General features: G+C 33.4%; 1 protein-coding gene across 1 annotated transcript; it reads left to right on the top strand.

Moving 5' to 3' along the window:
- Window positions 1-17,324: 17,324 nt before the first annotated feature.
- Window positions 17,325-40,541, top strand: Pmi (Transmembrane protein Pmi). The gene is made up of 2 exons (XM_035378322.2): window positions 17,325-17,481; window positions 37,093-40,541. The coding sequence occupies exons 1-2, from the start codon at window positions 17,456-17,458 to the stop codon at window positions 37,604-37,606; spliced, it is 540 nt and encodes a 179-aa protein (XP_035234213.1). The 5' UTR covers window positions 17,325-17,455; the 3' UTR covers window positions 37,607-40,541.
- Window positions 40,542-72,089: the final 31,548 nt, after the last annotated feature.

Genomic DNA, 72,089 nt, shown 5'->3' with positions numbered 1-72,089 from the left:
ACTGCGTGGACTTTTTCCTTTCTTTCTCGTAGAAAAGAAATTCTTTTGTTTCTCTGCTTTTTACTTCCTTGTACGAAGTAAAAAGGAAGTATTGTAATCGCGAAAAGTTTCAGGCAACATATTTCAACTAAAATATCCATTTTGACCGTTATCGAATGCAATTTAACGATGTTTTTTCGTGATATCTGTGCGTAAGGACAGAATAAAAGACACCTTTCCTCCAAAAAAATTATAAAACTGCTTTAAAATTAATTCTGAAGAGAATTTTTCATGGCGTCTGTACGAACGTATGTACGTACGTACGTATCTCGCATAACTCAAAAACGAGTAGCCTCAGAACGTTGAAATGTTGTATAGAGGACTGCTATAACATGTAGATAGATGTGCACCTCGTATTTTGGTTGCAATCGGCCGCACCAAACGTACATAAATATATTTATATATATATCCACTCTGTTACCCGGCTCAGTGATTTCAGTATCTTTACTCTTATATGTTTGTAAATTGTACATTTTTTGCTTTAAAAATAATTGAATTATGTTGTTTTTATCTTCCGGTTAAGGTTTTTATGCCTTTCGTATTTCTGGAAACAATATTTGTACAGTTATCAACAATTTAAAAGCTGTTTAAGTGCGGTTAAGTTTTAAATAACATGGCGGACATATTTGTTTACATTTGAAACAGCAGAATTGAAGATTTGTTGCCAAACTAGAGAGACTAAGCTTCGCAACACAAAAATAACGCCTTCATTTATTATTGCGAATTAAATCATGCTTAATGCTTTCTGGAATTTTTTCGAGGAAATAAGTGTGTAAGATTTACTTCGTACAAAGTCAGAAGTCAAACTGATTTTTGTTGTTTGACTTCTGAATTAGTATTTATTCGGCGTGTTATTGTGTCTTAATTAATAAATTATCTATTATTTCATAGTTTTCTGCTCTATTTCTTATCGCATCGATATCTGTGTGCTCAAAGCTTTCGAGGTCTTTCAAATATGCATAGATACTTCCTAATCCAGGATCAGCTTTCAATTCAGCAATAATTGTATCTCTAGAATCTAAAATTTTTGAAGTCAACACAGCTCATTTAAGTTCATTGCCTTCATCGTCCAGTTTTATACGAGAAAGTGCGTCAGCTACATTGTTTTCCTTACCCGGTTTATATTTGATTATGAGATTATATTCTTGGAGTTTTAAAGCCCATCTTATTAATCTGGGCGTTAGGTTTTTCCTCGAGTAAAGTCTACCAACAGCCGCATGATCCGAAAAGACTGTTACTGGCGATTTGCCGAAATAAACTCGAAATTTGTGTACAGCCATTAATACGGCTAATGTTTCTCTCTCTGTAGCTGTATAATTCCTTTGTGTAGGGTTCAACGTTTCACTAAAAAATGCCAAAGGATGTCCATTTTGCATGAGAACCGCACCCACAGCATAGTCCGACGCATCTGCTGCAATTTCCAGGTTTTCGTCCCCCTCCGGGAATTTCAAAACAGGGTCATTGATGAGCGCTTCTTTTAACCTTTCAAATGCGGTATTTGCTTCCGCTGTCCACGTGAATTTACTTTTCTTTCTTTTAATTACTAACAAGGGTTCAACAATATTAGCAAAATCTTTTATGAATGACCGATAATAAGAACATAACCCAAGGAAAGAAGAAAGTTTCTTGGCGGTGTTGGGAGGTCGGAAATTCTTGATGGCTTTTATTTTTGAATCTTGAGTTTCTATACCCTTTTGCGAAATTTTATAACCCAGATATTTAAGTTCTTTAGTTGCGAACTTGCATTTTGAGGCGTTAATTGTAAGACTGGCCTCTTTTAATAATTTAAAAACTTCTTCTAGATCTTTAATATGTTGTTTCAACGTACTACTCGTTATAATTATATCATCTAGATAGATTAAAGTCGATTTTCCTAGGACAGGCTTTAGAACAATGTCCATAGCTCTCTGGAATGTTGATGGGGCCCCACACAACCCAAAGGGCATGCGTAAAAATGCATAAGTGCCCGATTTTGTTATAAACGCGGTTTTATGTATGTCTTCGGGTCTCATAGCTATTTGATAGTAGCCAGACGTTAAGTCCAAAGTAGTCATGTATCTTGTAGATTTAATCTTTCTAGTAATTTCCTCTATAACCGGCAAAGGGTAAACTGGGAATTTAGTAATACTATTAAGTTTTTTGTAATCGATAGCAAACCTCCAAGCCCTTTTATCCGAAGGAGGAAACTCGTTCTTTTTCCTACATAGTTCGACTGGACTCTCGTACTCACTATTTATGGGCGTTATTATTTTGTTCTTTAACATTTCCTGAATATGCTCTTCTATGATTTGCTCTTTTTGTTTATCATAGCGATAAGGTTCAATCCTACAGGGTTTGTCGGCAGTTAACTGTATCTCATGCGTAACTATTTGATAACTACCAAGCCGTTCTGAAAACAAGTTTGAAAAAGTACTCCCCACTTGCTGGATGGCTTGACTTTCATGGTCATTCAAATGGCTAAGGTCGACTTGCGGTTGTTCCACAGGTTCCACCACCCTCCGATCCATCTCCAGCACGTTAGAACTTTCCTGGAAATTCAGTTTGGCCTTCGCGGCTTTTAAAAACTCCATACCAAAAATAAGTGGACTTTGCAAATTTTTTACTACAAAAATTAATACTTTCATTTTGAACCTGTATCTTTAAAGATAGTTTTCCGACACATTGACAAGTTTGTCCTTGTGCTGCTATGATTTCTGTGTTTTTATTTTTAAATAATCGTAACCTATCAAAGTACTTCTTAAAAAAATATCACTCATAAAATTACCTTCTGCTCCTGTATCGATGAGGGCTTCTACTGGTACATCGCCAACCAGGACTTGTATAATTGTTAACTGTGAGTTCTTTACGATGACCGTATTTAAGTGTCTTCTTGAGGGTTTTTTAAAAACTTCCGGGGTCTGGACCCTCGCTTTCACAGGCCCCTCTACCCATTTAAAGCTTTCCTTTCAACTTCTGCCTTCTGGGTACGCGGACGGTTGTTTTCAAATTTCCTTTTTGGGCCTTGACCTTCGAGCTTCGATGAGTTAGCTTGATAGCTCTTTCCCCCATAAGAGCGGCTTGCATTTCTGGTCTGCTCATTTGAAGATTGCCTTCGGATACTTTGAGAATACGACGCCGCTCTAGCTTTTCCCGCTATTTTGCGATTTTGGAACTTGACCGCCAATTCGAAGAGCTCCTGCAATGTGCTTGGGATTCTAATTTCAAAGTAATCTTGAACAGCAGGTAACAATCTTGGTAAGATTATTTCAATAATCTCCGCGTCGGGTTTCTTCCCATACAGCATATCCGTCAGCTTAATTTTTCGCAGAATAAAGTCCGTCAACTCTTCTATATTCCGTTGATAAAAACTATACAGTTCGGCTTCTAGCCTTGCTCGATCTTTCACTATGGAGAAGGCCTTTAATAACGATTTTTTGAGATTTTCAAATGTATATGTCTGGCCTCCGAATTCCCCTAATAAAAATTTGCCTATATAATCTTCCACCATAGCGCGGCCTGTCCTCTTAGTGCAGATGTGGCGATGGCAACCTTTTGTCTTTCAGGCACAGGGTAGAGCTGGAAGTGATTTTCTAGGCCTTCTAGAAATACCACCACCGAATTTTTTCCGTCGAAATTGACGTTTGGCTTAATTGACGCTCTCATCGTCTGGACCAGGTATCCCAATCCTTCCAATTGGCTTGCCATTTCTTGTTGATGTCCAGCAGCTTCCCTCCAATTTTCGGCCATTTCAGTTCGACAAGTGTTCGGGCGACAATGTAATGTTGCGCGCTTCCAACCTGCACGCAACAATAGTGGTGACTGCTGAGAACTGGAAAGTAGACAAAGTCTTGAGAAGGATTTAAATCCCTTTTTATTCAACTTTAGAAATTACAAATGCGTACTCCTGACGCTCACAAACTACGTCGACCCGGCGGTAAAATAAAAATAAGAAACTAAAAAAAGAATAGTAACAAGTGACTAACTGCGAGGCTCTCTAAACGTAACTAACCTCACCGCGTTCTAAGATACCGCTGATAATTCAGCAAACTTCTGAATATTACGTTGAAAGATTAACAATCTGCCGAGGCAAGCACACAAGCCGAAACGCATGGTTCTTCAATTTCTAACTAGCCACCTTCACGCTCGTGAAGCAACAAAGCACACTTTCGAACTCGTTTCCCTTCTATTTAACTCAGATTACTTCCGCTCACAATTTGAATCCTTGCGCGTTCTACTAAAATTTACATACTCTGGCATTGGCAATTCCAGGGGAAAGTAAGGCTTGACAGGAAAGATAGTTTAAACTTAAAATAAATGTTAGTTAAAATAAATATAAACCCTACAAACCAACCTGTCGAATATGTGCACTCTCCGTTTAAGTTCATTTCTTCATGAAATATTTTGGCTTGAGCGATTACCATTGGACCTGTCAATGGTACGCCCTCGCTGCGACGCTGTCTGACCCATTCAATCATCACTCTGTCATGATCGTCACTTTTACCATAACGAACCCTTTTTCTGTTATTCATTGCAAGTGGGGTGTCGGAATCCACAAAAAAATCAAAAAGTTCATTTTTCTTTTTGCTTATGTCATATACAGTTGACTTTCCAATGTTATATTCCTTGCATAATTTTGAGACGGATATGCCTTTATCCATTTTTTGCAGCAATTCCACTTTTTGTTTGATGGACATCGAAACATACTTTCGTTTTGTAGATTCTTTGGGAGCTCCAGCATCGGAAATTCTATTTGACATAATCGAAAGTTCAAGTTTACTTTTATAAAATTGCTCTTACAGTCTGCAAAAAATAATAAGCGGGATCCAATTCTAAGATTAAGGAACAACGCAATCATCAACATTAACTGAAATAGATAATTAGATAATTTTAGCTTACACCGTCCGTTATACATTAAACGCAGAGGCGAAACCGTATTCTGCGCTTGCGCACACGCATATGCGCAGTCGTCAAGGTCTTACGCACACGCGTAAAACGCCTGTGCGCATGTGCCAACGCGGCGCATGCGCAGAAAGTTGCATGCGCAGAGGTCCGGATTATAGATCGTTCCGGATTATGGTTGCCCGAATTAACGACTTTTGATTGTATACTGTTTTTAATTCATCATATTTTAATTTATAAACTATTTAGAGATTATTTTATATACAATATATTTACATGATGAGATATCAATATACATGATCAAAAGAATCATGAATTATAAGAGTTTCATTATTTCCAATGGCATCTATAGCAGCTTTCTTATATGAAGTTGTTGCAATATTTTCAGTACTGCGTGGACTTTTTCCTTTCTTTCTCGTAGAAAAGAAATTCTTTTGTTTCTCTGCTTTTTACTTCCTTGTACGAAGTAAAAAGGAAGTATTGTAATCGCGAAAAGTTTCAGGCAACATATTTCAACTAAAATATCCATTTTGACCGTTATCGAATGCAATTTAACGATGTTTTTTCGTGATATCTGTGCGTAAGGACAGAATAAAAGACACCTTTCCTCCAAAAAAATTATAAAACTGCTTTAAAATTAATTCTGAAGAGAATTTTTCATGGCGTCTGTACGAACGTATGTACGTACGTACGTATCTCGCATAACTCAAAAACGAGTAGCCTCAGAACGTTGAAATGTTGTATAGAGGACTGCTATAACATGTAGATAGATGTGCACCTCGTATTTTGGTTGCAATCGGCCGCACCAAACGTACATAAATATATTTATATATATATCCACTCTGTTACCCGGCTCAGTGATTTCAGTATCTTTACTCTTATATGTTTGTAAATTGTACATTTTTTGCTTTAAAAATAATTGAATTATGTTGTTTTTATCTTCCGGTTAAGGTTTTTATGCCTTTCGTATTTCTGGAAACAATATTTGTACAGTTATCAACAATTTAAAAGCTGTTTAAGTGCGGTTAAGTTTTAAATAACATGGCGGACATATTTGTTTACATTTGAAACAGCAGAATTGAAGATTTGTTGCCAAACTAGAGAGACTAAGCTTCGCAACACAAAAATAACGCCTTCATTTATTATTGCGAATTAAATCATGCTTAATGCTTTCTGGAATTTTTTCGAGGAAATAAGTGTGTAAGATTTACTTCGTACAAAGTCAGAAGTCAAACTGATTTTTGTTGTTTGATTTCTGAATTAGTATTTATTCGGCGTGTTATTGTATCTTAATTTACTTCGTAATTTTTAATGCAGATATTTTGAGTTTTTATGTATTTTTGCCTTGTCGCGAAGTGAGAGCTGAATTAATTGAATGAGAAATGCTAAATCGTCTGTGAAAAACTTTTCTTTTCTGTTTTGTTTGCTTAATTTTTTTCATACATCGTTTTAGCTTTATTATAGTATTTGAATAGAACATGTGGCAACGATAATTCTTCAAATGATATAAATTTTGTGCATTCAGAGTGCCGTTATAGTAAACAAATATAGTGAATTTTAAAGAGTGCATTTATTCTATTGTGGTTTATGCGCTGTCGACGAAGTTGATTTAATTTAATCCAATCAATTTAAATGAGATTCAAGAAAAAAATGCGTATAATTTAATATTCCGTACAAGGAAGTCATGTGGTGTACACATCAGATTTTTTATTTGTAGGTTCATGGTTCCTAATTTTCAATTTCGGCTTTTCGTTCTTTAATTTTGTAATCACTTTATTCAGTGTGTTTTCAATATCTCCCAAAGTTATATTATTTACTGTTGTTGATGTTACAAGTTTTGATATGATACTCAGTTGATCTATAATATGGTGCTTGGTTTCTGATTTTTTTAAATTTTTGTGCTGATAGATCAAGAAAGGATTTTACATCATTTGATTCTTTAGTTTTAGCTGGCTGTTCTCTATTAGGTTGTCTTGTCTTTAAAATTATTGCATGTATATGTTTACAGACACTTCCTTTAATCGTGGCATCTGTGCATGTGCATACAAATGCATTGTTACAAATTTTGCCCCATTTACAAACAATGTTACAATTAATGCACTGTGTATGTATTTGAGTAACAGTATATTCAAGAGTAGGGTCACTTTCTGAAATCACATGCCAAGAAAACTCATTCATTTCTGTAATATTATTAGCTGGAAAATTTATTGCTCTGTTGTGTCGTAAATTTGTTTGGTTGGTCTTTGATGTGTTTGTCCTTTTTGGTGTTTTGATAAATCTCTGGAACCATTTATCTTGCACCATATTAATAAGCTTCGCAATGCACCTATCAACCCTCTTGTTTTTCAATCCATCAAGATAAGAATATTTTAAAACTCGATGCAGTGCTTCAAGATGATTGTTTGTTGTGATGTTACATCTTTTTCTATAGCATTTAGCCCACAACTCACATCTGTTTGCCTAATTTGAAGCAAAATAATTAGCAAACTTGTCTGTATCTCTATCAGCAAAGAGTTTGCTGAGGAAATCAGATATCAGTGCTTCAAATTCTTTAATATCATGACATTCAGATACTACATTTAAAAATTTCAAAACTTCCTTTCGCTTTGAGCGGATAATTGAATTTGCTGCTTGCAGCCATGCCTTTCTAACGTGCCAGGTGCATAGAATTCTAAATTTGGCATCACACATTACTGATGTCCATGCAGTATAATATACTGGTGCATCATCACTCATAAAGCAGTTTACAGACAGCAGTCCAACTTTGTCCCTAATACACTGAAAAAATTTTTGCATTGAACCTAAATTTACTCTATTGCTTAGGCAAAAAGCAGCAGGAAATCCTGAATTAAACTCGTCTATGACTAAAACTGTCGATAAATGAAAATCGTAAGCATTAGTGCCATGTGTGCTATCGATGCATATGCTATCGGATCCAAACTTTAAAAGCATATGCTTTTGAACATTTGTCATTATGATGATGCAGAAGTCACTAATTTCCAAGTGCTGATCTGCTGCTTCTACTTGGAATTTTACAAAAAGAACTGGATTATCATCTAAACATTTCATTTTTTCTATCCAGATCCTTAAACTGACAGTATCAGTTGGTTGATACTGTTCATCATTACCAATACAGTAAGAATTAGAAACGTTATGTATGTCTTTTTTTGCCAATAAATGCTCCCTGTAAATGTCTTCTTTAACCCGCGGGAAAGCGCGTGCGGTGTATCATACCCCAATCCTACATAAAAGTGGAATATTCCTAACTTGTGAAACTGAAATTCTGTGCTGCTTTCAGTAGCTGAGTTTCTAGTTGTGGTTGACTTTCAGAACCGTTTTTCTTTGCCTTTGTGTTTCAAAAAAATATTTATTGGTATTTTGGCTGAACTGGGGTATGACACATCCCACGCGCCTGTCCGTGTAAGTGTTTTTCTGACTGAATATTTAGTTCAGAAATTTATTTCTAGAGTGTAACAGTAAATATTTCTACTCGCAAGCAATTTTAAAGTACTTGACATTAAATTCTTAAAAATTTCTAACTGCATTATGGTAAAAAGAATGACTTCCTATGAATTTGGATTGCAACGCCTGTGAGATTTATTAGAAATATTTGAAAGCGATGAAGATTGCATTTCGGAAACTGAAGATGAAACTAGGAATATTTTCTACACCGTTTTCGTTTCGAAAAAGATAAAAGATTAATTCCTGATGTTCCTAAAAAAGGAAAAACTGTTCTTATGCTTTCAACATTATATAACGATCATACTATTGGAGAACATAAAACGTCAGGAATTATATGTTTTTATAATATGACTAAAGGAGCAGTGGATATGGGGGATGAAATGTCAGCCAATTATTCAATTGCTAGAATAACAAGGAAGTGGCCAATGGTAATTTTCTTTCCTGCACTGAATGTTGCTGTAATAAATGCTTGAATTATATTACATTCAACTGCTAATCCACCAACCAGAAACAGAAGTCTGTTTTTGAAGGCATTACAATTAATGAAAAAAAGTATTGAACAAAGAATCATAGATTAATACTTTACCAAGAAACTGACGTATTGCATGCAAAACAAAAGCAGAAGTTTCGACGAAGAATTAAAACGCATACATGAAATTCGAAACAACTAAGTATGAAAGATGTGATAAATTTTTTGCTCTCGCGCTAAGGACAGAAGAACGTGAATGCAATGTTTAAAATGTGAAAACATTCTGTGCCAAGAACACATGAACGTATTTCCTTCAAAGTGTGAAGAAATAAAATAAGCATTGTGTATTAGAGATGCAATGAAACTTAGAGGCAGGATGTTTATTTTTTATTTTATTTTCATTTATCTTAATTTTAACTCTAAGATTATTTTGGAAATTAATTTTTGAAGCCCAATTATTATTCACGTATTTATAATACACGAGAACAAGAAAAACAGCTTTAAAACTAAATAAAACTATTTTTATCGTATTTTAAATATTGGGGTATGTGATACCCCACGCACCCACTCTAGTAACTTTTCTTGGTGCGACTTCCGCCGGGTTAATTCTATTCCTTGTGGAATCTAATATTTTCTGTGGTGGAATGCCTTCATTTAACTTACCTGAAAATATTGCATTCATATGATAATGTTGTATAATAATGTCTATTTTATATTGAATTTCACAATCAAATTCATAAAGAAACTTACCTGCAATCACCTCTCGTAAATCTTTTGTTAATGGCAAATGTTCTAGATCTACTGTGTGTCCCCCGTGTGTTTGGAAATAGAAAATCTTAATAATGCCATTATTGGTAACTTCAATAGTAGATGGACAGTGCCCCTCTATTTTGCAGGTACCTCGTGATTTTACAGCTCTTACACCTTATTTACTTTTATAATTATAAAATCCAGATCGATTACAAAGGAAGTAACTCTTTTTCCCACCTTGTTTAAGAGTTATTGTACTTCTCAAAAAGTAAGAAATTTTTTCCCTTCGTTCTTCCTCACTTTTCCATTGTAAGAAATCTCAATTTGAAGGGTAAACATTAGCCTACATACAATATAAAAGCCCATTATAATTGTGAACTAGTGAATATTTAAAACAAAATTACTAATTTAAAACTAGCCAAAACAACAACCTTATTTTGGCACTGATTGTAAATAGATACTGGTCACTTTATCAGAATATTTTTCTCTTCAAGAAGAGGGACCTGTGTCTAAATGCTCTCAAAACTGATGGTTTTATTTAAAATCTACACTGAAATAAAGTTGCCTAATTTTAAGTTGTACATTGGCATATTTTTGTTTCTATTTGACAGTTACTAGTACTCGTGTTCCAGCTAAATAAAAGACTTAAAACATATTCCCCAAAGTTGTATAACAATGCAAGAAATTTGTTCTTAAGAGACAAATTGTCATCAGACATTTTCCATAACATAAGTATCATATGGCCTATATCTCAATCATATGGCCTATATCCATAACATAAGTATCATATGGCCTATATCAAGTAAAAAAACATTGTAGCCTGTTTTTTGATAACTGATACAATGTGTATAGGTTATTAAAATATTAAGACGTCGAATAAATTTCTTTATTTTACTTAAGTAGTTTTAAAATAACATATAATAAATTTTAAGCCTCATTTACATATAATAAAATAAGTGTCTATCATTATGATACTAAACTTACGATTGAAGATTGCCACTTTAATAAAGATTTTAACAATTTTTTTATTAGGTCCACATTATTTTTGATATCTTCATCATACATATGCATTATGAGATCCGTTTGTGTAATAACAGGATAGTCTTTTTTTAATGAAGCACTGAATTACATGTATAAATAATTATGTAGCAGTACATCACTATATATGTTTTTATTATTTAGAAAATGTTTACTTCATATTTCAAATAGTTGAGGAAGAGAAATATTACTTTGAAATATTTTTACTGAAGAATAATGGTGGTTTATCAGGCTAACAGAAAAAAGCAAGATGCTAAGGAATTTATTCTGTTATCAATTATACTCACAAAAATACATGTATTTTATTCCCCAGTTTGATGAATGAATTTGCAAAAATAGTAATTTGTACTCAGTTTGGGGATATTCAAATTAAAAACGTTTATCGCAGAAAATGCAAATTTCTAATATCTTACTTTCATGTGTATTAAATGTCATTTCAACGGAGTTAAGAGTGTATCCATGTTGATTTCTTGCGTGATTTCTTAACTCTTCAAACGTTCTACATGAAAAATTGCAGGCATTCATAGGACATTTCAAATTTCCTTCAGCCACAACAGGTACTTTATGTACTTCCCGAATGTGTTCATATAAAACCTTTTTCATTTTGTACTTTTTGCAGCAGTACATACATTCAAATACTTTTCACATTCCATTGTTATAACAAAAAGTTATGTACTACAATAGAGAATAAAAAACTTATTTTGTCATCAGAAATATTAAAAAATGAATAAAAAATGGTAGCATATGATATTAAAATATTTAATGTTTGACACAAAAAAAATGGTAGCATATGATATTAAAATATTTAATGTTTGACACAAAAAATGGTAGCATATGATATTAAAATATTTAATGTTTGACTGAAACTAACACGGCTTGCTATTTTGAAAAATTTTTCATTTTCCTTTGTTCAACAAAGGAAATTTCCGCTAAATTTATCTGTTCTCAAAGGCAATATATTAAAAATAAGTAGATTACAAAAAGTTTGTCTCAAAAATAAATACTTTACAATAATTTGTAATAACATGTTTAATTACGAGCAAACAATACCTAAATTACTAATTAAAATATTTTATCAAAAAACACTTTAAGCTCGCCAAAAGTTATCACTGAACAGTTCAGAAAACAAGCAACCGAAAATGGCAGATAATCCTGTGGGGTAAGGCAAAGAATATGTATTGCTCCTTACTGTGGGATAAATGTAAAACACCCCGCTTTTGACGTCACACGTAACGTGTACTTTTGACCAATCAAATTTTCCTGCCGAGTTGAAATTTAGTCGCTCCCTACAGATAGTTAATGTTTCCAAGCTGCGCAGTTAGAAGAAATAATTTTCATAACAAATTATTTCTTTAATGTATGATATGATATTAATGAGGGGACAGTTATTTGAATTCATATTTGAAGTTTTTCTTCGAAGCGCAACACTAATCACAAAGGATTGAGTAGATTAAAATTTGCTAATAATGTCTCAACTTCACCAATTTTATAGAGCTGCAAAAGAAAAATGTCGTATACTTATCCGTATGCTGTGACATATTCCTTGTTTCTATATCCAAGAAGTGAATTGCTTAATCTCTTAAACTCCGTTAAAAATTCTAAAAAAAGTGAGAATCGTTGACTTAGTGACGGGAGAAAAAGTACATAAGCCTCTTTCTAACTCTTTTTACATTGAAGGATCAAATGTAAATAAGTTAACCTGTGCTGCTTCTGCCAAATAAAAAGACCGACTCGATATGTAATTTGATTTATTAAATATGATCGAGCATATCTAAAGTGTTATTGAAGCTTTCATAAAATTCTAATCCATGAACTGATAAACTTAATTAAAATTAAAGTCTAAAAATAATTTTCTATTTAAAATATAATCCCAATGACATAATAGTAAATTAATAAAAAGTAACAGAAGGCAATAGTTTTTTGTAAGATATCATTATTATTTCCATTCTTCTTCTTCTTATTATATTTTCCACATATTCGAATACTATTTTTCAAGGGGAAAATGTACGTACCATTTTCTGTTCTAGAAACAAATTAAATACAAGGAATCCTCTTATGGTGACCATCTTAATTAGAAGACCGTCTATAAAAGCAATAATAATAATAATTTATAAAAGGCGACTATTTACTTTGTAGAGACATTAGGTTAATTGGAAGCAGGAGAGATGAAATATAAGCAACGCCGTCGCCGGGAATCGAATCACGGACCTCTGGAATACGCGCCTAGCATGCAGACCACAACACCACGAAGGTATGCTAAGAAGACGGGAGAAATACCTTATAAATTAGCAGATCAAAACTGTCTGCAATAAAAGATTGCTATTTTAGAAAAAGACTCAGAGTATTTAATGCATTCAAATTTCACATAGATAAAATAGTTGAATAATACAGATAAAATAATTAAGTTTTATATTCAAATAATAAATTCCAATAAATCGTTTAAATGAAGATTGCTAATAGAAAAACTGTAAATCCCTCAGGATATTGACTAAATAAAGCACTGCCTGAAATCCAATTTTTGTTTAAATTCAAATTATTGTTTTAAATTAAAAATATTATTACTTAGTATATTGAGATAAAAATTGTGAAATGAATCTCTCCATATGATAAGTTTTAAATAGTGTTTTTAGTGTTCTTCTTATGCTATTATGAATATATTTTCCTTTCTGTGTAATATTATTAAATGGCTAGGTTTAAATAAAAGTCTATTTGTACCTTAAAGTATCTTACGTTTTGGTGGCTAATAAGTTTGCGTTTTTGGTTACATTAAACCCATATGAACGAGTCTCTCCATATGATTTAGGCCGACGAAAGTAATATTAGACCTTTGCCGAACAAGATGGGCAATGCGGTATAAGGCGTACCAGCATTTTTATCAAAGCTTTTTCGATATAGTAATTGAAACTCTAGGGCACATTTTGTGCTCAACCAAACCAGATGCTTATATGCATAATCAGTGGAGTGCGCAATGTAAGCGAGACGCTAAATTCACTCATTTCATCTGCTTTCATTATAACATTCATAACAGCATATCATTATCGATTTCATTTAGAAGGAATTACGGTTAAACTTCAGAGACGACCTGTTGATATTGTGGAAGCCTATAACATGGTCCAGGAAATAATCGAGTTTTGTATTTATGAGCATTAAAATGTAGAAAAGAGTTTTGAGAGTATATTTGATCATAATGGGCAAATGTGTAAAAAATTAGATGATGTGGAAAAAAATTAGAAAATTAGAGCTTAAACTACCACTCATCATTCGGAAGCAAGTCTATTGAAATAATGCTCATAGTGATGCTTTCAATTATTACTAAACTATTTTAGCAATCCCTTTATACTTGACCATCTCATTTTCCATTTAAAATCTCAATTTTCAAATTTAGAAAAGACTGCATCATTCCTGTTTTGCATACAACCATTAGTTTGCGCTGATCGTGTGAATGAAATTGCTGTAAATGAGTTGAACGTGATACATAATTTACAGTCTCCGGAACTTCTAAACGAAGAGACGAAACGTTGGCGATGGTATTTACGGTCAATTCCCAAAGCAAAGCTCCCAAACACACCAATTTTGGCTTTAAAAGCTTCAAATAAAATATTTTTACCAAATATTGATGTGGTTTTGCACATAGCAGCTACACAGCCGATAACAACTTGCGAATGTGAACGTTCCGCAAGTGCCTTGAAAAGTTTAGAAAATTGTAATAGAGCTACTATTTCTTATTATTGTAATAGATTTCTTATTATTGTATTATTATTGTAATAGAGCAGAAATTCTTTGGCATTAATGCACATTCATTATACCAAAGATATATCAATTGATAAAGTTACTGTTGTATTTGCCAGTTTACAGCCACGGAAAATGGAATTCGGGAATATTTTAATTGCCGAACCAAAATGAAAGGCCAGAAAAATGTTTGCCTTTTTGAAAAAAATTTTTTTATTTGCAGTTTAATTTCAAACCAAAATAAATTAAGTATTTGCATTTTTATGTATTTAATTCAATATCTTTATTATATAATTATATAACAACAGAAATATGAATTTTATATATTTATTTATCTTTATAGTTGTGTTATGAAAGTAAGATGAATTTCAAAATTCTTTTAATATTTGAATAATATTTTTAATTAGTTTAAAAAAAAATATTGAGTGATGCTTTTAACATGTTTTTAAGGTAATAATTATAAATACTATAATTAAATGCACTGTATCCGTAATGAGGTTACATAATTTTGTTATTAATAAAATTCATAATATAATTATTATTTATATTAAGATAATTGCCATTACCATAATATATTCGTCACTTAATAATCACTTATATATTTGAAGATGTTGTAATAGGTTAAACAGTATAGCCATGGGAGTCGTAACGGGCACCCCCTCTGTAATTTCAGTCTGGCTACACCCATGCATAGGGCTAAATTTCGGATTTAAATTTAGATCTCCAAAAGGTCTGTTATTTTGATACTGCCAGCTAAGAGAAATTTTACTGTATATCTAATAAAAAGGAATTTCAATGCTTTTAAATACGTGTTTATCATATACTGCATTTTAATAATTTAAAAAAATTGTCAATGAATAAACCTTAGATATAGAAACATACAATTTGATATTTTTGTAGTCGTGCATTAGATTTGTATTCAGAAATTTAAAATAAATAATTTTATAATTTTATATGCCATCATTGTCGTCTTCCCAAAACCGAATAAAAATTCCACGTTTCCCTAGAATTAACGCCCAATTAGCCTTCTCAGTCAATTTTCTAAAATAGCAGCTGAAAAATTATTTTTTATCATCTTAATCAAATTATTCCACAAAGCGCCTACATTCCAGAACAGAGGCGTAGCTAGGGTTTTCAGCGCCCGGGGACAACTGAAGATTTTGCGCCCCTTTCTCTGTGCCATGAAAGGAAAGCATTTCATTCTAAAATTTCTGAACATCAATTTGGCGCCCCCTGAATGCTGCGCCCGGGGACAGATGTCCCCCTTGCTCCACCCTAGCTACGCCACTGTTCCAGAAGAACAAATGGCTCCTGACATCTTCACAGTACTAATCACCAGATGCTTCGTGTCATCAACTACATGCTGACGGTTTCAATTTTAAATGCTTTACCGGAGTTTCTGAATTTTCCTTGACATTGCGAAAGCTTGAGATAGGGTATGGCACTGGGCACTTATCTACAAATTTATCAAGTGTAACTTCTCATATCATTGTATTAGACTTATGGCTTCCTATCTCCAAGACGGAATTTTTGAAGTGAAAAATTGCAATACTGTTTCTACAACGAGAAACATCTTCGCTGAATTTCCTCAGGGACCAGAACTTTCGCCATATTTCTAAATTATAATATATATATTCGCCATTTACACTTACGATATTTCTAGAGACTCATAAATTACCATAGCTCTTTTTGCAGATGACAGTGCAATTATGAACCAAGCTTTCAACATTACCTCAATATTATAGAAAATTGGCTCACTCATTGGAGGTCTACAGTTCATACTGAAAATTCAAAAGCAGTAATTTTTTATAAAGGGCAAGCACATTTCACACCCCGCAGACCTCTTCTGTTTGAGGAAGCAATTGACCGGGTCGGCGAAGTGAAATATCTAGCAGTCGTTCTAGATAAAAAATTGACTTTTTAGAAACATCTCAGGGTAACTGTGCAAAAGAGTAATATCACGCTTGCAACTATGCTCCCAGCTCTTGGCTCAAGAAGTCATATGGCCTTTAAATAAACTCCTCTTATATAAATCTATACAAGACCAGCATTATTCTATCCTAGTCTTGTCTGGGGCCACGCTGCCAAACTTACTTTCAACCAGTGTAGGATTTACGTATAAGCTATACAAGTTATAACTTAGAGTCCCACTTTCTTGCGAGCCCCCCCCCCCAAATTAAAATATAGTATTAAAATATAGATTAACAGACTCATAAAGGTTCCCATATCTCAAATAGCTTAGGGCCTTATCAAGTCTAAATTCGGCTCTGCCTTCAACATATCCAGGTTCTTCAAAACAAAGCATTTAGAGAGATTATCAACGCGCCATGGTTCATTTCAAATTCGTATATCCACCGTGATCTCAAAGTAGACACAATTCAAAATTATATTCAAAAACTTGCCAAACATTTCCTCTATTCAGTTCTCACTCATCCTAACAATCGCATCAACTCTCTTAGATGTTTTCCATTTCCCAGAGAAAAATCCTATTATCCATCTGACATTCTCCACCCTTATTTTACTCATACAAGACACTTCAACTCATTTTATTCGTTGACTGATGGCGGCCACTTAATAGTTTCGTTTCGTTTTGTCCATACTTCTCATTTTGTTCTACCGATGGTCTTCAGAGTAAAAGGAAGCACTGCTTTCTGACTCTATAATATTTTAGTAGTAGTTTAGCAGCAGCATTATCCTTTCGGCTACTGTTAGAGTCCCAGGGCGAAGTTGTTGGAACAGTTCGCTGCTTTTGTTTGTGAACCACTAAAATATATGTGATCTTATAAAGAATCTTAATCCACGCGTAGTATTTTTTAATATTCTTTATTATTTTGCGTACGTTTCGTTAAAATTTAGAAAAAAATTACATCTTTCATTTTTAATTCTATTTAAACTCCATCGCTAAAAACACGGCAAACTCTCATTATTTTCCTGTTCGAGGGAAACATTACCTTCCTTTAGGGAAAATTGGCAACAAATTCGTCGAATCAAATCTTGCAGCGTTTTTATTTTTTTATTTATTTTTTTTTGTTTTTGTTGACATATGATCAAGAATTGTAAGAAAAGGTTGTGAGAAGTTTCGTAGAGAACATGGATGAGTACGAATCTACTGACAGGTAAACGTTAATTTAAAATTCAGTTAGTTTACTAGTTTGGCGTTTTTGATAAAAATGCTTCAGTTTAAAAACTTGTTTTCTTTGATTCTGATCTTCTATTCATAAGATTAGAGAACTGTTTTTCGGATGAGATAATTTTTTTTTTCCCCCAAAAAAATTTCGCTGTTCCATTAATATGGGATGTAGCGAAACACACATATCAACAGTGCGTATAATTGTTTTAGGTTAGTACATTTCGCTTTTGTTGGTGCCTTCGTTGATTTGCTACCGATTTTCTCTTTGTGGTTATTCATTGCATATACTTGAAAAAAAAAAAGAAAAAAAAGAAAAGAAAAAAGAAAAAAAGCTGAATTTTCTAGAACTGCATTAATTGAATACGAGAAACGAATGTTTTTTCTAAATCCTCATAATGGTAATTTTTCCAAATCCCGAAAAAAGTTAAAAATTCGTTTTTTAAAAATATGTATACTATACCATATTAACTAAATTTTGTAATCTCTTTCTAGATTTTTTATTTTAAAATTTATGATGGACCTCTAATCAAAATTTGATTCACTTTAGTCTTTTGAAATTTGAATTAGTGATATTCATTTTCATCAATATTTTAAATATTTGTTGGTTTAGGACTTCGATTTCAGTTTCTCACTGCATTCCTTTATGCTGTTCGGCTGAGTGAATTCAATTTTTTAATTTCTTAAAAAATTGAACATCTTAAATTTAAGGTACTTTTGATGGTTTTTCTAAAAGCAGATGGTGGAACAATAAATTCTGATTTTTTTATGTTGAACAGGGAGCTAACTTTTCTCCTTTACTAATGTACTTTCATTTATAAGAGTATTTAAGAAAACGTTGAACCTCTGAGACACATGGTCACAAATTTCATCTGAAATGAAAATCTCAAAATTTTACTGCCTAAATTTTGAATCATTTTTACATGTAAATTTAATCAATTATATCTCAATTTTATGCCTGTGAGACAGGTTCCTCGAACATTACATCTGTGGCATAGTTGTGATTTCAAAAGATTAGTTTGGGTAACATTTAGATTTAATATTATTATGCTGTTATATAAACTGTTATTATTTGTAGCACATGATAGATGTTTTTTTATGTAAATTGGCAAGAAATAAGTGTAACTGATTGGATATAGGTTTGATATTTATTAAAGCATATTTATAAAGTATGCTAATAATAAGGAGGATCTTAAAAAGAAAGGCTAATCTTTGGAATATAGTAACTGATACTTTGGCGACATTTTGGTAAGGCGATAAAGGTTACTAGCTAGGACTTTGGCAGTGTACATGGATAAAGTCAAGAGTGTGCGCAATGCCATTTTTGTGCAATTCTGGGATTTTTTTTTAAGTGAAAATATTTCGACGTGTACATGGATACCGTGTATGTGCACTTCTTAAAAACGCGGCAAGCAGTGGGCGATTCTGCACTTTCTCCCAATTTCTCCCCTAATCTTCATCATGATTAAGCACTTTTGTTTCGTAAAAGTTCTAGCATAAGCGTAATTCGGCTAGCAGATTGTTGGAAAAAAATGTTGAGTAAAGAAAAAAAAACATGCCTTTACTTCGTGAAAGCAAAATGGCATCCAAACAAAAACTAGCAGGTTGCTGTAGCAGGGTTGGCCGCCAAATTTTCGCCAAAAAATCGCTAAGTTACCATAATCCAAAGATTAACCAAAAGGGGCTAATTAATTTTTACATGCAGATAATTGTTATTGAGGAAAATGATAAGTCGTCAAATTTATTACATAAAGAGAAAATACATCAACTAATACAATATAACAAATAATAATTCATCCATCTTTTCAAGTATTCATATAAGAATTGAAATTGTTGTAATAAGTACAAATTTAACTAAATTTATGTGAAAAACATTAATAATTTATAAGACTGTTATAAAAATTACAACACATGAAAGTAGTGTCGATAGTTTGAATGATGTATTATGTATATGATAAGAATGCTAATGTTAGTAAAATAGTGCACAAGATTGCAATGGATTCTATACAAGGTATGTTGTTCATTGTGTTGTAAATTATTGTTTCTTATACCATTTAACTTTAATTTTGCATATTCTTATTTATTGTTTGTTTTTCTGTAAAAATTATATACAATAGAAAAATAGGGTTTTTTTCCTTCATTACTGCATGCCATCATGGTATAATAGGAAAGCTCAACTGGCAGGCAAATGGGAAGGTCCAGAATTCTAGTCCTGGCAAGGGCATCACACATTTTCCATGCCTCCTGCGGGAGAAAGGTTCAAAATTCAAGTCCTGATAAGGCTTTGCACATTTAGACGTGCTTCAAAAAAGTGCCAAATAGTCTCTATGATATACAATGCAAATCATTTAACACGAAACTGAGGGCATTGAAATATTTTTTCGTGTTGAAAGGATATTGGGGGGGGGATATATTCAACAAAATTAAGTTTATTAGTGTACATTTTATTTACATAGATCTGTATAATTGCAGGTATTTAATAAAAATCAATGAAACACAAAAATCCACAAGGACTTAATTTAATACAAAATTTTCAAGTTTTCTGAAAAATCAAACATTTATTGAGTTTTTGAAAAATAATCTGCTATTTTTCTTTATGTTGTCTTTTTTAGTATCAAATTGTTCGATGTCGTCCATTTTGTAATTCAGTTCAACATTGGAATGTGCATCTAAATAACTGCTCATACTTTTCACGATGTTCCTCATTTCGAATAACCTGGAAATAAGAGCTGCATTATTCATTTTATTTTCGTTGTCGGAATCTGCATCAATGATATTTTTTTAGCTTTGAACAAACTCCAAATTCTCTGCTATAATTGGGGCTGTACACACATTATCATCATCTACTGCAACAAATTCTTCCGATGATACAGTAAGACAGTCTAATACAGTCAAAAGTCTTTAATCCGGACTCGTTGGGACTTCGGCGATTCCGGATTATCGATTTTTCCGGATTATAGATCGTCAGTTTAAATCTGGTAAGATGGCATGCAGAAATTGTAAAATTAAAAATATGAAACTGTAATTTATGAAATAAAGAGCAATTATCATCTAAAGGGTATCAAAATTTGCAAAAAAAAAAGGCTTAATATTTATTTGTTTACTTTATTAAACATTTCTTTCAACGCGCGCATGCGTAAAGCGTACATTACGCATAGTGAAAATTAGAAAATTGCAACAAGAAAACTATTTGATGTGTATTCGTGATATTTATAATGACGAGGAATTTGATTTAAATCATATCAAAGACAGAGTACATCGAGATGAAATACTACATTTAGTAAGGAATTATAAGCCGAATAAAATGAAGACATCTGCCCTGAAGATAAGGATAGTGCTGACAGATCAATTTCCAGTTCAATGCGTGCTGGGATGTCCCCCACCGCGCAGAGCGGCGTGAAATTGACAAACAGATTTCGGAATGGTTAGAGAAACAAAGGAGCCTTTATTCATTTTTTTGCAGCAATTCCACTTTTTGTTTGATGGACATTGAAAAATTCTTTCCCTTTGTAGATCCAGCATCAGAAATTCTATTTGACATAATCACAAGTTCCAACTTACTTTTATAAAATTGCTCTAACAGTCTGCAAAAAATAATAAGCCGGATCCAATTCGAAGATTAAGGAACAAAACGCAATCTGCAACATTAACTGAAATAGATAATTAGATAATTTTAGCTTACCTTATACTGTCCGTTATACATTAAATGTGCATGCGTAAACGTATTATGCGCATGCGACGAGGTATTATGTGCAATTCGTTGACGCATGCGCAGATAGTTTGTAGATTTGAGGTCCAGATTAACGACTTTTGACTGTAATACAGAAACGTTCTCAAACATTTCATTAAGTGTCGGCTCAGTTTCAATATCCTTCTTCTCCATTTTGTTTGGCGCGGACCAAACTCGCTGATTTTTTACACACATTGCGAATATCGCCAACTGTGTTGTGTTAGATTTTGGCTATTTTTTGTAATACAGTCAAAAGTCGTTAATCTGGACTCGTCGGGACTTCGGCGATTCCGGATTATCAATTTTTCTGGATTATAGATCATCACTTTAAATCTGGTAAGATGGCATGCAGAAATTACAAAATTAAAAATATGAAACCATAATTTCTGAAATAAAGAACAATTATGATCTAAAGGGTATCAAAATTTACAAAAAGAAAAAGCTTAATATTTATATGTTTACTTTATTAAACATTTCTTTCAATGTAAGTTGTTTAAGTTGCTTCGTTTCATGTGATACCTTCTCTTTAATTCTATTAAACAGACATAATTTCTTGTTTAGTTACAAAGTTTTGCTGTTCAAGTCCTATAATTGCTGTGTCGAGAATACCCACTAATTTGTCAATCGAAATGTTTTCGTTTTCAATAACCTCTCTGTCACTTTCTTCACTATTGGAAGCGAATTATAATGACGAGGAACTTGATTTAAATCATATCAAAGACGGAGTACATCGAGATGAAATACTACATTTAGTAAGGAATTATAAGCGAAATAAAATAAAAACATCTGCCCTGAAGATAAGGATAGTGCTGACAGATCAACTTCCAATTAATTGCGTGCCGCGGCGTTTCTCCCCCCCTCTGGCGCAGAGCAGCGGGATTTCAAAACATACTTTCACTTTGTAGATCCTTTACATATTAGTAAATATATATCGGAAATTCTATTTGACATAATCGAAAGTTCAAGCTTACTTTTATAAAATTGCTGTAACAGTCTGCAAAAAATAATAAGCCGAATCCAATTCGAAGATTAAGGAACAACGCAATCTGCAACATTAACTGAATTAGATAATTTTAGCTTAGCTTACACTGTCTGTTATACATTAAACGCGCATGCGTAAACGTATTATGAGCTCGTGCACACGCATATTCGCAGCCGTAAAGGTTTTACGCGCACGTGTAAACACCTATGCGCATGTGTCAACGCGACGCATGCGCAGAAAGTCTGTAGCTTTGAGGTCCGGATTATGGGTGTCCGAATTAACGACTTTTGACTGTAGTAATCCTTTCATATGGACCCAAGTTTGGTTTTCAGTTGCTGTGTTTGCTTGCACTTGCGTGGCATAGTCTTGGATTTTGAACTTGCTATTATTTTGCTGTGGGTACTATCATTTGAGTATTTCTGAGGTGGGTGAGAGGATGGATGTTGATTAACACCGGATGAGCCAAACTGACCAAAAATTTAATTGAATTGCTTACCTGGAGGATGGAGGAGATGGTGGTGGGAAGCATGAACATATGCATGTGAAAAAAAGGTATGCTAAAAAGTTGATGTTTCATTTATTTATTCGTCTCTGTTAATTTTTGTTAAAAGATTTGTTGTTTAATGTTTTTATGTTAAGAAATATGTATTTTTGGTTTTTTACTCTCTGTTTGTGTATTTTTGGTTATTTGTTTGTCTCTGTGTGTTAAGACAGCGGCGAATTTTTTCTGGTTAACATGATAGTTTTAACTTTATTTTAGCTCCTTATTTTGTGTAAGTGAAAATAGATCAATGTTAAGGCAATACATGGACAAAGTTAAGGCAGTGTGGAATGCCCAGTTTGTGCAATTTTGAGATGTTTTTGAAGTTAAAATAGGTCAATGTGTACATGGACACAGAGTTTGTGTAAGCCTTTGACTTTTTGTTTTGGTTTTGTGTAATGGACAGAAGAATTGACATCATCTTGAAATTGGTGCTGATCTTGGCATAAAAAAAAAAGAGACGATTCGCCAAGGGGTACAGTAGAGTAAATTTTAACCATACTTTTCTGTCAAGTTGATAGTAATGTAAAACTTAGACGTGAAACTGTCGAGGACTTTTTGAATTAAAGAAGCTGTGTGAAGAAAGAAGCTTTTAAGTATGGCAGAAGGTTCTGGTTTGTTTTTGAGCAGTTGCTTAAATAATGCAGAAATGGAGGTGAGTGATTGAAAATTAATAAGTAAAATACATCATGTTTTAAAATTTTGAAACCAGAAACTGTTCAGCAGTTTCTGGTACAGCTCCAGAAACTGTTGATGAAATAAGCACATGAAGACAAATAGTTTTCTAATTGTTTAGATAACATCAAGATTTCTATAAAAAGAAATTTGTTGGCAGAACTAACTCTTAGACTTGGTTAAACCCAGATTATTACAGAGTACAGTGCTAATATATTGACAATCCTATCTCAATATCAGAGACTATCATATATAATCCGGACTCGTCGGGACTTCGGCGATTCCAGATTATCGATTTTTTCGGATTATAGATCATCAGTTTAAATCTGGTAAGATGGCATGCAGAAATTATAAAATTAAAAATATGAAACCATAATTTATGAAATAAAGTACAATTATGATCTAAAGGGTATCAAAATTTACAAAAGAAAAAAAAAAAAAAAAAAAAAAAAAAACTTAATATTTATTTGTTTACTTTATTAAACATTTCTTTCAATTTAAGTTGTTTAAGTTGCTTCGATTTTTATGTGATACTACATTCTCTTTAATTCTTTAAACAGACATAATTTCTTGTTCAGTTACAAAGTTCTGCTATTCAAGTCCTATAATTGCTGTGTCGAGAATACCGACTAATTTGTCAATTGAAATTTTTTCATTTTCAATAACCTCTGTTACTTTCTTCGCTATTGGAAGCGAATTATAATGACAAGGAATTTGATTTAAATCATATCAAAGATGGAGTACATCGAGATGAAATACTACATTTAATAAGGAATTATAAGCCAAATAAAATAAAAACGTCTGCCCTGAAGATAAGGATAGTGCTGACAGTTCAACTTCCAATTCATTGCGCAGTGCTGCGGCGTTAAAGATAAACAAAGTTTAGATAAACAAACGTTAAAGTTTAGATAAACAAAGGGTATGCCTTTATCCATTTTTTGTAGCAATTCCACTTTTTGTTTAATGAACTTTGAAAGATACTTTCGCTTTGTAGATCATTTACATATTAATAAATATATATCAGAAATTCTATTTGACATAATCAAAAGTTCAAGCTTACTTTTATAAAATTGCTCTAACAGTCTGCAAAAAATAATAAGCCAGATCCAATTCGAAGATTAAGGAACAATGCAATCTGCAACATTAACTGAAATAGATAATTAAATAATTTTAGCTTAGCTTATATCGTCCGTTATACATTAAACGCACACTCGTAAATGTATTTTGCGCACGCGCACAAGCATATTCTCAGCCGTAAAGGCGCATGCGTCAGCAGAAAGTTTGAAGCTTTGAGGTCCGGATTATAGATCATTCCGGATTATGGGTGTCCAAATTAATGACTTTTGACTGTATATACAATATCCAGTTATGTTTTGAAGACATTTCACATTCTAAACAAAGATTTACTGCTTTGCCATTTGAATTCCAGATGTCATTATATGAGATCTGGAATTTCTTATTTCCATGCCATTATAGGACAATAGAAAAAATAAGTTGTATTTACCTGAATCACTTCCCCCCGGGGGTCGACGTAGAGAACTCTGCGAAGCTACTGGCTAGGATCTGTACCTAGGCAGTCTCGGCCACGGGAGTATAAAATCACGAGCCTGGCGGTTCCACAGCCCGGGGTTGGGTCATTTGTATGGTTGGACCTCGGGGGAAAGGCGTAAGACATATACCAGATGGTTCTGTAGCTTGGTGTGGGACAGCACCGAGTTTGCTAGGTAATGTCCTGATGGGACGCGCTGCCCGTGTAGTACTGGCGTGAGCATTTAAACCACCGGTCAAGTCCATCAGGTTTTCAGGTCACGCCTCCGTCGAAAAACCGAGAACAGGGAGTGGTGACCCCTTGGGGCCGGCCCAGTAAACGGATGATTTTTGGAGTTATTCAGTCTGAGGCTAACAGCTGGTGTGGGACCCGGTTCTCCAGACATTAAGGAATTAGTTTAAAACTCCTAAGTGGTTTTTGTAAAGTTGGGCTGAGGCTAAGTTTTGGATTTGTGCTCCACGACTCCAGTCCATAAAGTCGAATTCGTTTTTGTGGCCTACCTGCCACGACCTTCCCCTGCCTGATATGGGGGTTCACAGTAGGTCGATTCCCTCAGTTGCGTAACTATTTGCAGGAGAGGTGTACAAATTTTGATTGATTACCTGAATCATGTGAGGAAACAGGATCCAAATTTAAAGGTATATTTTTTAGGCCCTGCCATTCCTCCAAAAAACTACAGTTAGTGCCACATACTAAACTTCAGTCTTCAACGTCTGTGACAACACGTAACAAGAAAGGTTACTTTCTGATAATCTAGACTTCCATGAAAGGTCGCTAACTCATTGAAGACTTTGCGAATTGATGAAAAGAGCTTTTCTTGGCTCATAGATAGTGTTTTTTTTTTTTTTTTTTTTTTTTTTTTTCTCCATAAATGATAATATGATGCATTAAATGCAAAGAAGCAATCCAACTTAAAGTTGGTTTCAAACTGTTGCCAAATGGCCAGCAATCCTGACCACAGTTGCTTATAATCTGCTCATCATGAGGAGAGCTCTAAGTAAAGTTGTCACTTTATTGCAGTTCATGAATAATTTGCTATTTAAATAATGAGGGCTAGTCATAATATAAGAAATACTATCATGAAATATAAGAAATCCCATCGAGACTGTATTGTCAATTTTTATAAAAAATTGTTTTAGTGTGAGCTAATTTTATTTTGGAGATAAAAAGACTTCTCCTTGGCAGTGGTTTAGTAAATAAATTATAATCTTTTGACTGATGACATAATATGTCAGTCATGTTCTGCATTATAAGCAGTCTCAGCATTGTTAAGTCACCATCTTTGCAGCAGCAGTATTGGCATATAGTTTAGTTTCACACTAGCAGATCACAGTAGTGTGTCTGTTGCAGTTTTTGGTTCCTGGCATTGGCTCCTTGGAAACCTTTGGAAAAATGGAGGTGTTTGTTCACCAAGGGATATTTATTTTGCAATGAATTATTAAGAAACATACTTCTGCAAAGAGTGTCAAAACTGAAAGATGAAAGCATTCAACAAAATGGTCGACCATTTTGTTGAATTTTTCATTATAAGGTACATACTACATAGTAGTTTATAAGTGAGTACCTATAATTTCAGGCATTGACTTTGGCTATGATGAAAGAGGACATAATTACCCCTAGGGTCGTTACGTTTTAGGAGGTGACACTCACTAAAAATATTCAAAATATGTGAAATGGTAATGCTAGAAGCATTCAATAATAAGTAACAAAATGCACAAGATAATAAAAGAATTATGATGTCCTCCTAAGAAAATACACTATTTTCTGATTATCCACTGAACCCTAAAAAAAAATTGGCAACTGTTTGGCGGCTAATTGTTTGCAAATGTACGATATGGAAGATAAATACAGTCAAAAGTCGTTAATCCGGACTCGTCGGGACTTCGGCGATTCCGGATTATCGATTTTTCCGGATTATAGATCATCAGTTTAAATCTCGTAAGATGGCATGCAGAAATTCTAAAATTAAAAATATGAAACCGAAATTTATGAAATAAAGAACAATTATGATCTAAAGGGTATCAAAATTTGCAAAAAGAAAAAGCTTAATATTTATTTGTTTACTTTATTAACATTATTTAACATTTCTTTCAATGTAAGTTGTTTAAGTTTTGCTTCGTTTCATGTGATAATACTTTCTCTTTAATTCTATTAAACAGACATAATTTCTTGTTTTTTGTTTTCAATAACCTCTGTCACTTTTCTTCGCTATCGGAAGCGAATTATAATGACGAGGAACTTGTTTTAAATCATATCAAAGACGGAGCATATCGAGATGAAATACTACATTTGGTAAGGAATTATAAGCCAAATAAAATAAAAACATCTGCGCTGAAGATAGTGCTGACAAATCAACTTCCAATTCATTAGGCGCCCGCCGCCGAGCAGCGTGAAATTGATAAACAGATTTCGGATTTCAAAACATACTTTCGCTTTAGATCCTTTACATATTAACAAATATATATCGGAAATTCTATTTGATATAATCGAAAGTTTAAGCTTACTTTTATAAAATTGCTCTTACAGTCTGCAAAAAATAATAAGCCGGATGCAATTCGAAAATTAAGGAACAACGCAATCATCAACATTAACTGAAATAGATAATTAGATAATTTTAGCTTATACGTCCATTATACATAAAATGCGCACGCGAAAACGTATTCTGCACTTGCGCACACTCATATGCGCAGTCGTAAAAGGTCTTACGCGCACGCGTGAACGCCTCTGCGCATGTGTCAACGTGGCGCATGCGCAGAAAGTTTTTAGTTTTGATGTCCGGATTATAGATCATTCCGAATTATGGGTGTCCGAATTAACGACTTTTGACTGTAATAGCTATTTTATAAGATAAATAATAGTTATAAAAGTGCGAGAAACATCTCTTCTTCTCTACTCTCTACATATAATAAAACAGAGAGTCTGTCTGTGTGTCTTTCGTTCGCGCTGCGCGTAAGCTAATAGACCCACGGCTACGAAATTTGGTACATAGGGGCATCTAGACAACAGCCAGTGCACCTCGAAGCGATTTTTTCGAAATTCGAATTAGAATCGTTTTTATTTTATGTTTTGTGACGAAATCGCGTTGTTTTGAGACATACTGGACTATAGGAAAGCGAGATTTTACTCTACACACGCCATTTTCACATCGTCATGAAACGTAGGCACTTAGCTATTTTACGAACTTAAAATAAATTTCGTGTTTCAATAAATCGATTAAATACGAATTTATTTAACAAAGGGAGCTTAACACCTTTTCAACGGGATTTTTTCTAAAAACGTATATGTTTAAAAATGTACTGTTTATTTTTCTTTGATTTTTGGACACATTAAACTTTTATCCTTGCGACTGCTTATACAAAAAGAATTTTGGAAAAATGATAATATCTTGCATTTTTAAAAAACTTTTTAAATGAAGCTTCCGAGTACACTTCTCACATCTTTACAAATGTGATTTTGGCAACAATTTTCCTTTCTTATTGTTGTTGATAGATTTTTGATGAAATCGCATTATTTTTAATAGTTTCATTCTTTTAGAAATATGGGTTTGGCAACAATTTTTCATCGTATTTCTTATGTCACTGTTTTTAAGAGATTGGCATATTTCATTGCCATTTTTTTATATATATAATACATTTTTATTGATGTTTTTTATAAAGTTGTTCTGCAGAGTAAAATTCTGCACGGAATTTTTTGTTTTTTTGAGTTTCTTTCATGTTATTTTTTGCTTATTTCACTGTTTGTAAGATATTGAAAAGTTTTGCATGATTTTTTTTCTTCAACGGAAAGTTGGTTAATTTTTTTTATTAGGATAATTAATATTTGTGTTAAGGGATATAGCTTATTTCATTGTAATTTTTGGTGCTACTTTGGTAGACGGTCGCACGGATTTTGGCAATTTTTCTTTTGGCGAATAATACGACTTATGGTAAACCCATTGCTGGATAAGTTATTTATGGTAACCGATACTTTGTTGTCATTTTATTAAAAAAAATGCATTTTATTATGCATAAATTCCATGTTTTAAATATTATTTATGGCTTCTAAATATTAAAAATCAATTTAATTTTGCATTTGTTTTAAAAATGATTTTATTATGAATGATTATTTAAATAATTTTAATTCTATGTGTAATGTAATCAGCTCCCTTATTGGCTACTGAATATTTGTGCATTATGTCCGTTTCGAAGATGAATGTTGTTATTGGTAATTACCAAGAATTATTGGTATCAGAATAAAAAAATTGTCCTTTGAGACCTTATTTTGGTCAACTTGGCTTTCCTAATCAAAGATTTATTTATAAATTGTTAATAGCGTCAGAGGAAATTTATTTTAAATTTTTGGAGAAAACCTCCCTAATTGCTTCTCCAATGATGTGGATCACAGATGAAAATTGTTTTTTTTTTTTCCTGGTACTTATCAATATATGACAGGTAAAATACTTAAATGTAAGTACATAATTTTCTTTTACTTTATAATTATATACTTCAACTTTTATTAAAAAATTAATACAATGTTTTAAAAAATTTCTGAGATATTTATTGCCACATATGTTTTAATGTTAAATAATTAAATCCTATAAAACTTATTTTAAAGTATTTAAGTAATATTTTAATTCTTTTAAAAGTTGATATGATGTTTTTAATTCGATATTCAATTTAAGCAATATTTTAGTCCAATTAAATGTTGGTGCAATGTTTTTATAGCGGTGTTTTTATTCTTTATATGAAAGTAATAATTTAACCTTACTTTAGCATTTTATACTCTTAGTAAATGTATTTATTTACATTTGCCAGCCATCTTAAAAAACAACGTTTTCAACAAAAAATTAATTCATTATTTTTAACGATATTTATTTTTTTAAAGTTTCTAATGCTTTACTATATGCGTAAAATACGTAAAAATAGCATTTTTCAAGATGGCTGATGACTATAAAAACCGTGCTAACAATTGTGCCTATGTAAATCGCCAAAAATCCGTGCAACCGCCTACCAAAGTAGCACGTAATTTTTTTCTCTTGAAAATATAGATAAAATATCATTAATTATACTTTGCTTTTCAGAATTTTTTTTTTTTTTTTTTGTATTCTTTTATATTATTTATTGCTCATTTCACTGTTTTTAAGATATTGAAATGTTTTGAGTGATTTTTTTAGGAAACAAAGTTCTTAACCTTCTTTATACCATTTGAGTTCTTAAGATTTTCCAAAGGGAAGTTGGTTAATTTATTTATTAGGATAATTAGTATTTGTATTAAGGGATATTGCTTATTTCATTGTAATTTTGTTATACGCAATAACTGTTTTTTATGAAGTTCTGCAGAGTAAAATTCTATGCAGTTTTTAAATTTAACATTTGGTGTTCCCTTCAGCCGTTTTTCCGGTACATTCAAAAGCCAGACGAAGGCTGGCAGCGAAGCTGCTAGTCCATAATAAAACTTTTATTTTTCTGCTCTTTACCCCATGTACATAGTGATCTGTTTTAGCTTAAAAAAATTGGAGAAGTGCAGAAACTTGGCTTCATGCGCAACTTCATACTGTTATTTCTTTATGTATGAAAATCAGAGAATTGCACAGATAGCAGCAGTGGTACACAAATTTAATCATTTTTGAAGTACAACTTCATAAGATGCAAATTTTTTCATTCATGGAATGCATTTACGAAGTACAACGTACAACTTCATGGAGTGCAAATTCTTTCATTGAATGCTGTTTGTCAAAAGCCACATTTACGAAGATATGTAATGCTTTTTTTTTTTTTTTTTTTTTTGCTCAGCTGCTGTTGAATGCTGTTTGTCAAAAGCCACATTTACGAAGATATGTAATGCTTTTTTTTTTTTTTTTTTTTTGCTCAGCTGGCAAACTCTTTCGTTACGATTCTTTACAGGTAAAAAAGTGCCCAAACTTATCAAACACCAATCAGAACAGGTGTTAACCAGAAAATTCACCATCAAATTTGAAACCCAAATCCAAACTTATGTGTGACTATATTGTGCATGTGCACATACTTTTGTTGCCACATAAATACTTTTTTCGACATTATGGATTGCTTATTCATGCAATATAGCTCACTGCTTCGTGAATTCTTTTCAGAATTGGGTGGATAATCGGAAAGTACTAAAAATGTGCCTATGTCTAATACTATTCTGAATTAAAAAAAATACGTATGTCAAATTTTTTATGAGTTTATTTGGAAGAAACTTGATAGTTGTAAGCAAAATATAAATTCATTGTGATATATTGTTTAGTTTAATAATGACAATATAGTTAAATATCAATAACAAGATTGAGTTCTGTATATATCGTATATAGTTAATTAGATAATGGTTTATGTTGTGATTAAATTTGTTTTTAATAAAAGTGACACTGCTAAGTGTGAATGTTTTTAATTAAAAGTTAATGCACATTGCATATAAAATTAATAAATCATAGGGCATAAACAATTTTTCAGTATGATGTGTAGTAAAATTCTAAGGGATTTTTAAAATTATTTCTATGACTAGTATGTCAGCAGAGAATGAGTGACATGTTAAAATATTTGGTTTCTTTTTATAATTAGACTTTATGCATACTTTTGTCTGCATAATTAAAAGATTATTGATTGCAACCCAGGATAAAATGTAACTAATGGCCTAGCTAAGGACAGGGCAAGAGGGACATCTGTCTCCAGGTGCAGCATCCAGGAGGCTCTAAATTGATGTTGCAAAATTTAAAAATGAAATGTTTTCGATTCTCGGCAAAATATTCAATTTTTTCTGAGTGCTGAAAATCCTAAGTACAACTCTGAATGTAACGTGTAATGTTTTAGATTCATTAGATTTTTGATGCAGCAGGAGATGTGAAAAATGTGCTATGCCTCTGCAGAGGTTTTAAATTCTGGGCCTGATTGTTAGCTATACATACTCTTGGCATGTGGTGAGGAGGGAGAAAATTACTTTCATGCTTTGATGCTTTGATGATTGGAGAATTGGGGACCCGATTGCCAAAGTCTGATTATAACAAGTTATTGCCGATCACCTTTAAATTTGGTCATCACTGTAGACTCATTAGGTTTTTCGAAGCACATGATGTGAAAAATGTGCTATTCCTTTGCCAAGGTTGGAATTCCAGCCTTTCCAATTTCTTGCAGGACGTGCTATCCAATTACACCACTGAGGCATATGCTACAGTGTGAGAAAACACCTTACAGCATAGTCTTATGGTCTCTATGTCTTGAGGGATGAACTGAATAGACTAAAAAATGCAACTGAATTAATTGAGTTATAAAATGGCATCGTATTGTGTTTTTGGACAAATCATGCTTCAGCCTGCAGGATCATGAATGTCAGATTAGAGTTTGGGGACACTGTAGAGAGAGGCTGCTCGACTATTATGCATTGTCATATTGGCTTGCACCTAGTATTATGGTGTGGAGTGGCATTGGATCCGACTCCCACTGGCCCCCAATATGCGTGTGTGTGTGTGATTATGGCAAAGCCTCGAGGGCTATCTGCCTAAGGGAAGGGATGCCTTCGTGGAGGACTTTCTAAGAGGAACTGGCTCGTATACACGTTACACATGGCAAAAAACCACGAAAACGCCCATGCAGCCAGCCCGTTCGCGGAATTCCCCCCAATATGCATTTATTAGTGTACTTATTAATATTAGTATACAGCCAACATTATATCTCTGAAATTTTGGTGCTTGTTCTTCTTCCTTATCTTCAGGGCTTGTCTGCGGCCACATTTCAGCAGAATCATGCAGGACCACACGCTGCACACAATGTTTTAAGTTTTCTTCTTAGCCCACCATATTGCATTGTCACCCTGGCTCTCTTATTCTTCAGATCTATCACCCATTGAATACGTCTGGTCAATAACTGGAGAATGCATAGTTCGGCATGCTGCACCTGCAGGTACACCAGATGAAATTTGGCTACATATAGAGGCAGCATGGGCTACCATTCCCTAACAACACATCCAAAACCTCTTTCACTCAGTGCCATGGTATGTAGCAGCAGTTGTTGACAAACGTGAAGGCAACATTTGTTACTGATTTTCTGGTCTCTCTCATCTCAAAGAATGCTGTATTTCAAATCAATACATATTGATACTATGTGAAATCTCTGAAATAAATTTGACTGTAATGTCTCTTGTCATTCTTCATGTTGAAGTTTGGATTGCCAGATGTGTATTATGTATTTTTTCATGTGCTTTATATTCATTGTCATAATCATTACCATCATATGGGTATTTATGCACAAGTCATAGTTTTTTGCTTTGTAAGACTTCAAAGTAATTAATTTTTTAATTATCATTGATAAATTTGAACTAATAAATTTTACATGTCATCAGAAAAACAAAAGGATTTATGGGGAAAAAAAAAAAAAAAAAAAAGAACTCATCTGGGATACTAGAAACAATTTGCTGAGAAAATTTAGCTGTATCAAGTGTATGCTTAAACTGTATAACACTGAAAATTGGGTGAAACTGCGAAATTTTTTTAGCAGAATGAGGTTGTGATGTTTTGCCTGATTTTGAGTTCTATGCTTGTTAATTTCTTATTTAGCACTATTGTTTAATGTCAGTAAAAAAAAGCAAATATTTTAGAATTTCATTCAGAATAGTGAAATGGTTAAAATGGAGACTATTTCACTTTCACTTGTAATATGAAGTTAGATGAAACTGTAGTATGATTGTAGAAATCATTCCTCTGCATAGTGGCACATTAAGTAGAGTTAATCACATATTAGTTTGATTCTAAAATATAAAGTACCAGTGCATTTTGTACACCATTACTTTTTTTATCTGAAACTTGTATATGAAAGGGTAAATAAGCTGACTGAGGGATGATTGACTCAAGTAAGTTAATATAGTCAAAAGTCTTTAATCCGGAATGATCTGGACCTCAAAGCTACAAACTTTCTGCGCATGCATTGCGTTTACGCATACGCATATACCTTTACACATGCACGTTTAATGTATAACGGATGGTATAAGCTAAGTTAAAATTATCTATTTATCTATTTCAGTTAATGTTGCAGATAGCGTTGTTCCTCAATCTTCTAATTGGATCTGGCTTATTATTTTTTGCAGACTGTTAAAGCAATTTTATAAAAGTAAGCTTCAACTTTCGATTATGTCAAAAAGAATTTCCGATTCTGGAGCTGCCAAAGGATCTACAAAGCGAAAGCATGTTTCGATGTCCATTAAACAAAAAGTGGCTGCGAAAAATGGATAAAGGCATATCCTTTGTTTCTCTAACCATTCCGAAATCTGTTTATCAATTTCATGCTGCTCTTCGGGGGGGGGGGGCAGCACGCAATGAACTGGAAGTTGATCCGTCAGCACTCTCCTTATCTTCAAGACAGATGTTTTTATTTTATTCGGCTTATAATTCCTTACTAAATGTAGTATTTCATCTCGATGTACTCTGTCTTTGATATGATTTAAATCAAATTCCTCGTCATTATAAATATCACGAATACACATCAAATAGTTTTCTTGTTGCAATTTTCTAATTTTGGCTATGCGTAATGTATGCTTTACAAATGTGCACGTTGAAAGAAATGTTTAATAAAGTAAACAAATAAATATTAAGCCTTTTTTTTTTTTTGTAAATTTTGATGATACTCTTTAGATCATAATTGCTCTTTATTTCATAAATAACGGTTTCATATTTTTAATTTTATAATTTCTGCATGCCATCTTACCAGGTTTAAACTGATCTATAATCCGGAAAAACCGATAATCCGGAATCGCCGAAGTCCAGACGAGTCCGGATTAAAGACTTTTGACTGTATAAAATGTTATTGAAGAATGAAATGTGTGATTGAAAATATGGTGGTAATAATAAAATGTTGATGAAGAATGAAATACCTGAATATTAAAAAAAAAAATTAGAACCGAAGAAAATTAGTTTGTGAATAAAAGCTCCCTTTGTTCTTCTCATCCTTTTTTTTGGGGGGGGGAAGGAGAAAGGGTTAGTTTAGATTAAAGTATTTGAATATGGCAAAGCACATGAGAGTTATCTACCTTAGAGGAGGCATGCTTTCATGGAAAACTGCCACATATTCGTATTATATATGGAGGAAATGGTGCTGACAACCTATTTGCCCAAGATCGAACCTTGGTCGAATTTCCAAATTCAGCAGTCTTAACAACTTGGCCACTGGTGGAATATATTTTTTAGGGCAACAGGTAGTAATCAATAATTCTCATTAAAGAATTCATGAACTTTTTATTTAACTAATTATAGAATGTCTATTTGGAAATTATGGCAAAACAGATGTGGTTACTTTTACCATATAATTAATAAAAAAGGATATATATTGATGAATTGGAATCCTCTTGTTTTTAACCCTCTAAGCGGCAAGACCATACATATACGGCCTAGAATATATTTTGTGATATCTGTAAGAACGTACATATACGTGCGTATTAAAATACGTTAAAGAAATTAATGCAATATATCAAAAGTACACAAATCCAGGTATGAAATACCAAGAGAGTTTTTACATTAAAATAACAAAAATAATTTGTTCTCATAGTAGTTTAGGGAAATTTGTGCTTTCTTAGGGAAAACCCTGGCCACTCGGAGGGTTAAACAATCATTCAAGGAAGCTTGTGTAGTTAGGAGATGTGATCATTTTTATTGTCATTCTGAAAGGTATTCTGAAGTATGTTACAGAATTTTTTTAAAAATTTTGCATATGATTTTCTTTTCATTATAGAATTATGTAAAATTTGTTCATGATTTTACTATTAGTAATATTGATATATATGATAGTTTTTAATTTATGAATATAATTTTCTAGCAGTTTATTTTACCATGTAATTTTGCTTTCTGACAGATTTTAATAAAAATAATGAAATATCTCATTTATGGTGGTATTATTTTGCCATATGTTATTAAAACCATTTTCCTGGTTCTAATAAAGACTCATTAATGGTATATTCCATTTGTTTCTGTCAGATTTGACAAATATTATTATCTTTTATACTTACTTAATTATAAGATGCCCTTTTTTTCTGTTCTAAATATTATTAAAAACGATGCATAGAAGACGATGAAAGAGATGCATACTGGAAATTCATAAGTATTGCATTTTGTGCCTGTGATGTGTTTCCTTTATTTTTGAAATAAGCAGTTTTTTTTTAAATTTGTTATTATAATAGTAAAAATTACTCCTCTGCAACTAGAAAATTTATATGTGTCTTCAAGCATACATGAAATGAACTACCATGTTTCTGTCATTTTGATTCCTTTTTTTGCTTGCCAAACTCTAAGAAGTGCACTACAAAGCTACCTTGAAATGAAAGGTTGTTATGTATGCAATGATCTGGACCTCAAGGATGCATGCCAGAATTCTTTATTAGTAAAATAATTCAGGATATATTTTTGTGGGCATTTCTCCTAAAAGATCAAAAAATAAAATTCAGTAAATTTGCGTAAAAGTGAAACATTTTTAGGATTCCTTGCAGGATGTGTAGCCAACTTCAAGCTAGTTGACATTTCATTACAAACCATTTAAAAATTACTTAAAAAAATAGTATAAATCTTAACTTTTGACATCATGCAGAAACTGTTTAAGAAATACTGTATTACTAATTCTCTAGATAGGCACAGTATTATGACATAATGATGAAAATTAATGTGAGTGTAAAGTTAGATCTGTTAAAGATGCAGATGCAAATAGCTTAGAAGAATCAGACTTTGATACTGATTTAGAAAGAGGTGTTAAGTAATGCACATACTTTAATTGTGCTATTTAAAATTAAGTTTAGTTTTATTTAGAAATATTTTGAAAATGCTTATTTTCTTTAAAAATTTTTTTATAAGAAGAGAAACGTTTTTTTATTGTATTCGTGGAACTGAAATTAAGAGCTATCTTGCAATTAGTGGCATCTTATTATTGAAAGAATGTGTCATTATAAGTATGGAGTTTTTTTATACTTATATATAATTTATATTCTAACAAATATTTTTACTCTTAGTTATTTGAATGAGATTTCCTATAACCCAACTTTGTTGTTGTCTAAGTTAAATACATTAATATATTTATCAGTTTTACCTATGTTTTTAAATTTATAAATCTTTTTCTTTTAACTTTTAATAAAAGCATATGATTCTTTTTTTATTTTTTGCAGAGAAATGTTAAATTACATGAATTTAGCCATAATTAGAGAAATTTATGATGGTGAAAATGCACATGAAGTTTTTGAAAATGAACTGGAAAGAGCTTTGGAAACTAAATGTTCTTGTATTGTCATAGAACCTACTAAATTAGGTGAAGAAACTGCTAGATGGATTTCTGTTGGAAACTGTTTACATAAAACAGCAGTCCTTGCTGGTTTTGGCTCTATATTATCAAATTTTGCTTGGCCAGATAAAATGTACATAAGTTTTCCTCTGAGTGGGGTAAGCTTCTTTTGTGCTGGAGTATATGCTGTATCCTGGCAAAGTGATCCCTGCTGTAAATATCAAGTAGAATTAGATCCTAGAAATCTTGAGAAACTGCCTCTTCACACACTGACTTCTTCATCACCTGTTGTCTTGGTACGCAAAGATGATACTCGCAGGATTGTGTTACATACAGCTATAACATTACTTGCTGTTGCATTTTGTGCATACAGAGTCTTCAAATCATACCAAACTGTATAGTGATTCTTATATTTTGACTAAGTATTAAAGCTGTAGTCTATCTCTTGACATTTTTTAAAAATTGTGTTTGTACTCAGATGCAGTATAAATTTAGGAATACTGAGATTATTTAAAAATATTATCTCCTAAAATATTTTAGACACATTAATTATCTCTTTTGTTTTGGTAGTTGAATACTATTTCTTTATAACTTTTGTAACATGGAAATGTTGAATCACAAAAAATTTCTCTACAGAAAAATTTAAAACAAAGGTTCAGGTATTGAATTATACTTTTTATTAAATGTTTTTTATTTAATTTTAAATTACATATAAAGAGAAAAGTTGTGAAATGATAAAATTCACTGTTTTATTCTTTCATTAGCTTATTATTGAAGATGATAGAAATAATGACATATCAGATTCATTTACTGATATTTAATGAATTACTAACATTTAGTTTTTAATCATGCTTTTTCAGTTGCATCCTTTTACACTTTTACATTTTACACTTTTCCCATGGAGTAAACATTAGTTAATGATTAAATGAAGTGTTCTTGTTTCAGTCATAAAGAGAAATATTCGATTATAAGCATTTAATAACTAATAAGATCTCAAAACACTGATTTAACTTTTTATGTAGAGACTTTTTTGGCTGATGTCTCTGATGAATTATGTGAGAATTGATAGAGTTCCACCATAGTACTATCTGACATTTTTATGAATTAAATGTTAAAACTCCAATGACGACTTTTGTAAAATCTACCAGTTTTATTGGTAGTATCATATTTGAAAGTATTTTTTTGGCTTGTTTAAGTTTTTAATTATTATTATTATTATTTATTTCACAGTTTCTCTCATATTTTGAGAATAAAGGATCTTTATGTAAAAATTATAGTTATAAATTTAGTCCTCTTTTTTGGGGGGGAACCTCCTTTTATGGCAACATTATAAGGAAAGCTTTAGTTTTTGCTTGTATTATGTCCTTCAGTTTTGTCTAATTTGTTTACATGCACAAAATCAACTGATGGGAAAAAAAAAAAAATTTTTTTTAAAGTTTGCCATTTTTAAGAGAATTTTTTTTAATATTATTCAGAAATAAAAATTGCATTCTAATAAAAATGTGTTTCAATGTATAAATAATCATTGTTCTTATGAAATTCTAGTAATTTCTAGTTTGAGTATATCATGATGAATGTTAAATATCTTAGCACATTGTTAAAAGTATTTTAAATATTATATACCAGTGCATGATCAAAGGGCTGTGCTTCAATAAAAAAATATTGCATTCCAAATATTTATAAAAATGTATTATTATTTAAGATTTTTAAGTATTTGCATATTGATCACTGTTGGGAAATTTGGGCTGGCACGAAGGGAATTTTAGTAGCAATCTGGATATTAGAGGTTCTGGTTTGTCGATATGGGTATTGAGAATTTTTATCATCTTTCAATTTTATTATTGTAAACTTGAAACTAATTATTATAATCTATGACAATTTTATTCATTGTATTCTGTTTCTATTGGCAAAATGTGACTTAGATCTGACTTTGTTGCCATAAGTAATTCATACAATTAGTTGTAAAGGATCTTCCTTCTCTAAACTAGTTTTGTACTCGCATTCATATTATCTGTGTGCACATTTTTTATGCTGCAATTCTATAACGTGTTTTCGTTAGCGAATATAATATTATCATATTGGAATTAGAAAATTTTTGACTGTTTGATATTATTCCATGGCTCTAAAAAGAGTCAGTAACTTCTGTCTTAAATATCGTCTTCAAAGACCCATTACAACAGCAGCAAATGCACTGAATCAAAAGCAGAGACAACACCATATTATAAAAAAGGATACAGCATAGTTTAAAGACATGATTGCAGCTAGAGAGTATATCACCATATTATATTATCACCCTACTTAGATATGAACTGAAGTTCTAGTACAGATTAATGTACAAATATTTATTTTTCTTTTTAAGATACCAGAAAATTAATTAGGAAGGAATAGTATGAATTTTTTAAACAAACTTTTGACTATGTATGCACTTTTTTCACTTGAGATTAAAAATTTGAATTTATTTAGTTTTCTACTGAAGTTTCTTTTCTTTTCTTTTCTTTTTTTTTTTTTTTTAATTATTTCTTAGAACATTAAATTTAATTATTTGCACAATGCTAGATATAGCTGAGGAATTTCTTTCCTTTTTTAAAATTGTAATATTGATTATGTATTGTGTTATAGGTTTTTATCTGCAGAGGTTTATAGATATTTTTAACTGTATCTTAATAAATAGAAAAACAGCTTTGATGCTGTCATATAGAGAATAACAATCCAATACCGTATTTAACAAAGAAAATTCTTATTTTTCAAGTGCTTAATATGTAGAATAAACTATTTACTTCTCAGTTTGGAAATTGATGTAATTTATAAATTCAAAATTCACATTTAAGATTAAGAATATGCAGAAATATGAAATACAGCAAAAATGTAATTTTATTTCCATTTGAAACATAAATTTAAAATTTAAATATCTATCTCATTTAATACATTTCTCTTAAAAGTTATTTTTTAATTTTATATATGTGCATAAAAATGGTAAACAGTCATAATTTTCTTTCAAGGTGACTAAATAATAATGTATTCTAAAAAATTATAAAGAATTTGAAATATTGTTTAAATTATAAAAAAGTTAATGAATTGCTTACGACTTTGAATGATTTCAAGTGTAAAATGAGTGTTAACTGTGTGCTAGTAGTATTTTTGTGCTTTTAACACAAAGTGGTAAGTTTTATATCTATGTACTGAGTGTAAATTTCTTATGAAAAATGCCATTAGAAGAAACTTTTGAAATGAAAAAATCATTTGGTATTTTGTTTAATAATGCAATAGTGATAATTTGTATATATATATATATATATATATATATTGCAAGAATAAAACATTCTGATTTTCAACCAGTTCCAGCATATTCTGTCACCATATAATTTATTCTGATTTTCAACCAATTCTACCTAATATCCGTAGAGTTTTTAACTGATACAGAATTTTGTGTCATCTTCTTTTAACTGTGTAGCACAGAAATTTAATAGCATGATGTTATATTTCTTTTGAAATCTTTTAAAAAATATATTTTGGATACTAATACATACATATTTCTTAAGATTTAAAATGTATGTTGTTAAATGTGAAATGAGTTGTTGATATTTATAATGGTTCATATAAATAACATAAATAAGTAAAGTTGCTATAGTTTTCATTCTCATATTTCTTCATTCCCAATGAAACTATTACATTCCTACTTCAAACTTACTTGAATTTATTGTTAAGCACATAAAATATTTATTTGTTGGACTGTATTATGTATTATAAATCATATTGTCAAGGGCTAATTTTTGTTGTATATATTGGTATTTAATATGTGTTATAATTAATCTTAATATTAAATAGTAAGCTTTAGGATTGGCAATTAGCATTTGCCAACTGCAACAGCTCAACTAAGTTTAGATTTAAATACGATTCAATTAAAATAACTTTTTAATTTAATGACTTAACAATGTTTATAGGGAAAAAAATGTATTAAATTTCCAAAATGTTTATGATGCATCTGCTGCAGAACACAGTAAAAATGCCCTAGAGAATATCCAGCATCATTTCCTGATAATTAACATCATTACGTTTGTGTAATGTTCAAAATAATGTAGTGACATTATTTTGAAATTAATATTAATCTTTAAAATAACCACCCTAATTCCCGACAGTTTTGGTTTTCTATCAAATACGTAGTTGCCTTAGGGAATTTGGCTTTTGATGGTGTTCAGAAACATCATCTAACTATGTTGTAAGTTTCTGAAATGCTAATTTTAGACCTGCTGGTTCTCTGAGAGATTTCTCTATATTTATGAGTATCATCTTTAATTAAAGATACAGTGAAAATCGTTTAACACGAAACTGACGGGACTGAAATATTTTATCCTGTTGAAGGGTATTGGGGGGGGGGGAAGGAAAACATATAGTCAACAAAAATTAAGTTTATTTGAGTACATTTTACTTACATAGACAGGCATATATGCATGTATTTAATAAAAATCAATGAAACAAAAAAATCTACACGAACTTGATTTAATTTACAAGAACTTAATTTCAAAAAGTTTTGAAATTTTTTGAAAAACAAAATATTTATTAAGTTTTTGGAAAATAATCTGAAATTTTTCTTTGCATTGCCTTTTTACTTTCTTGTACGAAGTAAAAAGGAAGTATTGTAATTGCGAAAAGCTTCAGGCAGCATATTTCAACGAAAATATCCACTTTGACCGCTTTCGAATGCAATTTAACGATGTTTTTGTGCGATATCTGTATGTAAGGACAGAATAAAAGTTTTCTTCCAAAAAAACTAAAACACTGTTTTAAAATGAATTCTGAAGAGAATTTTTCGTGGCGTCTGCACGAACGTATGTACGTACGTGCGTACGTACATATCTCGCATAACTCAAAAACGAGTAGACTGAGAATGTTGAAATTTTGTATGTAAGACTACTATAACATGTAGATGTGCACCTTGTATTTTGGTTTCAATCGGCCGCGCCAAACATATATAAATATATTTATAAATATATCCACTCTGTTACCCGGCTCAGTGATCTCAGTTTCTTTACTCTGATATGTTTGTAAATTGTACATTTTTTGCTTTAAAAATGATTGAATTATGTTGTTTTTATCTTCCGGTTAAAATTTTTATGCCTTTCGTAATTCTGGAAGCAATATTTGTGCAATTATTAACAATTTAAAAGCTGTTTAAGTGCGGTTAAGTTTTAAATAACATGGCGAACATATTTGTTTACATTTGAAACAGCAGAATTGTAGATTTGTTGCCAATCTAGAGAGACTAAGCTTCGCAACACAAAAGTAACGCCTTCATTTATTATTGCGAATTAAATCATGCTTAATCCTTTGTGGAATTTTTTCGAGGAAATTAGTGTTTAAGATATACTTCGTAATTTTTAATACAGATATTTTGAGTTTTTATATATTTTTTCCTTGTCGCGAAGTGAAAACTGAATTAATTGAATGAGAAATACTCAGTCGTCTGTGAAAAACTGTTTCTTTTTTGTTTTGTTTGCTTAATTTCTTTTATACATTGTTCTAGCTTTGTTATAGTATTTGAATAGAACATGTGGCAACGATTAGGTAATTCTTTAAATGATATAAATTTTGTGCATTTTGAGTTATAATATGAACGAAATATAATACTGTTAAGTAAACCTAGCGCCACAGTGTCGCTATGGTAAACAAAGTGAATTTTAAAGAATGCATTTATTCTATTGTGGTTTATGCGCTGTCGGCGAAGTAGGTTTAATTCAATCTAATAAGTTTAAATGAAGTGCAAGAAAAAATGCGTATAATTTAATATTCCGTACAAGGAAGTCATGTGGTGTACACATCAGATGTTTTAGCATCAAATTGTCAACAAATCGTTCGATGGTCGTCCATTTTATTATTCATTTCACAATTGGAATAAATAACTGCGCATACTTTCCATGAATTGCCTCATTTCGGATGACGTGGGAACATGAGCTGCATTATTCATTTCATTTTCGTCGTCGGAATCTGCATCAATGATATTTTTTTAGCTTTAAGCAAACTCCAAATTGTCTTTGTCTGCCATAATTGGGGCTGTACATACATTACTAAATGTTATCATCTACTGTAACAAATTATTCCGGTGATACAGTAGGACAATCACAGAAACTATCTCAAACATTTCATTAAATGTCGGCACAGTTTCAGTATCCTGTTTCTTCATTTCTTTTGGCTCGAACCAAATTCACTGATTTTTACCACCCTGCGATGCACTCGTCACCGAATTCCGAAGTCAACTGATGAGAGGCTTTTGTGGGGCGTTTGTAGGGGTGGATGGTGAAAGTAGCTTAGATAAACAAAATTGGCCCGTGTCACAGGAATTGGCTATTCCAAGGGTATTTCAAAGGTAAGTTAGCTTCTTTTCTACGGAACATGTGAATTTATTTCACACCCTTCTTATATCTCGCTTGCGCGGCTGGTGTTTTCCGTATTTTCCGAAGGGAGATCTTTTCGTGTTAAGCGATTTTCATTTCGAGTCAATAAATAAATAAATAAATAAATAAATAAAAATAAATAAATAAATACATGAAAATACATAGTAGTTTATCGGAGCCGTTATATTATTTCGTTTTAACCGATATTTCGTCTTAAACGTTTTCGTGTTAAACGTATTTCACTGTATAATTAAGTGGACAATTTATGAAGTAACAATTTGATAATTTAGTTTAAAATTGATGCTTGTGTAACTTACAAAGCATGTATATGTGCATCAACACTTTATTTTATCTGATATATATGAAAACATAGATATAAAATTATCACTTATATTTTATTATTTATGTTACATATTTTTTACATCATTACACTTAATGATGTAAGTATATGCTCTTCCAGGAGACCACACAAAGATAAGAAATCCATGAGTGTGGTTCCCGCAAGTCACAGTCTTTGAGGTATTAAAAGATGTAGAAAGACATGCTCTGACACTGCAGAAGCAATAATTCATTCAGTAATATCTCCATTTGACATTGCAAGAGTCATAACTTCATGCTTGTGTAACTTACAAAGCATGTATATGTGCATCAACACTTTATTTTATCTGATATATATGAAAACATAGATATAAAATTATCACTTATATTTTATTATTTATGTTACATATTTTTTACATCATTACACTTAATGATGTAAGTATATGCTCTTCCAGGAGACCACACAAAGATAAGAAATCCATGAGTGTGGTTCCCGCAAGTCACAGTCTTTGAGGTATTAAAAGATGTAGAAAGACATGCTCTGACACTGCAGAAGCAATAATTCATTCAGTAATATCTCCATTTGACATTGCAAGAGTCATAACTTCATGAGCAGTGTCAAGAGATTTTAGCGGTCTGCACTGTGTCTCATCAAAGCCTCTTGATTTCAGAGAGACTGATGAAGCAATGAGCCTGCTGCTTTTGTGATATCGTTTTAAATATAACAAATCAGAGGATGTAAAATACAACCGAAAAATTAAAAGGGTGTGACCAATTCAGTTTGCAGATTGTTTTAAACAGAACACCAGGTCAGAATGCTCTTAAAATCTTGACCAGAGAGACTTTTGCCGCTAGCAAGATTCTCACAGTAATTGTTTCTGTTCCTTCAAATCATTATATTGTTAGTAGAACTTCTCATAGATTTTTAATGAATGTGTCTTAGTTATGTATTCAGTAAATAATATGCAGCCTAAACAAATTGCAAACTCGTCAATACCAATGCATGGAGTCACGCCAACGGCGCAACGTATCGTCATCAACCCACCCTAAACATTTGTTCTACATTGAATCATTATATACAAGGATAAAATGGAGTATAATACCTTCTAAAGAATCACAAAACTATATAACGATGATCGTCTGCGTAATGTATCTTATGCTCCATGACTGGTCATGGAAAAAAAGAAAATCATCTGTCTAGCTTGTGGTTGTAACATTTATAATTGGTTAAGTGCAAATGAGGCTAAGTAATGTACGACGGAGAATATCAAACCTGAATGACGTTCAGCAATGGCATGGTTATTGTTCTCCTGTCTAGCAGGCGTATTGATGGTGTCCGCGAAGTTAGTGTAGTAAAATTCTGTGTATATCAGAAGGAACATCTTGCAAAATTATAACTCTAAACTATAGTGGAAAATTATGAGTTTCTAAGCTTGGAATCGTATGAAAACTGGTGTGTCAAATAAGATGAATTTAATACAGATTTTCTTCGAAACTCAGCACACAAATGCTATGGCTAAATTAATGACATTTAAGAAGGTCCAATTTTTTATGGGTATGTTGTTGGAAAACGCTAATTTCTGTTTTCTGATTTCAGTGTTTAGAAATCCTGTAACTCCTCATCAAGGTTCCATCTGTGTTGCAAGGCACACTAGTTTTGGAACTTTGATGACTAGAAATTTGCCATTTCGTTTGACAAATCATTAGTTACCCCAGGAATAATTTATGCGTGGAAATTTTCATCAAAAACAAATCATTCTAAAACTAATTATTTCAAATCTGGAATTAATCCAAACTAATTATACCAGAAAGTCATGTAGGTAGAACTCTATAATATGTGTCATTGCTGTATTCTGTAGTCAATCTGCATGCAATAAGTGAAATATTTATGAACATTTCACGGTACCATGCATTTTCAATGAGCATACAATATTTCTAGATTCCATTCACTGATTTCAGGGAACTGTTTCTTCCTCCCGTACAACAATAGACTGGTTTAATGAGCAAATGATAAAATAATTCTTCACCCTTTTGTTGCCAGGCATCCGAAATTCAATTTTAAATTTTTAGGGGAATTTCTTTCCTGGTAGGTGAAAGCTCTTTCACCGTTTTCAAAACACATTGCACCTCAGAATAGCTGTAGTGCGACTCTGTTGTTCACATAGTTCATTAATGCAACTTAGAATGCTCATTCATAACAGAATGTTGATAAATATATTGATGTTTTCATTATTTTGTTTATCCTGAACATATATTTTAGGTTTTCACAATACACCCAATAAATGAATGTACAGTATTCAAATATTAATATTGTTTGAGATTTTTCATAGAATTTAAATATACAGTGAAACCTTGGTTTATGAATTTCATTCATTCCTGAAGAATTTCACGAATTTAATTCATTCCTGATCCTGAAGGCTGTTCGTCATCCGAAATGTTTGTAAACTGAAACTATTTTCCCCGTAGACATTAATGTAAAATTAATCTGTTCCTGGGCCACAGATGATCTTTTATTTAAAATTTATAACAGTACTTTGTTCACAAATTCACAGTAAAAAAATAGCAGAAATCATTAAATTAAGCAAAGAAAAGGTAAACGCTATATTAAAGAGAATAGACTAAAATTTTATTCTTCCGTTCTCGTAAGAAGGAAGAATGAACCGCCCAAATGGAAAGAAGTGAGGAAGAGAAAAGGACGTAAAAGATGCTATTTTTTGGATCAGAAGTCCTCTTCCATAAAATCTGTCTTTTGTGAGGCAGCTTCTTTTATCGTTTCTTTTAGAACCACTAGACTCTGCTTGAAACCCAACCAACTGACATTTCACTCAAAAGTTATCTAGTATGATTTGTAGTCATCGACATTTTAAAATAGCGTTTAGAGTGAGACATGAGATTGTCATTGCAAATGCTTTGCTGTACCTTGTTATTGCTTTGTCAGGGTGATATCATTACACGAAATTTTGCATCTTACCCCATTTTTCAAATATTTTGCAGATCAAAGAACTAGGTTCAATTTTTCTTTGCTTCTTTTTCTCTACAGTTGCCTCCTGCTTATGAAGTTGTTTCAGTTCTTTCTTGCTCATGCGCATGCTGGTCCTGTAATTATTTCTCCACGGCTTCATTGTTAACTTCCGAGCCCATGGTTTTGCCTTGTTCTCAAGTCTGAAGTGATGGTCCTGTAAGTTACTTGCTGTCAGACTTTGTTATTGAGAGCTGAAACAGGAAATATTAAAATGATGTTTTCAGAGATTACCTCGGAACACCTTTGAAAATCATTTGTTGCCTATTTGAGTATTCGTATCTTAAAACATAATTCATTATCGAAATATTTTTTTGTTCAGTTAATTATTCGTGAAACGGTTTGTTCATGATCCGATGTTTCACTGTCAGTAAAAGCCGTGCTTTCCGGCATTCAGCCGACGCGAAAAATCAAAAATATTTTAACATTTTTAAACCTTTGTCTTTTTTTAAAAATATTTTTTTCAAAAAACCTATGTTTTCAAAAAAGCCTATGTTTTAGAAGAAGAATAGGTTTGTTTTGAAAAAAAAATTAATTCTTTTTGCAGAAGATATTCAGAGCGGTAAATTACTTCATTTTCAATTTCTAAAGCATTATCGCGATAAAACCACTGCAACTGTTGACACGAATTACTTCAACACAGTTACAAAAAAATTAAAGATGAATTTGCTGACAGATTTGAGCAATTCAAAACCAACAAAACCACTCTAGCATTCATAGTAAATCCTCTCAACACAAATAGTAACGAAATCCACATTGAGCTATTTGGAATTGATACTGAATCTCTAGAAATACAATTGATCGATTTAAAAAGTAATGCTTTGTGGAGTGGAAAATTTACAGAGTTGAAAAGCAAGTTGGAAGAGTTGGAGGTCCAGAAATGAATGTACGTAATGCAACAAAAGTGGTCAGCTTTAAACGAAATGCCGTGAGTTGAGGCAGAGTCGTAGCTAGGGTTTACAGCGCCCAGGGACAACTGAAGATTTCGCGCCCCCTTCTGCTTGCCAAGGATGGAAAACATGTAATTTTAAAATGTCATAATATCAGTTTGGCGCCCCTTGGATTCTGCACCCGGGGGCAGATGCCCCCCTTGCCCCCTCTAGCTACGCCCCTGAGTTGAGGCACTTATATTTAACTCACGGAATAGTCTTCCAGATTGCTACAGTGAGGTGAAGAAGTTGGCATTTGGAGTGCTGACTATCTTCGGATCGACATATTTTTGCGAGCTAGCGTTCTCTTGCATGAATATAATTAAAAGTACAGTAAGAAGCTAACTAACAAATAAAAATTTGCAGTCGTGTTTGAAACTTAAAACAACCAGTTATGAGCCAAATTTATCCAAACTTTCTAAAACCATGCAATTGGATTGGATTATTGTAATTTGGCACAAAACCTGTCGAGGTTATCTGCGCCAGACAAATGGTAACAATGCAATTAGTCATAAGTAAAAACTTCCAGCTTAGGTAAAAAGAGACAGATTACAATCTATGATAAAAGCTGATATCTTTTAAAAAACAGGTTAAAGTCTGTTATAAAAGCCAATATCTTTTAAAAACAGAAACAAATTACGATGATGTGTTTTTCCAATTAAATTTACTAAGTCCAGTTCTGAACAATTAAAATGTTTTTGGCGAAAATAATTAAAACTCTGGCATTCCACCAAGATATGATGGACTGTCAGATCTGCATTGCAGTTTGGGCAGCTGGGATTCTCTTCTCCCTTCAGAAGATACTCATGGGTCAGGCGACAATGGCCAATTCTCAGTCGAGTCAAGAGGACATCTTCCTTTCTATTAGCGATACATGGCCAGTATCCAATGGAGGGTTTTACATTTCTCAGCTTGTTATATACTTTGTCATCCCATTGCTTCTGCCATTTGCTGAGAATTTTGCTTTTGACAAAACCTTTGATGTCTGCTAGTGGAATCTGAAGATTGTACATTGTGGTTGCAGTTTTAGCTGCAATATCCGCCAATTCATTCCCCTTAATGGCAACGTGTCCAGGGATCCACGAATAAAGAATCTGGTATCCCCGAATTTTTAAAGAATGATTCAACTTCAGGATTCTGGTTGCAACTGGATGAGTACATCGAGCGTGATTTTTCAATGACATTAAGGCACTCATGGAATCTGTGTAGATAATAAATTTTACGTACTTTTGTTTTGAAAGGTAAGTCAAAGCCAGATGGATTGCAGTAAGCTCAGAAGTAAGCACAGAACAAACTGTATGTAATCGAATCCCTATTATTGTTTTCTGTGTGACGAAAGCGGCGCCAACATGATCCTGGGATTTTGATCCGTCTGTATATAGAGGGATATATTTCCTATATTTGTTTCTATGTTCAAAAAATATCTGCTTGTAGATGATTTCATTAGTTTGTGATTTACTCCAGTGTCGAAAGGTATCCAGAGAATGGATTCTCCAATCCTCCCAGGGAGGAATTCCAAAAAAATCCTCCATCTGTATATCTATATTAGACAAATTATACTCCTCCACCAAAGCACTCATCCGCAAGCCGAAAGATGGGACACATGATGGTCGTGCCTTATATAAACGGCGGGAGTATTGGTCATTAAGCAATTTTGACCGCTTAGAATTTTCGGTTAGTGATAAGACTTTGAAATAATGCTTAAAACAAAGATTTTCAAGTCTTAACCGCAGGGAGGTCTCGTTACTTTCCACATATAAGCTTTCCACTGGAGAAGTTCTAAAGGCACCAGTGCATATCCGAAGTGCTTGGTGATGTATCGGATCAAGTTTGGCTAATACTGAAGGCCTTGCCGACCCATAAATGATTGATCCATAATCTAGTTTCGAACGAATGAGAGCTCTATATATAAGAAGCATTGAGCCTCGATCAGCACCCCAAGAAGTATTTGACAGTACTTTCAGAATATTCATAGTTTTTAAACATTTCTTTTTTAGATAGGTAATATGGGGGAGGAACGTAAGCTTATGGTCAAATATCATTCCTAGGAATTTTATTTCCTTTTCTACAGGAATCGGCACATCTTGCAGATAAAGTTCAAGGTCAGGGTGAGAAATTTTCTTTCGACAGAAATGTACACACACAGTCTTTTGAGTAGAGAATCTAAAACCATTTTCCTGTGACCATTTAACAATTCTATTGAGAGATGTCTGCAGTTTACACTCAATGTCTTTCAGGTCTTCACCCTGGCAACTGACTTGCAGGTCATCGACGTAGAGCATACCCTGGACTGCTGGAGGCAGTTGTTTTAAAATAGAGTTAATTTTTATACTAAATAATGTAACACTTAATACATTTCCTTGCGGAACACCCTTTTCTTGATAGAACATGTCAGAAAGTGTATCGCCTATCTTCACATGAAACTTCCGATCCTGTAGGAAATGTTTGATAAATATCGGCATGTTTCCTCGTAAACCATTGTTATATAGGTCACGAAGGATGCCGTATCTCCAGGTGGTATCATAGGCTTTCTCTATATCAAAGAAAATGGAAACATAATGATTTCTTCTAACGAACGCTCTACGGATACCTGTTTCTAAGAATAGGATATTATCCACAGTTGCTCTTCCTTTTCTAAAACCGTTCTGATAAGGGGAGATACAATTATTTGTCTCTAAATAATAGACCAGACATGGAGGTAGGAAGTAAGATGGAGTCGCCCTAAACCAGTTTCTCCCTTATCCTGCTCTGAAGCACCGGCGATCCTACGTGGTCACCAAAACATTGGGTCATTTACCATTGAGTTCTATGGGATTTGACACGTTCGGATGTAAATATTTTGTAATTACGTCGTAAATATACATATAAATGCATATATTTTCTTTTTCTACAATACTTCAGAGTCCTTAGTATGTGAAAACAACATATTTTTAAACATCATTTCATTCTGAACGGAATTAAATGCTATACTTTTCACAGGACAGTTTTCTCAGAATGGTTTAATTTGAATGAAATATTTTCACAAGTTTTCGTTAATTACATTAGACAAAAAAATTAAGGTAATTCGATTTTATTCGGTTAAGGTACAAAAATTAAGATCAAAGTTTATTGTATTATTAATATTAAAATTATGCATTATTTCTTTTCTATTTATAGAGCTTCTTCCTAAAATACTTCCTTAAATATGACATGATTTTTTGGCTTCTGAGGCATCTTTTAAATCGAAAAATGTAAGTAAATTTATAATTAATGCTCTATTTGGTTCATTTTAAATTAGAGAATTATTAGGAATTAGCGAAATACTTTAAATAAGTATTTCGCTAATTCCTAATAATTAAATAGGTATTAAATAGTACTTGACTTTCTCTGAACATTTCTGAAAGGGAATAAAATAAGTTTTTTTTAAAGTATTATTTAAAACTTGTAACTGAGTTATTATAAAATGTATGGGGAATAATTCTTTTAATTATACTTATCAGATTTTTTTTTACCTTTCATTTCAACAACACATATTCCAAAACTCTTTATTACGTTCTTAAGTGCGCATCCCATAGCATTTGCTTTCCAATACCTTTTAACAGATTGCTTTCCAATACGAACAATTCTTGCTTAAAGAGTTTTATAACGTATTTGTCAACAGGATTTCAATTTATGTTTACAATTCAATATTAAGGTTATTATATATTTAGATAACATTTATAATCATTATAAATTAGATACATTTAATAATTAGATTTCTTCACAGTACTTTCACAGTTGTTTATAAGTGAATAAATTCTTCATTTGAAATACATTTATAGATAATTTAATGAATATTTAAGTATTTTGTCAAAGGTAGATACATGCTTTTTGCAAGCACATGCATAAATACCCATACATATTTCCTATTTTTCATTTCCGGCATGTGCAAATCTTTAATTTCTGAGCATTCACTATATTTTTCGTGTAAAGTATTTTACACTAATTTAGCATACACCCGAAAGTTTTACATAAAATATATATATGAATATAATTTGAATGAAAATTATAAGTATTATTTTTAATACCCACTCAAAGGTCAGTTTTCCTCCACGATGGCATCTCTCTCTTTAGGCAGTGTTACGTAATGCCGTCAATAAACTTCGGAAGATATCCACGAGACAGTTTTATGAATAACTTTATTGAATGAACACGAGACTTTTAATGTATTAATGTTTTAATGACGCGAGTTTTATGTATCCTTCTTTTGTGGATGGCATCAGTTTTCGGCGTTGCCATGCACGTTCTAATCCGTGTTTGCTTAGTGATAGAAGTGTTCTGTGAATTAAATTGAGATATGTTGTTTTTGTGTTCTGTTTATTGAATAATATCCTGGTTCCTGCTTTACTGTGAAACTATGAAAATACTGATGTCAAGTATTAACAAAGATGTTTATTTGTCAAGAAACATGTGCAGAATTCGAGTAGATAAGATTTATTTCTTTTTCTATAAATATTGAAATTGTAAACAGATATTCTAATAGTAGACTCACTGTGTCTAATTATTATTAAGGTTTATTTACGTATCTATTAAGAACCTGTGCAGAACAACTGTTGACGGGTAGTCTCGGCGTAGTTCTGATATTTTTTTATAATAGTTTCGTTACAAGTGGCGTCCGCGACAGGACGTAGTGAGGTTTCTGTTAGAATTATTTTGTTGAATGGTACTTTGTGAAGTAAAGCTGGTTTCATTCATCGTTTTATTATGAATCCTTTAACTGCAAAACGCGGAGGATTGCGTTCTTCCTTTACCAAGACTGTTAATGTTTTGAAAAGTGAAATTGGTAAGGATGATTTTTCAGCAGGTTTAATTAAAGATAAATTTACAAAGTTGCAAATGTTACAGAAAGATATTGAGGGACTTAACGAGCAGATTTTGAATTTTATAATTTCGACTGATGTAACGCCTGAAAAAGTTAACGATGAAATGGAAAGCTGGGATATTTATAAGGATGACTTTATTACCATTTCTCGCTTAGTTAGTGAGAAATTAGGTGCCTAAGAATAGATAAATTTAGAAACTAGGTCGGAAGGTAGTGTTTCTAGTAATTCACCTCGTAATACTAAATCGTTAAAGCTCCCGAAAATAGAGCTTAAGAAGTTCGATGGAGAATTATTGAACTGGCTTCCGTTTTGGTCTCAGTTCGAAAAAATACACGAGGACCCTGATTTGCACGAAAGTGACAAATTTCAGTATCTTGTGCAAAGCATGAAACAAGGGACGCGGGCTAGAGACTTTATTGACAGTTACCCAATGTCTGCGAAAAATTATTCAAAAGCTATTAGTGCTCTCAAGGAACGTTTCGGGAATCAGGATTTATTAATTGAGGTATACGTGAGAGAGCTTCTAAAGTTGATTGTAACGAATGTTAAGACAGGCAGTAGTGAAAAATTACCATTGCCACAATTATTTGATAAGATTGAAGCACAACTAGGAGCTCTCGAATCCTTAGATATTAAAACGGATAGCAATGCTTGTTGGTTATATCCTATGGTAGAATCATGCCTCTCGGAGGAAGTCCTCAGAGCCTGGCAAAGAAGTCCGCTTTTTGGAGAAGTAAAGGAAAGTCAGAATATTTCTCCCCTAACTAATTTGATGAAATTTTTAAGATGCGAAGTGGAAGGAGAGGAAAGACTTAAGTTAGCGCGGAGTGGATTTGAAATTTTTCGGCAAAAAGACAAGTATTGCAATAAATCGAAAAGAGAATTAAAAAGCAAATTTAAATCGAAACAGTTAACGAATGTCCCTACGGCGGTAGGTTTTCTTACGACGAAAGATAATAACTGTATTTTTGCGATAAACTACACGATAATAAGGACTGTTTCGATCACGCTCACTGTCATTAGATGAGAAAAAGAATAAAATTAGGCTTGAGAGGTGTTGCCTAAAGTGCCTTTCGCCTGGACATGTTGCTAAGTCGTGTAAACAGTTTGTACGTTGCTATGTGTGTGGTAAGGCTCACACAGTTTCTCTCTGCCCGGATCTGCAGACACAGAAAACTCAGCGAAAGGCAACAAAGCCAGACACCGTTCAGGCAACTACGGTGGGACAGGTGTGTTCCACGGAAGTAGCTCTCATGACAATTAAAGTCAATGTGTTCGGAAAATCAGGCACGAGAGAAGTACGAGCGCTTCTCGATTGCGGATCACAAAAATCATACATTTTGAAGTCTACGGTACAGGAATTAGGACTAACTCCCATTGCCGAGGAAACTGTAGCTCACACGCTTTTTGGAGGGGTTAAAATTGAACCGAACGTACATAAAAAGTATCGGATCAAGCTACGCTCTCTAAATCCGTATATGAGAAAAGAAATGGAATTTGTATTTTTGGATCAGGAAGCTATATGTGGAAATATAGCACGCGTACCTAAGGGCCCTATTTTAAAAGAACTTAAGTGCAAAAAGATATGGCTTTCAGACATAGGAACAGGTTGCCCGAAAATAGAGATGCTAATCGGCAGTGACATTTACGGTTCAATTTTTATAGGGAAAGTAAAACAGCTCGATGGAGGTTTGACTGCAGTTGACACTACATTAGGAGGGACTGTTTGTGGTCCACTTAAGGAGCATTCCGAACCACAAAGTAGTGGTATATCTACTCTGAATGGAAGTCTGACGTTTCGGGACCTAAACGTATCCGATCTTTGGAACTTAGAGAGAATAGGAATTTCAGATTCCAGCAGTAATTCTACAAAGAACGCGGAAGGAGATATTGCTTGGAAACAATTTTTAGGCTCCTTAGGTAAAAATGAAGAGGGGAGATACTGTGTTGGTTTACCCTGGTTAGAACATAACATAGATTTACCATCCAACCGCAATATTGCGGAAAAAAGGCTTCTCAGCACAACACAAAGACTTAAGTCTTTGAATATATTTGAAGAGTACGATAAGGTTTTTAGCGAATGGCTTGCTGAAGGCGTGATAGAGGAAGTTCCGGTGTGCGATCTTAAGTCTAAAGGACATTATCTGCCGCATCATCCTGTTATTAAACCTGATAGTCTTACCACCAAGGTACGGCCAGTATTTGACGCATCATGTAGATCTAAACGTGCACCTTCTCTTAATGATAGTTTGGTAAAGGGACCAAATTTGATCGAAGAAATACCTGCCTTATTATTAAGATTCAGAGAGAAACGCACAGGAGTTACGGCTGATATAAGACGCGCATTCTTACAAATTGAGCTTAGAAAAGAGGATAGAGATTTTTTAAGATTCCTTTGGTGGAAAAAGGATGGTCTCATAAAGGTGTATCGTCACACAAGGGTAGTTTTTGGTGTTAGAGCCAGCCCGTATCTTTTAGGTGCTGTCATTTCTTCCCATTTATCTCGAGTGTCTGCGGAGCGAAATCACGTAGCATAAAAGCTTCGAAATTCTTTTTATGTCGATAATTGTGTCACGTCTCTTGACACAGAGGAAGAGTTGAAGGATTTTATGGATAAATCAATTGACATTTTGGCAGAAGCTAAGATGGACCTACGGATGTGGACATTCGGTCCTATAAACGACGTTAATAAAATTTCGAGGAATGATAATTCGGAATCTCTTTCTAAGAATCAGATTTCAGTCTTGGGTATTCTATGGGATAGAACGTATGATAGCCTTTCTGTTCATATTAAGCCTGTGCGAAATCTAGACAACCTGTCAAAAAGAGAGATTTTGTCATTAACACAGGGGATTTTCGATCCGCTAGGGTTCTTAGCTCCTGTATTATTACCGGGTAAGTTATTGATTCAAGAAGTTTGGTCTATTAAAGCAGATTGCGATTCTCCACTGTCAGAAGAGTTCAAACAAAAATTTTTGAAATGGTACTGTGAATTACAGATCTTATCAGATTTGAAAATATCCCGCAGAACAGGATATGGAAACAAACAAACTTGGACTTTGCATGTTTTTTGTGACTCGAGCCAGAGAGCTTACGCGACCGTGATTTTCTTACGCTGCGAAAACAATGGTGACACATGTGTAAATTTTCTGATCGCAAAACCTCGTGTCGCACCTTTAAAAAAGATGACAATACCACGTCTTGAACTTTTAGCTTGTGTTTTAGGAGTACGTCTAGCGAAGTATGTTGTAGAGGCATTATCCTTAGACGAAATTGAAAAACATTACTGGTCTGATTCCACCACAGCTCTGTCATGGATCAAGCGCAATGATCAATGGGGAACTTTTGTAGGAAATCGTGTCAAAGAGATTTGTGCACTTTCAGAGGAAAATCAGTGGTTTTACGTGCCAAGCCAATTAAATCCAGCTGATATACCATCTCGTGGTTGTACCCCTCATCAAATTCTAAAGAATTCATGGTGGGAGGGTCCTAACTGGTTAAAGAATCCGAAGGATAGTTGGCCACGCCTTGAAATTAAACCCAATACTACACTTTTATTTAGTTATTAATTTCTTCCGAAATCAGAAAGAAAACTGTAGTATTAAACGTTAGCGTGAGTGCTGATACATCTAAGTGGTATGAAAAATATTCTAAATTTTCAGCAATTGTAAGAATTTTAGCATGGGTTCTAAGATTTATTAGACGCTGTCAGGCAAAATCTGTAAATAGAGCAAAATTCTTGTCTGCAGCCGAGTTAAAAGATTCAAAAAACACTTTGAGTGTACTAGTTCAACGTGAAAGTTTTTCTCAGACTGGAGATGTAATAAATGGTCTTTCAGTCGTCAGAGATGAAATAGGACTGATAAGAGTGAAAACAAAGATTCTCGCAAGAGATGATGAATTTGGATTTAAATATCCAATTCTACTTCCGTCGAAGCATCATATTGTGCAAAGTCTAGTGCTCGAATACCATAAAAAGAATTCTAATGCCGGTGTTCAAATGCTCATGTCAATGATTAGAGAAGAATATTGGATTATTTCAGCTAGACAAACAATTAGATCAATAATCAAGAAATGCATTACCTGCAAGAGATTCACAACAAAGTCACCTTCAACCCTACCTATTCATTTACCTTTAGACAGAGTACGGGACGCTCGAACTTTCGAAGTCACCCGAATTGACTTGTGTGGTTCCCTTATTCTTAGGAAAAGGACTAAAGCCTGGGTGGTGCTGTTTACATGCGCAGTCTACAGAGCAATACATTTGGAGATCGTGACATCCTTAAGTGAAGATTGCTGTGCACTAGCGTTGAGAAGATTCATCGCTCGACGAGGCCGTCCGACAGTTATCTATAGTGACAACGGCACGAACTTTATCGGTGTCTCTGGTGCATTGAACCAAATTGAGTGGCAAAAGATATGGCTCTTGAATATATGGCTCTTGAAACTCTAAATCCAATTAACTGGAAATTCATTCCCCCAACCGCAGCATGGTGGGGCGGTTGGTGGGAGAGACTAATTCGCATAGTGAAAAATCTACTTGTTCGTGTTCTTGGTAAGTCGTCTGTTACGTATGAGGAACTCCTCACAGTTCTTTGCGACGCAGAAGCAACCGTTAACAACCGCCTGTTAACATACATCTCCAACGATGCAAATGAATTGAGGCCTCTAACACCATCCAACTTTCTCCAAGATGTAAAAGAGATTGGAACGGCTGATCTTGATCATTTGGATAGGAACAAACTGGTAAAGAGAGAACGTTATTGTCAAGAACTGCGTGAACAATTCAGGCGACGATTCCGGAAAGAATACTTAGGTCAGTTGGCGCAAAAAGCTGGCACATCTGACAAAATTTTCAAAGTTGGAGAAGTGGTCCTTGTTGGTTCTGAAAACCAAAAGAGACTTAATTGGCCACTTTCAGTGATTGAAGAACTGTATCCAGGGAGAGACGGCCATATGAGAGTCGTCAAAGTCAAAACTCCACTTGGTCATTTCGTTCGTCCAGTCCAAAAAATTTATCCTCTAGAAGTTAATTCTTCTGGGGATCCCATTATACTAGATCAACATACTACTAATGACCCACCAGCAACATCACAGAATGACATTCCAATTCAGAAGGATGTTTCAGCAGCTCTTCGGACGTCAAGAAGCGGCAGAGTAATCAAGATACCTAAGAGACTGGGCTACTGAACTTTCGAACTTTGTTGATTTACCTCGAAGGTGGCAAATCAAGGTGGGAGGATGTTACGTAATGCCGTCAATAAACTTCGGAAGATATCCACGAGACAGTTTTATGAATAACTTTATTGAATGAACACGAGACTTTTAATGTATTAATGTTTTAATGACGCGAGTTTTATGTACTCTTTTTTTTTTTTTTTTTTTTGGATGGCATCAGTTTTCGGCGTTGCCATGCACGTTCTAATCCGTGTTTGCTTAGTGATAGAAGTGTTCTATGAATTGAATTGAGATATATTGTTTTTGTGTTCTGTTTATTGAATAATATCCTAGTTCCTGCTTTACTGTGAAACTGTGAAAATACTGATGTCAAGTATTAACGAAGATGTTTATTTGTCAAGAAACATGTGCAGAATTCGAGTAGATAAGATTTATTTCTTTTTCTATAAATATTAAAATTGTAAACAGATATTCTAATAGTAGACTCACTGTGTCTAATTATTATTAAGGTTTATATACGTATCTATTAAGAACCTGTGCAGAACAACTGTTGACGGGTAGTCTCGGCGTAGTTCTGATATTTTTTGATAACATTTTCGTTACAGGCAGATAGCCCTTGCATGCGTTACTCTATTTAATAAAAACTTAATCTGACCTATGTGCCTAATTACAAATATTTTAACATACATAATTTTATATTTATAAAACGTGTAAGCCCAAAGTGATTATTTTTCAGATATATAAAATTAAAACGATGGGTTTAAAATGAGCAGCAGTAAAGCCTCTCCTCTAAAAAATTTTAAAAGGTACATGTTACAATAATATATGGATGTGAAAAAAATTAGTTTTATTTAAAACATTTTGACGTTTGAAAAATAAAATAAAAGTAGCGAATACTCTATCAAGGGTATCGAAAGACGTATACAATTTTAAATGTACCGTAAGGTATTTTTCATTCTTTAAGCATAACATTTTTCTTAAAATCTATATTTTTGTAGTGCAACGGCTTATAATTTTATAAAATAAATTCATAATCAAAATCGCTGTTGTTAGTTATCGAAAAATAACCAAGATGGGATTTTTGCGTAAATGTCACTAAACTATACAAATTGCTATTATCCATCACACTATGAATGTTTCTTTCATGCGAAAGTGTCCCTTTTTCGATTTCTATGGAACTGTCGTGTGTCGAAATACTATCAGAATCTTGTCCAGCGAGCTTCTGAATGTAAACAAAGAACGCCCCATCTGGTGACCCAAGCTTCAAAGCAGTGCTTCACTTTTAGCGCGGGTTGGCCCCTCCTCCATGAGACCAGACGAGTGTTGACCATCTTTTCAAAGAGTTTGTAGAGGCAGCTAGTTAGGGCGATGGGACGGTAATTTGACGGATTAGTAGGGTCTTTTCCCGGTTTAACAATGGGGATGACAAAAGCTATTTTCCAGGTATTTGGAAAGACTTGTTCCTTCCATACTCTATTAAAGAGAAAGAGGATGGCTGCCAATGACTTGGAAGGAAGATGTTTCAGCATAGGATAGGCAATATCATCTGGACCAGGACATGAATTTTTTGTCTGCAACAGAGCTCTTTCCAGTTCAAGCACAGTAAAATCCTGATTATATGGTTCAGTATTGGGAGAGTTGAAATTAATTAGTTGTTTCTCAATGCATTTTTTTGCGGAAAGAAATTCAAGAGGGTAGTTACTACTGTGTGAGACGGCTGAGAAACTCTGTCCAATAGCGTTGGCAATTTCTTCCCTACTAGTAACTGTTTCACCACTTGTCTTTAAAATGTAAAGTGTGTGCTCTTTGTAGATACCGGACGCTTTCCGGACTCTCTCCCAGACCTTCTTACTCGAAGTTGAAGAGCTAATCGAAGACACATACGAGATCCAAGAATTCTTCTGACTTTTCCTTCGCATCTGCCGAGCTTTTGCTTTAGCCCTTTTGAATATTATAAGATTTGAGTCTGAAGGATATCGCCGAAAAATGCTCCAAGCTTTCCTTTGTTTTCTGATGGCATTCAGGATTCCACCAGGGCTTTGGGTATTTTGGCTGTTTTACCGACGTTTTTGGTATACATAAATCAGCTGCTTGAATAATTTTATTTGTAATGATCTTCACAGCCTGATCAATGTGCACATTCTTTACTATTTCTTCAGTAAAAAGAGCATAATGTAAGAAAGAGTCCCAGTCGGCTTTGTCCAACAAAAAGCGTGGTGTTCTAGGTATAAACACACTCCTATTTCCTGTAATGCTTATGATAATAAGAAAATGATCGCTATTATATAGATAATTCTCGACTTTAAAGAAACAAAATGGCAAAAGCTGTGGAGAAACAATAGCATGGTCAATGGAATGGAAGGTCCTTGTTGGCTGATGAAAATAAGTGCTTTCTGCGTTGTTAAGGATACAGAGACAGTGGTCGTGGAGTAGATGTTCAATTTGCTTCCCTCTTGGGTTTGTGTCTTTACTACCCCACAAGGGATTGTGTCCACTAAAATCACCGACTAGAATAAACGGAGCTGGTAGTTGGGCAATTAGATCCTCTAAATCTCTTAAATTAATGTTCTCATTAGGCGGGATGTAAATACTGCAAACAGTAGTCAGTGTTCGAATGCTCAACTGTACTGCAACTGCTTGGAGAGGAGTATCCAAAGGGAGAGCACTCGAAGGGCAATTAATTGAGGTAAGTAGACAGACACCACCACTTGCGCGTTCACTGAATGTCTTATCCTTTCTTATCATCGAGTATCTACGTAGCTTTGCAAAATTACCAGGTTTGAGGAATGTCTCTTGTATCGCTATACAAATAGGTCGATATTTATTAATAAGTTGCTTAATGCCATCAATACCCTGATAGAAGCCCCGGCAGTTCCACGAAATGAGAGTAGCCATTAAGAATGTTTATTGCTTCGATTCTGTTTCTTTGTTTTGTGAGGTAGAACATTTTTCGAGAGATCTCTGCCTCCATCTGTTTCCATCTCAGATTCGATAAAGTTTGAAAAGGTCCCTTCAATAGAGCTTCGGCTTGAGCTTCTCTTTTCTGAGCTTTTGATTTTCTTTTTTGAACTCTCTGTTTCTTGTGTTTTTATTTCTCGACTTTCTATTGTCTGTTTGGGAGGAGGTAGAAGAAAAACTTTTTCTTTGTCATTTGTTTTTGGTTCAGGTATCTTCTTCTGTGTGCTATGCAATGTTTGTGTACTTATTGACCGATATGATATAGTGGCCTGTGCATAGGAGACATTTGCTTTTGACTGACCCGTGCTAAAAAGTTTCTTAGCTTCAGGATATATATGGTCACTTTACTTAACCTGTTCCGCCAAACTAAGTTAATGGCACTACAGGGTTAGGAAGTCATCCTAGTCATTGCCAGCAATCTGACGGTTAGGCCGCCTTTTTACGTTTTACATTAATCTGTAGTTTCTTGGATATAATTATTTTCATTCACTTGCTTCATTATCTCTAAGATGCCCTTGTTGCAGTAATAGTCCGTGAACAGTCTATTCACAGGATATGTGATGTAGTCGGAAGGAAAGAACTGCTGTCGAAGGTGCTCTATCAGAGGGCAGGAGAGCAGGAAATGAAGTGCGTCCGCGTCTTCCCCTCGAAAACCGCAAGAACAGTTGACGTTCCGTCTGAGGAATCGTCTGTAATACGCTGGGAATTTCCCGTGGTTGGTACAGGCTTGGAGGAAGAGTCGGTTGCATTTCAGCCTCTTGAGAGAAGGTATTGGGAAGATATTGTAAGTAAATCTTCCTGTTTCTTCTTCCTGCCATCGCGATGACCATGTCTCTTGAAATGCTGTCTTGAGGAGCCTTTTTGCAACTTCTACGGAAAGCGGAACTTCCTTGTCAATTTCTGGTTTGAGAGCTGCAGTTTTAGCTAGTTCATCCGCTCGTTCGTTGCCTTTCTGCCTGGTATGTCCTTTTATCCTGTTAATCTTTAAAGGTATGGAAGAGCCTAACGTCAAGAAGATCTCTCTAAGTGCTGCCGTGTGCGGATGTTTTGGAGGAAAGGAATTCAGCGCATTCAGAACGCTCATGCTATCTGTGAAGAATGAAGTGTGAGCTGCTGGTTGCGTACCTAACCATAGTGCTGCTTCTTTGAGTGCTAGGGACTCGGCTTGGAAGACTGAAGCATGATTGCTTAGACGGAATTGTGCTTGATAAATTTCTTCATTGTTCGAAAAGACCGTGAACGCTGCCCCTACTCGTCCTGAAATTTTTGAACCATCAGAAAAAATCTCTCTTTGTTGTCCTGAAGGTGGCGATTTGTACCAGGAAAGGATGGGTAGATCTCTTGGGTGTAAGTCAGGGGGATCTTGGAAGCTTTCTATGCTGAGATAGGATAGATGTATATCTTCTTTAGTGTGAAGGTCCTCTTTGTAATGTAGAAGTTGATAGATTGATCTTTCTAATTCTGCTTTTAGGTCGAGTGGGAGCGTGCCAGCTAAAACCTGAAGTGCTGCGGTTGACGTGGTGCTATACGCACTGGTGATTTTTAACAGGATTACTCGCTGTATTTGATGTAGTTTTTGACATATTCATAGTTTTTGACATATTTTTGATATATTCTTGCTGTGCCATTCATCCAGACTGGGCAGCCGTAGAGGATCATGCGCTCAATTGCATTAAGGTATAGATGTTTTAATAGGCGCCCCTTTTGGCTCCACTTGTCTGTGATTATCCTGTTTAGTTTATTGATGATTCGATGCGTCTTATCTCGGGCTTCCGTAAGATGTGATACCCACGTGAGCTTCTTATCAATCGTGAATCCGAGGTATTTAATGGTATCCTGGCGTCGCAGTGGATGCCCTTCCCACATTATGCGTGGTGGATTCGCGTCTATTTTTGAACCTTTTGGAAAGACTATCATCTGTGTCTTTTCAATACTGAAACACAGTTTGTTGTCTTGACTCCATTTTGTAAGCAATTTAAGTGCTGCGTCTGCTTTACGCTCTATTGTTGTCCTATTACCTCCGTCTATTATAAGTATAATATCGTCGGCGTAAGCTTGTATCTTGGCATTGTCTCGAAAGTTGATGTTCAGGGCTGAGTCTGCAATTATGTTCCACAGGATGGGTCCGATATTAGACCCCTGTGGGGCTCCTTTGTGGTAATTCATCGTGATATTTAAGCCCTCTCTTTTGTAGGTCACTTGACGTTCTGTGAGGTAGCTTGTGATCAGTTGGTAAAGATTCTTTGGACATCGCAAGTCTTTTAGTTTTGTTTTGAGCGCTGGCCACCATAGTTTATTGAATGCGGAAGCTACGTCAAGCGATTAACGCAGTCAATAAACTAAGCGTCTTAACACGTATGGAGGTTATTTTGTCTGTTGTTTAAGATGATGTCTTGAACACGGTTGAGGGCGTCGGTGGTGCTCCGCCCTTTAGTAAACCCGAATTGGGCGGGGTTTAGTAGTTTGTTTTTGACCAGGTAATACGTTAATCTCTGCCTAAGCATCTTGTCAAGGACCTTGCCCCACTCTGAGAGTAAGCAGATAGGTCTGTAAGAACTGGGCATGGACTTTGGTTTTCCCTCTTTCTGGAACAATACTAGCTCTGCGTTTTTCCATTCCTTTGGAAAATAACCTAATTCAAGGCACTTGTTAAAGAGTGCTAGAATTTGTTTGTCGTCCGCGAGCCTAAGCTCTTCAATGGTTTCAATCGCGAGGCCATCCAGCCCAGGAGCTTTACTTCGGCGTGTTGAGTTTATCGTACGTTGCATTTCTTCGAGTGTGAATGGCTGATCGTCTTCCGAGTTTGGAATCTCGGTTGATTGGGCACGGATATCTGCGTGATATGTAGAGTCCTCGTTGGGATCGTCTTCTGAAAAATGGAACCTCATGATTTCTCTAATTGTATCCTCAATTGTGCTCGTCATTGTGCCATCTTCTTTTTGAACTGAACCTATCTGTAATGGATCTATGCTCTTCCCTTTAGCTAGATCGAAGTATGTTCTGAACGGAGAGCTGACAGTGATTTTGTTCCATGTCATGTCCCATGCTTTTTTCTTTTCTTTATACATCTTTTGCCGGTACTGTGCACGTACCTTTTGGTAAAGCAGCCTGTTATGGGTCCTTTCCTCTCCAGTTGTTTTTTGGAATCTTTTCCTTGTTGCCCTAACCTTTTCCCTGAGAATAGTGAGATATTTTGTCCACCATGGACAGGTGCGCGATCTGGGTTTCGAGTTATCTGAGAGAACTGTTCTTTGATAGATCTCGTGAAGACTAGTGGTAACTTCTCTTACATATTTATCGATTGCTTCGATAGTTGTAAGGTTTCTAGGGTCAGCTAAAGATTTTGAGACATACCTTTTGAAACTTAGCCAGTCGGTATGTCGTACATTGATTTTCGATCTTCTCCATGTTGGGTTGGGTAATGAATGCTGGAGACGTCAAAATAGATATTATTATGATCGCTATTGTTTGCTTCGTCCGTTACCTTCCAATTATCGATCCGGATTCTGTCTCTACTTATGATAAGTGTGAGGTCAATCCAGCTGTTGCCACTTACTCCTGCGAAGGTTGGCGTATCTCCTATCTCGTTGACAATCAATAGTCCAGTGCTGGCAATGAATTCGCATACTTTGAGGCCTCGTGTATCCGTATAATGTGAGCCCCATAGGGGACTTTTGGCATTGAAATCTCCGGTAATTATTGTAGTCATGTTGTTATTGTTCTGCATAAACCTTTCTAGGGTTGTCAGGATTGGTACAATGTCTTGCGATGGAGGACAGTATACCGTGATTAGTATAAATCTTGAGTCACTGCCTATTGCTAGCGCTATAATCTCCGGAGAGCTGAAAAGTTCCAGAACTGGGAGATTTGAGTCCGCTATAATCGCTGCAGTTTTTGCCTCTGTTCGAGAGTAGAACTTCCTATATTTTGTGGGGAATCCGTACAGTTTGTTCTGTACTGTGTACGGTTCCTGGATACATGCTACTTTGAGTTTGTCGTTCTGTTTAAAATTTATCTTTAAGTTGTCTGTTGCACTCCTGGAGTGCTTAAGATTAATCTGGATTATTTGGATACTATCCATAATATGTTCGTTGCTTTAGTCGTTCGAGCTCTTTTAGGTAGCATGGGCATTTCTTATCTCGGCTATCATGTTGGGCATCGAGGCGTGTATTATATCGTTTATTCACCGTTGTGCAGTTGACACAGCTGACTGTGTTTTGGTCACAATTGGTCTTCTCGTGGTCTGTGGAGCCGCGTCCGGCACAGACTTTATCTTCCTTGCAATATTTCGCTGGGTGGTTATACCCGAGGCATTTGACGCATTGCGAAACCTTTATAAACTCCCTTACGTTGTTTCTTGACCATTGTATGTTCAACTTCCTCGTTTTCATAAGGATCTTGAAAGCTACTGGGTCTATAGATAGAACCCAGTTCTGTCCAAAGCGGGTCTTCATGGCGAACAGAACCTCTAATTCACTTTCTGCTAGGTCGGTGTTCTGTGTTTTAATGAAGTTTACTATCTCGTCTTTATTAATGTTCTCGTTGACATTGTAGACTATTATTCTGGGGTTTCTTTTTTGTGGATGTTTCGTCTCCACTACGTCCTTCAGCTTCCGATTTTCATTTATGGCCTCTTCAACTATTTCCAGTTCTTCCTTTTTCGTAACTTCTACTAGGAGCCCTCCTTTGTTGACTCTCTTTATATTCTTGACGCCTACTTTGAGTTTCCCTGGATCTATGTACTTCACCAGCTTCTCCTTTACCTCGTCGGATGTACTACCATCAGGTTTGGTTTAGGTTTATTTGATTACTGCAAAGCACAATAGGGCTATCTGCCTAAGGTGAGGAATACCTTCGTGAAGGACTTTCTAAGGGAAACTGGCTCGTATACATGTTACACATGGGGAAAACCACGGAAACGCCCATGCAGCCAGACCGTTCGCGGGATTCGAACGTTGAACCGAACTACCAGTGTTCAGCGACTTTACCGCTGGACCGTTGGCGAGCCTTCTATTACACAGGACCTGTGTGTGCAGGATCACGTTCGAAATTAAGAGAGTTGTATTTAAAATCGGTGCTAAACTAAAGCTGCTTTCTTGCCTAATTTTATACTATTGAAAATACCGGTAATTATTCGTATTCAATATATGTAAGATTATTAATGAGCTGCCAAACCGCAGTAACCATCTAATATACCACATTCAACGTTATTATTTTTCTTTTTGAATGTCAGGTTTTCATTATTTCTGCCAATATATCTGTAACAGGACATAAAGATTGAGTTAATGTAGAATAAAAAATTACCTTGCAACATATCCAGTACGACTTAGTGGCAGTACTTCATCCTCTAGAAAAAACATTTTAAATTATTATACTTAAACAAAAAATTCATATTTGTTACAGCAAAACATCATTAACACAATAAACCAGAGTTGAATGCAAATCTAGTTTAACTCCATTCTTGAAAACTAGTTTATTACTTTCAATTTAATTTAAAAATAATAAAAAATAAGGTACGCATTATGATGACTACCTATATATCTCGCCTAAACTGGCAATCCTTGTAGGTTTTACAGGTTAACCCTAACATAGGTTATAGAGGGCACTAAGATAGAGAGTATTAATCCCACACTAGGGTTTCTAACATTTGGTAGGAACAGTTTGAAAAGTGAAACAGATATTTATAGTGAACCAACGCAAAACAAAAACAATAGTCCTTTAGATACAAAGCCCCTTTGGACTAATAAATAATTTAACAGCTTTTAGCTATTTTTTCTTCTTGTAAAAAATAGACATACAGAATATTTTTAGAAAATAACAGTACTTTAAGCATGCATTTTCCACATATTTAACATAATAATTCATTCTAGCTCTGTTGCAATACTGGCAAAGGTACTCCTCTGTTATTATGACGGGATTCAGAAATGTACAGTGAAACCTCGAGATACGAGGAAAGTATGAGCAAAATACGAGCATGGACTCGAGTAACGAGCAATGAGCCAGGCTGTTGGTATGGGTGGCGCCATTTCTCTATCCGGCTCAACTCAGGGAATCCCCTCGTAAGATCACTCAGTGTTCTTTTATATACGTGTTTTTGCACTTGTATTTTAATTGTTTTGACATTTAATGTGAAAATAATTATTTCAAGATGCCTCGCAAGAAGATTGTTGCCTCAGATAGTGCTGCAAAGAAAAATAAGGAGGCCATGGGCGTCGATATCAAGAAAGAAATCATAGATAAACGTAAACATGGTGACGGAATTGGCGAAGACTTGCGGACTTTCAACATCGAAAATCTATACAGTCAAAAGTCTTTAATCCGGACTCGTCGGCGATTCCGGATTATCGTTTTTTCCGGATTATAGATCATCAATTTAAATCTGGTAAGATGGCATGCAGAAATTATAAAATTAAAAATATCAAACCGTAATTTATGAAATAAAGAGCAATTATGATCTAAAGGGTATCAAAATTTACAAAAAAAAAAAAAAAAAAAGCTTAATATTTATTTGTTTACTTTATTAAACATTTCTTTCAACGCGCGCATGCGTAAAGCATACATTAGCATAGTCGAAATTAGAAAATTGCAACCAGAAAACTATTTGATGTGTATTCGTGATATTTATAATGACGAGGAATTTGATTTAAATCATATCAAAGACGGAGTACATTGAGATGAAATACTAAATTTAGTAAGGAATTATAAGCCGAATAAAATAAAAACATCAGCCTTGAAGATAAGGATAGTGCTGACAGATCAACTTCCACTTCATTGCCCGCCACGACGTTTCCCCCCCATCCCCGCAGAGCAGCGTGAAATTGATAAACAGATTTCGGAATGGTTAGGAAAACAAAGGATATGCCTTTATCCATTTTTTGCAGAAATTCCACTTTTTGTTTGATGGACATCGAAACATGCTTCGCTTTGTAGATCCTTTGGCAGCTCCAGAATCGGAAATTCTTTTTGGCATAATCGAAAGTTCAAGCTTACTTTTACAAAATTGCTCTAACAGTCTGCAAAAAGTAATAAGCCGGATCCAGTTCGAAGATTAAGGAACAATGCAATCCGCAACATTAACTGAAATAGATAATTAGAGCTTAGCTTATACCGTCCGTTATACATTAAAAGCGCATGCGTAAAGATATTATGCGCATGCGCAGAAAGTTTGTAACTCTGAGGTCTGGATTATAGATCTTTCCGGATTATGGACGTCCGGATTAAAGACTTTTGACTGTACTATTCTGAAGAAGCAGGAAGAAATTAAGGAACCTGATGTAGCCAAAGGAATTATCGTTTCTTCCAAGCACCATAAAAGTGCTCCTAGATGTTGAGAAGTTGTTGTTGGTGTGGATTAATGAGAAGGAATTAAAATGTTGGTAACAAAGTTAAACTATGGTTATATTATTTACCAGTGTCATTTATTAGGAAAAATTGACTTGATATTAAAATGTTGATATTTTTTGGAGTGTGGAACGGGTTAACTGAATTTCCATTATTTTCAATGGGGAAGCTTGTTTCTAGATACGAGAAATTCGCTATACCAGTTGAATGCTGGAACGAATTAAACTCGTATCTCGAGGCTCCACTGTAGATATGTAAGCATGTGTATATGCATGTATGCGCATATATGTGTATAAGTATACACATACATACATAAAGAATATACACATGCACACACGAGCACCTACATTTAAAAATGCATGCATATAAACACACATTTCTGAATCTGGTCCTGATAACAGAAGAATACCTACATGAATCATAGGATTTACATTAATCAGTTTTATTAGATTTCTTAAATGCAGAGGATTTACATAAATAAGTTTTATTAGAATTCTTAAATGCAGAGGATTTACATTAATCAGTTTTATTGGAATTCTTAAATGAAATCTTCACTATCCGAAAATTCAGTTTCATTTCCAGCTGAAACTATATCAGGACAATCTCATTTGTATTATTTCCCTCTAACAACTGAACATTTTTAAAACCTTTTCTATTCCATGGAAAACTAATGCTACATTAAGCATATATTTTCTAAATCTGAAAATTTTAAGTTAGCTTAGAAACTGTAATCATTCTTAAAAAAGTTTGATTTATGCAGATGTTAGATCAATAAAATTACTTTCCTGTGAAAAAGCATTGAACAACATGATTTTACACATCAAGATATACTGAGTGAAAATTCATGAAATGTTTTATTTCTTGGTATCTCTGCAAGAATTGTATAAATAAGACTACCTCCCTTTTTTAAAAAAAAAAAAATGTTTAGTAAATACTATGAAGAAAATTGGTTACATTATTTACAGTTCATAATTAATAGAAAATAAATCATTTCTTAGCTTATCAGAATTTATTTTTATCACATTCATAAACAGTACTAATTTAAACAAACATACCATTATGATTTCAATAACTATGAAATAGAAATCCAAATCTGCGTCTTTGATGGTCTAGTAGATTGGACGTCTCGTTTACTACAATTCAGCAGGGTGCTGACTCCCCAGACTGTAATATATATATATATATATATATATATAATTTACAAGGGAAAAAGCAACAAAAATATAAACAATTTCTTGGTTTCATATAAGCATTTCTGCACATTTACAATTTTCATTTTTTTAACTGTCTAGTTATATCAAAATACATGATTTAGTAAAATATAATTGAAATAATTTAAGGTGTTTTAGATCAAATACTAACTTTTCAAAAAAAATTTCATGCAATTCTAATAATCGACATAACTATCAAGTTTTGACTTCGAAAATTATGTTTAGAGAAACCTCAAGCTGCAGTAAATAGGAATAAATTTATTGAATTGAAAGTAAAGCATTCTTACTTTATTTTCTTTCTTTAACTATGGCAGATCTTTTAAAACAATAAAATCAAACAAACAAAAAAGAAATGCATTCATGAGAGGACTTACTTATTATTCATGAAAGGATATATTTCAGTAATTACAAGTGCATGAAAATTCAGTATATATATAAACAAAAAATTAATACATATTTGGAACAAAGTACCCGTGTTTTTATCGCATAAAATTTCCTTTTTTAATAGCACAATATCTTTGAGTTAAAGATTATATATTAAAGCAAAGTTATAAAACTAAATTCAAAAATAAGAAATTAAATTATTTTTAGGGAAAACACTAAGCAAATAAAAATTTCATAAATAAATGAAAGTTACATGCTTTATTTTTTGGCATAAGGTAGATAATAGTTCCAGAACAGATTTCTGAACAATTAGTCATGTTAATATTGCCTTTCTTTTTCCATTAAAAGCTATTTCCTGCTTAATTACAGTATGCTTTAAGATAAATATTAAGACGTTTGTGTAAAAATAACATAACTATAAAAAGGTGAAACACATACAAACAGGAGTGACACAAACAGTAAGAAACAGACTAGTGCAAAATTTTTTCAATTTATTGATTTGGTATTCTATGTCATTAACAGTACCAAATCCTGAAAATGAATCATTAGGCACGTACACAAAAGAACAACAACACATGGAAAATCACATTTCCTACACAGACACTATTTATAAAATTTTATATAAGTGAAGAAAGTACGAGTATTAAACACTGAAAATATAAAATATTCACTTACTTTCTTCAAATAATTAGTAACATCGATTCATTCAGTCACAAACGCCAATCCACGAACAAACAGTATTCTTTGTGACTTTACCATTCTTTTCGACCGCCATTACTGTCTTCACAAATATCCCGCCACAACCGGAAGTACAAAGTGTCTGCTTTGCCATTGGTCAGTGAACAAGAATTACAACGCTTTTTTTTTTTTTTTTTTTTCCTCTTTTTCTTTATAATTAAACATATTAAGGAAGCCTATAAATTAGCATATGAAATAAACTTACTTTTGCATTATATAAATTTATATTCACAGCATCTCTGTATTAAGGTAATAATTCAATTTTTCTACGAAAAACAGAAATATCTGTGTATGCGCATGCTCAGTGTATAATCGTAAATCCGGTTAATTTTTATAAGTTAGCGTAAAATTAACTATGTAAATTTTGAGTTCATTTAACTGGACCCTTGTACTTATTCTGTAGATCTCCATATTAAAAATGTCTTTAACTGTTTCAGGAAAAATATAAAATATAATATAATTATTTATTTATTTTTTCCTCATATAAAAATGATTAAAATCGCTATATCATTTTTCCCGTACATTAAACAAAATTAAAAAATGTTAGCCTCATGTGATTTTTATAACAAAGATTAAAGGAACTGAAATATATGCAAAATATCAGGATTCAGCTTGCAATTTCGTAGTTATTATTATTATTATTAAATAAAAATATTAGTATATCTTTGATTATAATTAATGATCATTTGGTCTATATTAAACTATTCTTCAAGAAGTTAAACATTTTCAAGCATCTTCTGCTCTATTTATTATTCTATTCCTCGACATGAAAGATTTACTAGTCTTATTCCAATTTAAATGCCCACATTTGCTAAATAAAATAAGGCGAGTATTATACCAAACTCAGTAAGTACACAAATTTAATATACAGCTTATTCCAGTTAAATGGGTAATAGGATTTTCATAAAAGAAATTAAATTGTGTAAATTAATGTAAGTGTTGATATGAATAAAAATAACAAATTTGATATAAGAAAATAAATAAGTTATTTTGAAGATCTTTAAATTTAAAAAATTTAATTTTTTGCAAAAATGCACGTAAAGATTTAGCTCATGTTAAAATTCATAGAAAAATTTTAGCCTCATATATGAATGCCCCTTTTTTCATGTTCGTGGAAAAGGAAAACAAAGTGAAATGCCAAAAATGCACTAAATATTTTGAATTAATAAACTTCATTTTCAATCTTTTTAGACTTCGTATAATATCCGTAAAAGTGACGAATGAAATATACCATAAAGGCAGTAGTTTCTTTCAGAACATTCGGATTCGTATAATATGGGTAAAAGTGACGAATAAAATATACCATTATGGCGGTAGTTTTTTCCAGTACATTCGGATTCGTATAATTTTCGTAAAAATAACGTGTGGAAAATAACGATAAAGAGTCTACAGTAACTTCAGCCTTTTTCATTCGTATAAATTTCGTAAAAGTTACGTGCAAAAAAAATACCATACGCTTATTTTACCAAATTATACGTATATTTTTGGAGACGTGCTGCCTGGGTAGTAGCTGCATCTCACAGTGAGCCCCAACCTCCAGTAGAGGAAACCACAAGGGAGAAAAATAGGAGAGAGAGA

The sequence above is a fragment of the Stegodyphus dumicola genome, chromosome 5 (genome assembly GCF_044657685.1).
Source record: "Stegodyphus dumicola isolate Sdum_Otavi_A_Nest chromosome 5, ASM4465768v1".
NCBI classification, from domain to species: Eukaryota; Metazoa; Arthropoda; class Arachnida; order Araneae; family Eresidae; genus Stegodyphus; species Stegodyphus dumicola.
This window is presented reverse-complemented; position numbering and strand designations above follow the sequence as displayed.

Coding starts and splice junctions, on each gene's coding strand:
- Pmi (XM_035378322.2), top strand. CDS start 17,456: ATGGATGAGTACGAATCTACTGACAG. Junction 17,482..37,092: donor GAGTACGAATCTACTGACAG/GTAAACGTTAAT, acceptor TATTTTTTGCAG/AGAAATGTTAAATTACATGA.